Source organism: Homo sapiens, chromosome 6, assembly GCF_000001405.40.
Source record: "Homo sapiens chromosome 6, GRCh38.p14 Primary Assembly".
Classification (NCBI taxonomy): Eukaryota; Metazoa; Chordata; class Mammalia; order Primates; family Hominidae; genus Homo; species Homo sapiens.
Window position 1 is genome coordinate 67,772,772 of NC_000006.12, and position 71,749 is coordinate 67,844,520.

The 71,749-nt window shown below is 33.8% G+C and overlaps 2 annotated features.

The window, feature by feature from the left end:
* Positions 48,933-50,132: an enhancer, noted in NCBI's record as "BRD4-independent group 4 enhancer chr6:68531597-68532796 (GRCh37/hg19 assembly coordinates)". NCBI's record gives its function as "activates an origin of replication core promoter dependent on BRD2, P300/CBP, MED14 and CDK7 cofactors, and independent of BRD4, by STARR-seq in HCT116 cells {active_cell/tissue: HCT116}" and the evidence as "EXISTENCE:reporter gene assay evidence [ECO:0000049][PMID:35650434]".
* Positions 53,205-53,499: an enhancer, noted in NCBI's record as "tiled region #5869; K562 Activating DNase matched - State 24:Quies". NCBI's record gives its function as "activates a minimal TATA promoter and a strong SV40 promoter by Sharpr-MPRA in K562 cells {active_cell/tissue: K562}" and the evidence as "EXISTENCE:reporter gene assay evidence [ECO:0000049][PMID:27701403]".

A 71,749-nucleotide genomic window follows, 5' to 3' on the forward strand; every position in this document is an offset into this window, starting at 1 on the left:
AATATATAATGGGATGTTAAAAAAACTTTCTATTTTCTCAATTTAGATGAGAATGGAAACCTGGGGATAATAGGTGACAAGTTTCACTCAAATTTCAAATAGAGGTGTTTCTGAAGGAAGGAAAATTTAGCTCATTCCCACTCCTAATGGTACAAAGCGGAAAGCAGGAGACAAATTTTCAGAGAGGATTGATAGAGAATTATCTGAAGAAAGCTGTGTGTGTCCTGTGCTACTTCCACCCATCTGGACCTTTACCATTTCAAGTCAACTGACTTCATGACATCTACTCAGTCATTATATATGTCTTTTGGTCTTTAAACAGCCCAGGGACTTGTATCTAGTGCCCTTCAGTGAAAATTTACAGGTAAAAAGATAGTTGCATCTGTCTCTGATGTTAGAACTGAGATCAACATGAACTTCTAGATTTTGGCTGCGTTATATATGTACACAGTAAGGAGCTGGGTTGGAGAGTTATCTTAAAGGGAACTTGGTCAAGAGCTCTGCAATCCCAGGCAAGGGTAGCTCCAACAATAAGAGCTACCCTTATCCACTGGATATCTCATTGGATGCATGATTTGAAGAGGGAATCAAACAACACACCATCATCTGTTAGGGAAGAGTGCAATATTAGAAGTCATTCATCTGCAAAATACCAATATTTTGAGGAAACATTAAACTTTGCCAGAAAGGGATTCCAGAAGCTATACTAAGATATCACCAGCTTTACCATTTGTATTTACTATCTATGTAACTTTCTACACTGTCATCTGCCAAATGTTGGTCAGGCCTACCTGAGCTTGTGAGAGAAGGAAAAAAAAGTATTAAATTGAATAAGAAATATAATTATAAAAACTGTTTTCAAAAGAAAAAGAAACATTTTTAATATTCAAAAGTGAATTTAAAAAGTTCTAGAATTTTCATGAAATAGTGCCTTACTGTAGGAAAGGGAGATCTGACAGCATATTCTAAAGCCACTGATATAAAGAAATAAAAACACGTTCTGGATTACAGGCTGCCAAGTCCAATCCATTCAATAATTTCATCATGAATAGAATAAGCCCAGTAAAAAAGTTCTGATGAAGCCTACATTAAATAATAAGCAGCCCAACCCCAAAGGTGCTGTACGTGTTATAGGACAATGCTGTAATTCAAAGTTCTCAAGCTATATGACTTAGAGAAGAATATTAAACAAAGCAAGTTAAACGCATACCTATCCAGAGGTGAGCAAAGGCATAAACTGTACAGCTGATGAAGGCATGAAGAAAAGGTATAAAAATATAAACTTGTTAATATTGTGCAGTCAATTTTGAAAAAGGGCAGGAAAGTCTTCTAAAGAAGAAGTAAGAATATCTGTTCATCCTCATCACCTTTTACTCCTTTTTATCTCTGCAGACAGGACCCCGAGCAAGGTGGTATTAAGAGGCTTACAAATTACTTTTAAGTGTGGGACTTGAGAGCCACCTGAAAAAGAAAGTAGCAAATCTCATCAACTCAATCACAAGGGGTTTATGTTAGTGCAGAAAACTGATGCCAGTACAATTGGACCAGGATTGTAGTAGCTGTGAGTTATACAGTTGATTTTCAAAGATCTCTTTCTACATCTGATACATAAGATTTCTATCTATCTTTCACTGTACTTTTAGTGATTTCTACAACCCAGAAAGTACTTTAACAATGATTTTTTAATATTTTTTCTATATACTGCCTTTCTCTGTATGTTCCTGTTTTATCAGAAAATACAAAGTTCACAATGTACCCTTGTTCAGTTTCACACTACTGTTCTTCTCCTCATTTATTATAGTTGGTATCTTCTAACTATGGGGTTCAATTTCCTCAGTCATGGTTCTTGGCTTCTTGGCAGTATTACATGTCTTTGAATTTTTGCATGAACTTTTGAGTAGTTACTAATGCCTTCTCTGTTCCTTTTAAATTCCATGTATCATTGTGAATCAAGATAGAGATGCCATTTTTCTTTGGCATATCTGTTGGATTTTTATGTGCATATAATCCTTTATAGAAGTTCCCCTCTACACTCTTTCACAAAGTGAGCATACCTATATGGTATCTCTACTAGCCTGCACGTAAGTCATTTATTCAACATTTTGTTGGGAGATATTATAGGGAAAAAAAACACTAATATGCACACAAATTAGGTAAAAACTGCAAACACATATACACAAATGTACAAACACACACACGTGAGGAATAAACATCTGTTTTTAAATTCCTAAATATATTACTATAGGTGAATTTTATAAAATATAATATAATATATTAACGCTTTTTTCAATGTTGTTTTAATTTTACTTAAATTTATTGAAGTTATTAGTAAAGTGGCATAAGAAAGGAAGATGATAATTAAATGAGAATGTTTGAATTGTGGGTTTACCTCTTCCCTTGGATGCTGTCACTCATTGTCCTGCTTTTCTTTAGACTTTCTGGTCACTCCTTTTCCATTTCATTTTGAAGAATCATGGTTATACAAAAGTGAAGTTCTTCCAGCTCAGTCTTAGGCCCTGTCTTTTCACTGTTTATTCTTTTCCTGCATGTGTAATCTCATTTACTAGCAGGCCTTCAATAAAAACCATACTCAGATAATTAGCATTTATATCTTTAGTTCAGATGTTTCCTCTAAACTCCAGACCCATATGTCTAACTACTCATCTCAAAAAAAAAAATCAAATGCACTTTAATATATTCTGCTACAACATGTGGTTCTTTAGTGAGCACTGACTCATACAAAGTTGTCATATGGGAAGCAATGTAAGTTTTAATGTGAAATTCATGTTGGGTCATATGTGATGTTTCCCAGCATGATATGCATTGAAGTAATCAGTAACAAGCTATTTCACGATGAAAAAGAAAATCTTAGTAACATATGAATATCTTCAGAAAAAGCTGAACATTCTACAAAAATGCAAGTAATGGCTGGCTTGGTAGCTTTAAGAATCACTAAACTTCTCACAGCATTAACCTGTCAGTAGAGCAGTGAATGCAGATTAAGCTAGCTTTAAAAGTCATCCAAGGTCAACAGCTTGTAAGAAATGGCAAAGGGAGTAGAACAGATTTTGCCAGACTTCTTTCCCAAGTACTTTCAAACAAACAAGGAAACAGTTTTGGAAAAACCAAGGCAGTAGATAATTTTATTAAATCACTGAGCACAAACTTAATTGCTGAAATATTTCAAAATAGAAAGACATAAAATGTTTGGAGCTATAGCTGGGAGATGAGTTAGAATATTAAAGGTAGGTAATATTTGTAAAACAGTAGGCCCAAAGGAAAAAGCAAATGTAAGGTATGATAGTAAAGACTATGTGGTAGTTAATAAAAACAACTGTGTATGTACAAAATATGACCATAATTTGAAGCTTTCTAGAGATAATTAAAGACATTTATACTTGACATTAGAAAGACATAAACACAATGAAATTTCAGATAAATCATAGCATTTATTATATGATGCTCTTATTATCACAGGCATGCTTTAATTTTAGTTAGCCCACAACTTATTTTTTTTCTTGCCTAATTTTATTTAGGCTTCAGATAATCACCTTTACTTTTGAATTAATTATATATATATACTTCTACCTGTTCCTTTATACTCTGCTAGGAGCTTTATTAAATAAATTAATGGATATTTTCCCCCTAGTGTCCTTCAGTTCATGTCATGCAAGTGAATTTACAGTGTGATTGACATTTGGAAGATCAGCAGAAATTTTTTATTGATAAATGAATGAATGAATGTTTCAGAAAACCACAGAAATGAAGATTAAATGACCATTAATCCTCAGTTCAGAAGTATCTGTCCTTCTGTTTCCAGAAACACACACACACACACACACACACAAACACACAAACAAAACAGATAGTCTAGGTTAGAGTTGGATGTTTTACAACCTATGTGACTACAGAAACCATAATGCCAGCAAGACTTCAAAGCTTTTTACAAAAATATTTTAGGAATAGTACATATTTACTGCCACAGGAGGGTTTATAGCATGGTGATATGATTCGCAAAAAGAAAAATGGGATCACAGTCCTGCATTGGCTCTTAAATATTTTTGTTTCCACCACTTGGTGGACATATTATTTTCTTCTGTACATTTCTTCCTACAAAACCCAGGTTCTCCTAGGATAAATCTATTCTAAGTTTTGTTATACCCTTTTGGGCACTAGACCACATCATATAAAAATGTTACTCATTATAATATCAGAATACAATTATAGCACTATATCACAGGTATTTCTACGACACAATAGTATTGGGACCCCTTCTCAAATTTTAAAGGTCAGTGAATTAAAAATAGTCTTTTTAGACCCTAATGATACCACAGGCATTCAAAAGCTCTTAACCCATTTATGTCTAGTGTTCCATTATTGGAACGCTATGTATGTGGGAGTTATTTATATCCTACTGCTTAAGGCCATTGCCAAGGTCTGATTGCAAAAATTAAAAAAATTGCTACCTCAGGCATAAATGGGTTAACTTCACTGGTGAGAAAGTAAAAGTTTTAGAGGAAAGGAGTGTATGTCAGCATAGGAATTATTGGGCAATACAAACAGTTTATTTATTTTAATTTTAGTAATCTAATTCTCTTGAAATATTAACAAACCTTGTTAATCTTAGAAAATATACAAAAAGTTAACTGCTTTTATCTGAAACAGAAAGTAGAGTCTTTATACGTTTAATTTTACATCTAGACATATTTTTATTCTCTAAAAAGTGATTACAACAAATATTACCTAGGAATAATTTTGAAGAAAAAAATGTACATGAAATATATTTAGAAAAGTTTAAAGCAAAACTGAGAGTTCTCAAAGGAATTTAAACACATAAAATGATATTACATAATACTAAAAAAAAAATACTGCATCCATCCTGAGTAATATGTAGAAATATCCTCTCCTCTCCTCTCCTCCCCTCTCCTCTGCTCTCTTTTCCTTTCTGCTCTCTCTCTCCTCTCTCTCTCTCTCTCTCTCTCTCCTGGTGGTAAATCTACTTAGATAAACCAACAAACCTGGGCATCTTAGTGAAGATGGACATAAACTGCTTAGATAATTCATAAATAACTAAGTTATCCAGCAATATAAAATTTTACACACGTAATACACTACTTAATTAATAAATATTTTAGCCACTAATTTGAGGGCCTCTATGAAATGAGAAAACAGAGGAACATTCTAAGATGTTCCCTTTCTCCCCCTTCTCAAAGTATCTGTTTGCTACATTCATTTTTCTCTTACACTCAACACATAATTGTTTTATGGAATATTGTTAACGTATTTGTAGTCCTGGGTTCTTAGGGAAAATTGTCACTTATATAGTTCTCTTACTAAACAAACATTTTCATTGATTTCTATCAGTGAGCCTCAGGCATGTGCTTTCTGTGTGCTTTTCCAAGCCTTACATTAACACCTACAAGTAATTCCCATACAGGATCACCCACAGAACGGCTACATATCACTTAGGCAGTTGCATGAATTTTGAAATTCCAGTTATCTCTTTTACCCTCTATTTTTACTTCATCATATTGCATATCTATTGCTCATACATGTTCTTAATACAGCTTTATTCCTTTTATAAATAGCAATCTTTTCCTAAACCATCAAATATACCTCTAACCACATCATTTTTTTTTCCATTTCACTTTTAATTTTGCATTTGTGTCCTTGAAATCAATGAAAAAAACATTAAATAACGTTTTCATTTTTTGGTGTTTTAGCTAATAAAATTTTAGTGGGTAAGTAAACATATAAAAGGTAGTCTCACTGTTACCAACCTTTGCTAGGTTTTTCTTAAGCATAGGAACTAGGCCTGTTACCCCCCTGCAGTGACCAGTACCTTTCTTGAAACATAGAGTAGGAGCTTAGTAAATAGAGCTGGTTCTTTTGCTAACTTGCCTTTTTCAATTTTAGTTGATTATTTTTATAATTTTTGGAGGCCCATCACATGTTTTAAAAAATTTTAAAAAAAGAAAACATATTAAAAGGCCAAAAGGAGAAATCTATAGAAGAATAAGAGAAAAAATGGGAAGAAGAAAGTGTGTAATTAATCAAAATCTCTTAGAATGGGACAGATGGAAAATCTGCCATTGACCTAGTTTTCTCACTTCTATTTTTTCTTCAATTGAATCTATTATCATCCTGCCTTCCAAAGAAGAATCTTAGTGCTTTAATTAGCTTATACATAGTTATCATCTTCAAAATCTCAATAGCGTTTTCTGTCCCTTCTTCTAGTCATATGTTTATTTCTCATTGCTATTTAATTAATTTCTATACATTGAATTGACAAATATGGTAGTCGACATTGAATTGTAACTCTTGAATAATATTTAAGAAACTCATAAACAAAATTCCAAACAGGTACTGAACAAATTTAGCTCATATTCTTGCTTTCTGGTTCTATATTCTTATATAGTTCTTAACGTTCCTGCCTGAGTACTGGATTGCTTCCAAGTCATGTGAATTACACAGGAAACTGAAACTTCTAATCAACGTATAAAGTTAAATATAATGAAAATGGCATGTCTGCAATCTTCTTAATATTGATTTTGAGATCAAGTCATTTAGATTGCTGTTTTGTTGATAATTTTCATAGCAACATATTTTAAATATATTCTTGAGTTTGTAGGAAGATTCCATACAAGGTTTATATTTAAAAACAATATTTTTATGAACATTAAATTTTACAATTATATAAACACATATATTGTATTTTGATTACCCTTAATTTGGATTTTTTTTGTTTAATTGGGATCTTTCAAAGTTACTTTGATATACTGCTAAATGAAATGAAACGAAGATTAAAATCTACCCATGAAGAGTTGCAAAGAGGGTGGTTATGTGGAAATACCATGACATGATTTGGAAATCTTATTGGATCAATTGCTCAGTATATGCTATGTAATATTGCTGAATATTAAGTCAGAAAAACTGATAAAATGCTGAAGAAAATGGCTGTATCTATAGCACAATTTAATTTATTTAGTCATCAGTAACTAATCTTTTCAAGTTCTTGTTTGTATTACCTGTCTAATACTACATAATGAGCACCTCCAAATCTGAAACAATAACAATATAATTGGCTCTTGATTCTGAGTGTTGGCGATTGACTATGGTTTTGCTGGGAAGTTCAGCTACTCTCAGCTGGGCTCACTCTTAGATTTGTAGTCACAACCTCTGTCCTGCCCTTCGAAATCTCATTAATGTGAGATACTCCATATTCTGAATCTCTCCTTTACCGTAGTAGGTTAATAAACTTGGCTTTAACAAGTTATTTTGATGGGTAGAATTTTTTTCATGACTCAGCATTCAATACCTCACATATCTTTATGTATTTTTGCTTTATCACTTGTTTTTCTTTTTCTTATTTTAGTCAGGTCTCTGACAAATAACTTCTCTATCAAAAATTGATATCCTCTTTACTATTGCAGTGGCCTATTTTTTTTCTATAAAGGACCTACCACAACTCATAGTGTGTATATGTACACATATTTTGTTATTGTTGTTGATTATTTTATTGTCTAAAATATATGCTCCACTAGATCAGGGAATTTTACTTTTGGTCATTGCTCTATATCCAGCAGCTAAATTAATAGTTGACACAAAATAGATATCTCATAAAATTTGCTTAATGAGTTTAAACTCATTAATGAATTGACATGTACACCAATCAAATTACCATTTCATTTACTAGATTATTCCTTTATTTAGTAATATTCATACTACCTGACACATTTTGTTTTGAAAAATTCAGATGCCTATGATCTTTTTGCTTCAAATTATTTTTAAAAGCATAGTTTCATAAGCTATTAAATTTTAAGATGTTATAAATTTTATTATCAATTTTTTTACTCAATTGAATTTTAGGACAGAAAGTTCATTTTTTAAAATAACTTATTCAGCTACCAGAATGAGTATAGTGTAATAATTGACATTGTAGTTAAAATGAAACATAAAGAGAAAAATGACCTTAACTTTCAAATTTACCATAAAAATTACAGAGGATGGTTATAAAATTGTTCCTCTTCAGAGAAATATCTATAGGAATTCTGGCAGATTAAAATCAGTAAAACTGCATTTTTCATTGTAGCAATATATTTGATCTAAATTATCAATATTATTTTCCTTCTTTATATTTTTACTTTTTGTCTTTAGACAAAGCCCAAGTTAGTTTGATTCATTTGGAAATACAATGTAGCATATTGGATTCCTTTTATATAAAAAGATTTTGTATAAATTCTATTTGTGGACAATATCAATGAGCACTGCACTGTAGAACATAAATACAAAAAATTAAAATGTTTTTCTATATGATGTATATAGTTCAAGCTATGACTGTCAGTATACATAAATTTAACTGAGTAAATAACAAAAATTAAGTCTACACCTTAAGAAATTTTTCACATAAGATAGACTTCTAAAAGAAACTGCATCATTTTAGTGTTACTGTTCTCATATGAACTTCTTTTTAATGTTTATAAAAATTACCCAATAGCCCTTCTCTGTTTCAGAATGTGTAAAGTTGTATATGCCTACATAATTTATCAATTTTTAATATAAAATAAAACTTTGGGTGTATCTATGGTTTAAAGGCATATGTTTTATGTGTGTAATTTAATGCATTATTTTTTCCATATTAACATCCCTTTAATTGAGTTCACAGTACAAAAAGAGCTTTAAAAAAATAGGCTATGAATTTCATGAAATAAAGACAGTAGATTTAGTTTCTGTGGTTGTTGTTGTTTTCCTAACCTTAAAACAAGCAGGCACGTGCAATTTACAAGTGACTTAAGAACAGAGGTACAAAGCATATTCATGGCAGAATGATAAAAGTCCAGTAAATCTAGCTTAACCTGCAAATAGCTCTTTTGAAATATTTTACTCATAATCATAGTAGTTGTAAGAAACTGTCCTACAATATCTAAGAATTGACAACTAATCAGATTCACATTTGAAACTTTTAATAAAAACTTATGAAGTATGTGGGATTTGGATAAAAGAAAGCTGAGCTGAAAGCTAAGAGCCATGCCTATGCATAAACTGTTAGTCATCAGTAGAGTCAAGTCTGTAGAGAAAAGATGCAGCACAGTTAAAAAAAAATTTTGACTAAGAAGAAAGAAGCATACATACAGAGAAGAGAAGAAAATACTTTCTAGCACCTTCTCACATCAAACCACAATGCTCCCGTGAGACCCCAGTGGTCTTGATGCCTGTGAGCTTGCTACATCCCTAACGATTCTCATTCCATTGAGGGAGCTTGGATAGATTTTGTTCTTTGAAGCCAGAAGAAATATGAAAATAAGATGTTCACCAAAGGTCTCCACCAAACTATTTCTCTGCACACGCTTTGGAACCCTACAGCCCACTTTTGCAGCAAGAGCAGTGAAAAAACTGTCTATAGATAAAATATCGGTTCATGAGGGGATAAATAATTTATGAAAATATTTCAAAAAGATGACAAAAATGGTAAATATACCTAACTATTGGTAATACTACCTCCCTATCTCTATTGTATCCTCACTTCCCTCTTCAGTTTATGCTATCTGAAATTCAGACTCAGACATTAATTTGAATTAGGAGTCATCATTTTAATGTTTCTAGAAATATTAACTGAGTTGTAACAAAGCAAATTGTCCTTCAGCATCCATTCTCACCTTTCTTTAAAGCTGGAACATAGACAGGCTAGAAAACACAGTTTCTTTTCAGCTAGGGATGGATGTGATTCCAAGTTCCAACTAGTGACATGCAATCTAAAGGAATGTATGCAAATTCTGAGCCATATGCTTTAACAGGGAAAATGCCTGCGCTTCACCCAGAATAAGAAGGTGGTACCAGTGAGCCAGCCTCAAGTATGTGAGCAGGGAAAACATTTAGGGGTCTGTAGAGTGACGATATAGAATAAACCAGATTCTTAGGTGATCTCGTGGATCATTAACGTGGATGGAGCCTTTCACCTCTAAAGCACTAGATGGAAGAGAAATAATCATCTTTCTTGAGCCACCATATTCTGGGCTGCCTCTGTTAAAAATCAAGCAACTTGGTTCTTTGTTTTAATTATTTTCTCACTGAGTATAATTTTATATTTGCCAAATTTAAAAAATGAATTTTAACTGGAATCATTTATATCACCAAGTATTTCCAGTTTTCAGACAGATCTCATCTCCCATCTAGAAATATGTTATGGAAGCCACATGCTATACACAGTTTTTGGATACATTTTAGTTTATAATTTAATCAAACTTGATAAGTGTACAGAATTTAAATGAGTCTATGTATTGTATTGTATTGTATTGTATTGTATTGTATTGTATTGTATTGTATTGTATTGTATTGTATTTTTTGAGACAGGGTCTCACTGTCTCACCCAGGCTGCAGTGCAGTGGCACGGTCACGGCTCACTGTAGCCTCCACTTCTCAGGTTCAAAGGATCCCCCCACCTCAACCTCTCAGATAGCTGGGACTACAAGCATGTGCCATCATTCCAGGATAATTTTTAATAGTTTCTTGTAGAGACAGGATTTTGCCACATTGCCCAGGCTGCTCTCGAACTCCTGGGCTCAAGAGATCTGCCCACCTTGGCCTCCCAAACTGCTGTGATTACAGATGTGAGGCACTGCACCCAGCCACAAAAACATATTTTAAAAGTGAACAATATGATAATCATTATTTAAGATTTATGTCATGGCAATAAAATTAACAATAATTGAAAACACTGATATAACACATTAACCTCACAAGCAAAGTGGTAGATTCAAATTTAACTTCCTAACTCCAGAAGCCATCCTCTTAATTAACACCCTCTGTCTCTGTTCCCTCTCACTTTACTAGGCTGCTTTGCAGCAACTTAGGTCTCTTTATGTCTACAAATACGGTAGTCCTCCTTATCCTCAGGGAATGTGTTTCAAGACCTCTAGTGGATGCACGAAACTATGTAGTAGCTAACGCTCTATATAAAGTTGGCTTTTGTATCCATGAGTTCCATACCCATCAATTCAAGCAACCATGGACTGAAAATATTTGGAAAAAAAGGTAATAAAACAATAAAATAATACAAATTTTAAAATACAGTATAACAGTTATTTACATAACATTATATTAGGTTTATAAGTAATTTAGAGATGATTTAAAGTATATGGGAGGATGTGTGTAGGTTATATTCAAATACTATGCCATTTTGTGTAAGAGACTTGAGCATCTGCAGATTTTGGTATTGTGGAGAATCCTGGACATGGGATGGGAATGACTGTACTATGGTTTTTTTCTTTGCATACTATAATATTTAATTCATAAATTAGATACAGTAAGAGATTAATGACAACAATAAAATAGAAGTAGAGCAATATGCTGTAAAAAAGTTATGTGGATGCAGTCTCTCTCTTTTTGTCTGAGAATATCTTACTGTACTGTACACATCTTACTTGTGATAATGTGAGATGATATAATACGTACACAGTGAGTTGAAATGAGGTTCATGATGTAAGTATTGTAATGTTAGGCAATTACTGACCTTCTGAAAATATGTCAGAAGGGGGATCATTGGCTCTGGGTGATCCGGGATCATCTGGCCATAACGATGACTATGGTTGGATGTCAGAAAGAGATGATGTTGATGCCCAGTGAGTGGGTAGTATAAACAAATGTATAAAGTGGACAAAGGGATTATTCATATCCTGGGTGATATAAAGCAGCATAGAGTGAAATTTCATCACACTATTCAGCATGGCGTGTAATTTAAAATTATGAATTGTTTATTTTTGGAAATTTAATTCAATATTTTTGGACTGCATTGACCACAGGTTATTGACACTGTGGAAAGTGAAACCTTGAAAAAGGAAGAACACTGTACCCTGTGAACTAGGTTCAGGAAGTGTAGTGACATATCCAAGGTCACACAATTTATGTCACATTGTCAGAATTGCAAAACCGTTGTTACTTTTTTATATTCCAATGTTCTATGGCATTTGAATTGCCAAATAAATGATACAGACAATAAGTAGAATCATTCAGGAAAGAAGAAAATTTCCTCAAATAAATGGTCATGTAAGGACTGAAATTAAATAAAACTATTTACACAAATGTTTAGAGCAACCAAGTCAAGAGGTTTGCTTTTTTTTTTCTTTCAAACAATAAATCATTCTGTATGATTCACTTTAGTGCCTGAGTATGTGGATATTCAAAAGTGATTGAAGAGATAGAGATAGGGTGTGACATACTTTACCTTTTAATTGATTCTCTCTTATTATTTCTGCTTCATATTTTCATATTGTCTCCTGTAAAGTGGAGATAATAATATGGATTTGACATTGATTACCACTTTAGATTATGAAATGTTCCAAATATCAAATGTGGTATAAGTATTAAAATGTGCATTAAAAGAATCTGTCTCTCTCTTTTCATATATATAATATATATATTATATATATCGTAAGTCAATTTCTGCATTTAACATAATATTTACAAATTTCTTAGTAAAGCCCCTACCCTTTCCTCACAAAGGTGACTAGGAAAAAATATATATATATATAATTTATAAATATTTATTTATATAATTTATTTACAGGTGTATATACGAATTATATATGCATGTAAACTATTTATATATAATTACATGTATAAACAAATGTATATATAATTTGGTTCTATATGCATGAATCCAGATATATGTAATTATGGAAGTTTGCAGAGTTAACAAAATTGTAATGTGTGAAACTGAAATTTATAGGAAATTATGTAGGCTAATATATAACAGTATTCCACAGATATCTTGGAAAGGAACAAAAGGATACAAAGAAAACCTGTTTTCATTCTATGAATATCATCTTACTATCTCATATTCATTATAAACACAGGAACTTAAATCAGGAAAATATTTTTCCCCTATAATGTAAGCAAAATAGTAATTTATTTTATTTTTCCCAAACACCTGGACATTAATTGATAATTTAAAAATCTTTAAGTGTTTTTCTATATTTTAGCCTTAATTTTTCCTGCAATTAACAAGTGACTTTCTTCACAGAATTGGAAAAAACTACTTTAAAGTTCACATGGAACCAAAAAAGAACTCGCATCACGAAGTCAATCCTAAGCCAAAAGAACAAAGCTGGCGGCATCATGCTACCTGACTTCAAACTATACTACAAGGCTACTGTAACCAAAACAGCATGGTACTCTTACCAAAACAGAGATATAGATCAATGGAACAGAACAGAGCTCTCAGAAATAACACCGCATATCTACAACTAACTGATCTTTGACAAACCTGAGAAAAACAAGCAATGGGGAAAGGATTCCCTATTAAATAAATGGTGCTGGGAAAACTGGATAGCCATATGTAGAAAGCTGAAACTGGATCCCTTCCTTACACCTTATACAAAAATTAATTCAAGATGGATTAAACACTTAAACGTTAGACCTAAAACCATAAAAACCCTAGAAGAAAACCTAGGCATTACCATTCAGGACATAGGCATGGGCAAAGACTTCATGTCTAAAACACCAAAAGCAATGGCAACAAAAGCCAAAATTGACAAATGGGATCTAATTAAACTAAAGAGCTTCTGCACAGCAAAAGAAACTACCATCAGAGTGAACAGGCAACCTATAAAATGGGAGAAAATTTTTGCAACCTACTCATCTGACAAAGGGCTAATATCCAGAATCTGCCATGAACTCAAACAAATCTACAAGAAAAAAACAAACAACCCCATCAAAAAGTGGGGAAAGGACATGAACAGAAACTTCTCAAAAGAAGACATTTATGCAGCCAAAAGACACATGAAAAAATGCTCACCATCACTGGCCATCATCGAAATGCAAATCAAAACCACAATGAGATACCATCTCACAGCAGTTAGAATGGCACTCATTAAAAAGTCAGGAAACAACAGGTGCTGGAGAGGATGTGGAGAAATAGGAACACTTTTACACTGTTGCTGGGATTGTAAACTAGTTCAACCATTGTGGAAGTCAGTGTGGTGATTCCTCAGGGATCTAGAACTAGAAATACCATTTGACCCAGCCATCCCATTACTGGGTATATACCCAAAGGACTATAAATCATGCTGCTATAAAGACACATGCACATGTATGTTTATTGCGGCACTATTCACAATAGCAAAGACTTGGAACCAACCCAAATGTCCAACAATGATAGACTGGATTAAGAAAATGTGGCACATATACACCATGGAATACTATGCAGCCATAAAAAATGATGAGTTCATGTCCTTTGTAGGAACATGGATGAAATTGGAAATCATCATTCTCAGTAAACTATCGCAAGGACAAAAAGCCAAACACCGCATGTTCTCACTCATAGGTGGGAATTGAACAATGAGAACACATGGACACAGGAAGGGGAACATCACACTCTGAGGACTGTTGTGGGGTGGGGGGAGGGGGGAGGGATAGCATTAGGAGATATACCTAATGCTAAATGACGAGTTAATGGGTGCAGCACACCAGAGCCAGCATGGCACATGTATACATATGTAACTAACCTGCACATTGTGCACATGTACCCTAAAACTTAAAGTATAATAATAATAAAATAAAATAAAAAAAGAAATTGTAAAAAAATAAAAAATAAAAAAATAAAATAAAATAAAATAAAAAAGTTATCTGACAATAGAATATTTTACCAAAAAGTAAAATTTATAATCTTACTTGGCAGAGCATGTACATATTTGTGTTTTTATAATTAACTTGTGTATTATTATTTTCAAATAAATAATTTTAAATAAATATTAAGATATAATTCTGTTTCCAGAGTGATCTATACAATTCCAGTAATTTATCTAAACCTTAAATAAAACATCTTGTTACTGAATATAATAAATTATAACATAGCAAAATAAGAAATTCCATGGCTGAAATATGACTTTATGAGTTGTATCTGCTGAGTCTTATCTTTCAGCAGAGTCAAAACAGCCAATATAGTTACTAGCATAAAAATTAGTTATCAGTTCTACATTTGATTTATGTTCCTTCTGACGCATTGGTTTAAATGATTAATATAATTTGAACTCATGTAATAATATGGTAAAATTTTGATATTAAAGTATTTGCCTTCCAATACAGTGCATAGAAATTTAAATATTAAATTTAGCCTACTGCCTTGAATTTAGCAATAATCTAACTTGCTGAAACAGAAAAGTAGTGTAGATCAAAGCTGGCATATTGTATATAAATAATCAGAGAAAAACATTACATAAATGGAGGTAAAACAGTACAAAATGGAGGTAAAAATACAAATTTGTTTGTGACCACCCATAAGGTGCATTTACTTTATCCACTAAATAGATACGTTATTAACAGTACTACTTTAATAAACCTATACACTGTCTTCAATAATTCATGTTATAGGATGCTTACAATAATTATGAAAAGATCCAAGATGTAAAAAGTTAATACATACATATTTACTGACTCAGATGTTTTCTCTATATTGTATTCAAAATTCAAAATAAGAAATTGTGCCATTCACTCATGTTATTTAAAATTCAAGTTGAAGAAGCATTAGGAAATCATACATTTACATAAGGAAAATAAAATCATAAAATGTAGGTAGAAGAGAAAAAATTATGTTCAAATTATGACTAAGGTTTTCCTAAGGGCTTAGAAAGAATAATCACTTAACAAAACATAACCAAACTGGAATAATGAATTGTAGTCATTACAAGAGGAAAAAGTTAAATTTTTAAGTATATCAGTCTCCTTACAATGTCATTGTTCTGAAATTTTATGTCCCAATTTAATAATAAAAGCTGTTTTATTTAGCAGACATGTCTGTAGTTCTTTTTGGGGAGCCTCCAAAATGGGTCATAAAATAACATGTTATGTAAAAAATTCCACCCTGTTGCAAATAAAACTATGAAAGCTCCAGTTAAGAGGAAAAAAAATACAGAATACCTGGAATATTGTTAAGTGCTTTCTGAACAGAGATTATATGAGCTCTCCACTTACCTATATTTGCAGAAAATGTAATTAAATAGAATATTTGTAAATTTTTATTGAACTCAATCTAAAAAATGCTTCCCTCTCTCTCATACATATAAGTGTATATATACACACATGTATGTACATACACATATGTACATACATACATACATATATACAGAGAGAGAGGGTGTATACATATTCTTTCTCTCTTCATAATACGCATATTCCCTAATATGTGCTAGGGATTTTATTTGTCACTGTGTTTAATCTTTAAACAACTATTTAATGTAAATACAATTATTCTAACTTTTATGTATTTATAACCAAAGGTCTGCTTTAAGAGATTTCATATTAAAACCCTCACTTTGACTAGTGTGATTTAGTAGAAAACACATGGGTCCTGGAAACAGAGTAGAACATGGCTTTAGTTCCTGGTGACAATTGTTCAATTGTTTGCCTAAGTATCCTTTTGGACTAGTGAGTTAACATCTTGGGATGTATTTTTCTTAACTGCAAAATGGAGGTAAAAATACTCAACTTACATGCATAATTATTATTAGGATTAGATTCAACAATACCCACTTCCTTCCATATGGTATTAACCCAATAAACAGTTATGTTATTATCATTGCATTATTTTATAATTACCAATAACCAGTATGTATATGCTATCCACTTCATTAAAAGAAGTATACACATACACTTATATGCATATATGTCTCTTTTTAGAAAATAAAGTCATTTTAAATAATTCACTAATTTGATCTACCTTATTTAAATATTAATTTTTATAAAAAGTCTAGTAAATACTTTCATATTTATTTAGTACATACATTTCTAAACAGCTGTATCTTTTATAATAAATTATATAATTTGTTTAATCTTGGCCTTTATAGTAAAAGTATAACAAATCAATTGCTTGAAGAGAGAACTGACAAAAGTAAACTGATTTAAAATTTTCTCCCTTTTTAATAAATTTAACTTTCTACATTATTTTATAATAAAAAATGTGATTGTGAAGAGATTAAAATATGTTTAAATTCACTTACCTCATTTCATATTGACAGAAGTGTCAAGATTTCCATGAATATAAGTTTAAATTCAACCTACTAATATAAATATGATCAGAACATTCGTTATATATGCCTGCCTAAATAAACATATACTCTTCATAGCTGCAACATTCATTTTGATATTAATTTGTTATATTCCTTAAGGTGTTCATTTCAAATGTAGAAGATCAAAGGATTTAAAATAGTTCTCTTGTGTCATCTGGTACAATTTTAAAGATGTAGATGGCAAAGTTAATTCAGAAATCTCATTATAAAAGAACAGTTACAACTGTTCTATGTCCATTTATCACTGCAGATTGTAGTTAGAAAGAAATAGAATTGTGTAAAATGAATACAAGTGAGAAGATAAAAGACTAAAAGTCTCCATGCAGTATAAAGACATAAGGTCCAAAATTCTGTTGCAATCTTCATGTTTTTATGAAACTTCAGAATGTCTAATTGATTTCATTTTCTTCTCAACCAGAAGTACAGCATCTATTCACGTAGGGATTTGACATGCCCTTTCTAAAATCAGGCACAATATTTTTAATTTTTCAATAAGACACTATTATATTAATTTTAGGAGCAATGTTTGTATGAACCAAATATTTTGACCATAATCATTGTCAAGGAAATTTAGAGGGATGGTAAACCAGAAGATTAATGTTTGTGGTTTCACTCTGCTTAGAATTCATGCTTTCAAATTCTGGATTTGCACACCAAATGGATGTGCATATCAAATTTGCATTTAAATAGTACAGGCCATGCAATAACCAGATGTAAATATTGTAAAAAACAAAACTTAAAAAAAAACTTGTATATCTGACATATTCCTTCTTTAAGAGTCTCTTTTTATTATCTGGCAGAAGAGAAAATGAAAAAAAAAATGACTATCCTGTGGACACTTTCTAGATTCTCCTGTGAGGCATAGAATCTAATTATATTGTCATTTCCCTCCTGACAGATCTGGCCTGTGTGCCATCATTATGATACTGCTCTCTGTAAACCACCAGTTCAATAACATGATTTGCCTCACTAATGTTTGTCTATTTCTGTTAATTTGTGATAAACGTGAGGGTGATGGTGTGTTTCAGGGTGAATTCATTATGACAATGTCTGGTAGCAAGTTGTAGAAATTTAAAACATGAATTTAGATGAATCCTCATTTAATGAATTCATGATTTTTTTAAATGTCCAGTGTAACACATCTATATACACAAAGCTGTAAAATACTGACTGCTATGGAATCAATTCTTTTTTTTATTTTTTAATTTCAATTGTCTTATTACTATATTTTTTTATTTTAAAGCTTGAATAATGTTGTCTGATTTCTAGTTCCATTAACAAATCAAGAATAGATTCAAATGGAAAGAAAAGGAAGTGGGAAAATACGTATTTGAATTTTTTGTTTCTCAACAAAATTACTTAAACCTATTTGTAAAAAAAGATGTAAAAATATCTGAGAGAGGACATGTAAATTTATTTCTTCAAAAATAGTCTACATTTTCCTTTTATTCTTGGTGATTTTTTAAAGGGCTGACTTCTTTCTAAAAGAAAAATAAGGCTGGGCACGGTGGCTCATGCCTGTAATCTCAGCACTTTGGGAGGCTGTGGCAGGTGGATCCCGAGGTCAGGAGATTGAGACCATACTGGCTAACATGGTGAAACCCCGTCTCTACTAAAAATACAAAAAAATTAGCCTGGCATGGTGGCATGCACCTGTAGTCCCAGCTACTCGGGAGGCTGAGGCAGGAGAATGGCATGAACCCGGGAGGCGGAGCTTACAGTGCAGCCGAGATCGCACCACTGCACTCCAGCCTGGGCAATAGAGCGAGACTCCATCTCAAAAAAAAAAAAATTAATTAATTAAAAAATATTGAAACATCATAAATATAGTGACATTTCCATAGACTATAAAGAGCATATTTTCCATGCAGGTAATGTACCTATCAGCAAAACAAACAATCATTTCCTAAATTAATTCACTTTGGCGGTAAATTACCTGATTTTTTTTATCACAAATTGTCACTTATTTACATTAGTTGCCATTATTTTTGACAGCCTGTGTTTGAACCAATAGCTCAAATGCAAATCACAGAACACAACCAAAACAAACAAAATTTTAAAACAGGCCTGCAAAGAGTAGCAAAATATTATATTAAAGTTTAACTTTAATATAAGGATAAACTTTAAATTTAATAAAGAATCCTAACATTGCATTTAGTATATATTTTTTCTAGACACATAATTTTTCTCATTATAGCCACCAACGAGTTTTCCTTTTTAAAAAATGTTTCTATATATTTAAACTTGTCTAATTTAATGTTTTTATTTCAGTTTATTTTTGTCCCTTTAAATTTGCATTTACCCATACCAACTACTTAGAAATTTTCTAATTTTTAATCTAAACTTTCTTTTTTCCATGCCTAAAATGTATGACATGATTATCATTATGCACATCTGGCTCATTCTTTGTAATGACTACGATAATTTTCAAAGAACACATTTTGCAAGAATTTGTACTACCATTTTCTTGTTAATAGACTAGTTGCTTTCAAGCTTTGTCAATACATATTAATGCAGAAGTAAATATTTTTGTGTGTATATATCTTCAGACACTGGTGCTACAGAGATTTCCAAAAGTAGAATATCCAGGTCAAAGAGTATTAAGGATAGTTAACATTTTTTTTTTTACCTGATCACTTTCCAGAAAGTTTGTAGCAATTTACACTCAGAAATGAGGTTGCTGTTTCCCTCTACGATCATCATCGAAAGTGATTATTTTTTAAATTGTCATAATCTTATGGTAAAAATTATGTTACCTAAATGTCATCTAATTTACATTTCCCCTCATCACACTTAGGTTGAACATTATTTCATAAGAATAGAGAGGCCACAGTTATTACTCATAACGTATTTCAGAGGGAATATCAATTGCTGTAGTTAGCCTCCTGATCTCCCTCATGAGCATCCACTCAGTGGTGGAGGGTAAGAATGGGACATTTTTGTGTTTCCATTGCTGACGTTGCTGTTGTTTTGCAGTGTGTGTGTGCAAATGTATCTGTATGTCTGTGTGTGTTTTCCAAATTTGGTAAACTCAGTCCCATGCAATACATGAAAGAGTTCCTGTAGATGAACATTTCTGGTAAAAACACATAATCTTTGAAATCTTCATTCCTGTTCTTCTAAAGATGAAATCTAGAAATGTGAGGGAAGAGTGTGAACTATTGTTTCTTCATGGCAGTAGCAAAGGAAACGTGGTCTTCAGTTCTTACAGGAGCTCTAGTTCAGACAGTCTGGACAGCATCACCATTCTGCATGACTACCTTTGTCTCTCTACCAGTGCTTGCAGCTGGGGCCTCAGCAGTTGTAATCTATGCTAGTATCTCTCGCTGTACTAATAGAGCTTCACAACTGATAAGACTTTACAAGGGTTCTCCCTGGCACTATAGAACCTCTGAAGTTTCTGCCTTGTCCTTTATCCATAATTCAAACTCTGAAGTCCCTTTTGTTATCAAAGCAGGCCACATGGCAGGACTGCTCCCCTCAGCTAAGTTTGCTACAATATTTCTCCTTGAAGACTATAAGGGTTTATGGGTTCTACATATGTAGTACAGGAACTGAGAATGGCTCAGACAAAATGCACTCTGGTCTTTAACATTCCTCAAATTATTTTTTACACATCATTATCTTTTAATTTTTATTTTGACCTAATTTTAGATTTCAGATTATTAAAAAAATAGTAAAGAGTTTCTGTATGCACCTCACCCCACTCCCTTTAATGGTAGAATCTTACTTAACAATGGTACAATGATCAGAACTAGTAAATTAACATTGGTAAAATGCTATTAAGAAACTACTTCTCCATAATATTTACACTAATATCTTTTTTTTCTGTTCCAGGAACATATCCATGATTGTACATTGCACTTATCTGTTATTTTTCTTGTCTCCTGTAGTTTGTAACCATTCCCAATATTCTTCAATCTTTCCTTGTTTTTCATGACCTTGACTCTTCTGAAAAGTATTGACCAGTTATTGTATATTCCTCAATACTTGTTTGATTTTTTACATATTTGTGTTGACGTTATGCATTATTTGCAAGAAACCCCATCAATTATGTGTTCTCAGTAAATGACATCCTGGGGTTTATTTTGTCAATATTTGTTATTACCTGTAATGTTAGACTCTATTTGGTTTAGGTGATTAACCACTGTGTTTCTCCACTGCACTATATTTCTCCTTCATGTTAATAGATACCTTGGAGGAGTTAATTTAAAACAGAAATTCTGTTTCCTTTCAAGCTTTCACTTACTAATTTTAACATCCATTAATGGATCTTGTCTTCAACTGTTATTATTAATGGAGTTGCCTAATGGAGCTTCCCACTTCCTTCTTTCTTAATACATTTATTAATTGGAATTCTATTATATGGATTAGCTATTCTTGTTGCCTCATTGGTTAATTTTTATATGTGTATTTTGTTCTTTATGTATATCAATATGGACTTCTGGATGTTTATTTTAACCTGTGGGTTAAAATCCAGTACTATCAATGTTTATGTTGCTAGCTAAATTGTTCAAATTGTAGGCATTAGGAACCCCATCAGGTTTCCTCCTTTGTTCTTTAAACAAATCTCTATCTTTTATTTTGAGCATATCCTCACTTGTTGGCACCACAAGTTGTCCCAGGCTCACTTTCTATTCTCCTTGCTCTAAGACTGAGATCAAGAGATTAACCAAAGAGCTCTGGTATCTTTTATTGGGAATGATATTTACAAATCAAGATCCATAGGGTGGGTATGCTCATTACTATCTAGAGTGTTACCTCTTTAATCCCTCTCAGTGGACAGAGTTAGGAAACATGTATACACATATGCTTTGTATATAACACATAATTATATGTTGATAGAGAGATAGATACCCATATATACTAGCTCATTAAATACACACAAATATCTAGCTGTGGTATCCATGAGTTATGCTAATCTCTTTATTCCAATCCAACACTACAGGGTGCGATTTATTCATTTGGACCTCCTGTCTTTATTTGTAATTTTATTCTAATAGTAAAAATTTCAATTTTTATCACACATTACAAATGTACTTTTTCAATTTCAGCATGCACACAAAATGATTTTGTAGTTGCTAATTTATGGCCCTGTGGAAAACATATTTACTGATTAGAGTGCAACATGTATGTATATTTTTATTTGTAGGCTGTCAGTATTAAGTCAAAACATGGTTTACAAAAGTTGCTTAGGTTATTTTTTCCCTCAATGCCGTTAAGTGTGGCTATATTATTTATTCGTTATTGTTTATATTACATTTTATTTTTTATTCACTTTTTTGGTTTTAATAATTTATATTTTAGGAATTTAATGTTTATGTGAAATAATGCAATATTTTGGAAGCTCAGAGATATACAAAGACGTACTCATAGATGTGTCACTACTTCTCATCTTGGATACCACATGTCTGTTTTCATTTTCTATTCACCTTCTCAACCTACTATATATAGGAAATAACTTCCTTAATTTATGCTTTATCTTTCCTGCTATGATCTAAATGTTTATGGAAATGTGTCTGTTGAAAGCTAACCCACAAGTTTATGGCATTAATAGAGACAGCCTTTGGGGAGCTATGAGATCATGAGGACTCTGCTGTCATAAATGGGATTGATGCCCTTATCAAAGAGTCACTGGGGAGCCCTTTTGCCTTTCCACCATGTGAGGACACAGTAAAAAACTATCACCTTCGAATCTCTCTGCCTTTGTTTTCTGCTTTTAAGGGCTCAGATAGTTACCTTGGGCCCACCCAAGTACTCCAGAAAAATCTTCCTGCCTTAAGGTTTAACTGAGTCATAACCTTAATTACATATGCAAAGTCCTTTTCACCATGAAAGGTAACATATTCATAGGTTGTAACACCAGGGGGCAAATGTTATTAGGACCAAAATTCTGCCTGCTACAAGAGGAGTATCCCACAGGGATAGCCTTCCTTCTCTTTTTACTCATTTTCCAAATCTGTCAAGGTCCCAAGAGAACTCTAGCCTCTTCCAATTGCAGTCTGAAGTACCAGATGTTACCAGTTTTGCTCCTCTATCTGATTACAGATGTGTGTGGAAGAGTGGGCTACTCTCTCTCACCACTGGCTCGGTGGGTGAAGAGGGGATGGAAGCACTGGGGGATGAGAGGGGTTTCATGCAACATTGCTGGCTTGAAGATGGAAAGAACCACAAGCCAAATAATTCGGAACACCAGTCCCAGGTTCAGCGGCAAGGAACAGAATCGTACAATAAGCTGAATGAGCTTGGGTATGAATTCCTCCCCAGATCCTCCAGAAAAAGCATGCATATCTTCCAATACCTTGATTTTGGCTTATTAGACTCTGAGCAGGGAATAGAGCCATGCCATGCCAGTCTTCTCACTTACAGAACTATGAGATAATAATTGGGTGGTGGTGTATATCTGTGATAATTTGTTACATAACAATACAAAGCAAATACTAAATTTAGGTATTGAGGTTGTCACTTTATATGGTAAAAGGTAACAAAATAGACTAGAGACCTAAAATAATAGTCATATTCTACTCTTACTGCTTAAAACATTATCAGGATCCAGAAAAAGTCCACATGGTAGAGATAATGCTGTGGTTTGCCAATGCATTCTCCTGCTGGGAACACATTTCCCAGTTGTTCACGCCACTAGGGTGGAACAATGGGGCAGAGTTCTGGTCAAAGAAATGTAGGCAAAAACATTGAATGCACTTCTAGGTCTGGCCAGAAATTGTCCCACACAATCTTCCATTTTCTCTCTCTTCCTTGTTAGGGGCTGAATGTTTATTCCCCCCAAGTTCCTATTTTGAAATCCTAACCACCAATGTGATGGCATTTGGAGGTGGGACCTTTGGGAAGTGATTACATCATGGGAGTGGAGGCTTCGTGAATGGGATTAGTGTCCTTATAAAAGGACCCCAGAGATCTCTCTCATCTTCTCTTTCCACAATGTGAGAAGTCCACAACTTGGGAAAAGGGCCCTTGCCAGGACCCGACAGTTCTAACACCCTGATTTTGCAAGTCTAGCCTCCAGAACTGTGAGAAATAAATGTCTGTTCTAAAAATAATAGCATTCATAGTGACCTGAATGGAATTGGAGACCATTATTCTAAGTGAAGTAACTCAGGAATGGAAAACCAAACATTGCATGTTCTCATTCATAAGTGGGGGCTAAGTTATGGGAATGCAAAGACATAAGAAAGATACAATGGGCTTTGGGGACTCCAGGGAAAGGGTGGGAGAGGGGTGAGGGATAAAAGACTACAGATTGGGTACAGTGTATACTGCTTGGGTGATGGGTGCACCAAAATGTCAGAAATCACCATTAAAGAATTTATTTATGTAACCAAACACCACCTGTTCCACCAAAAACCTATGGAAATAAAAAGTAAAAATAAAATAAATTAAAAAAGAAAAAAATTTTCTTTTAAAGCATCACCTGTGAATCAGAGAATCCTCACCAGACACTGAAACTGCTGTCACTTAGGTCTTGGACTTCCCAGCTTCCAAAACTGTGAGAAATATGTTTTTGTTGTTTATAGACTCCAGTTTGAAGTGCTTTGTTATAGTAATCAAAATTAACTAAGACAGATGAACACTCCAGGCAGAGGGAGTAGCATTAGCCACTATCAAAAGCATGACATGGTACATATGTGTTTTCATATTGTTAGGGCAAAAGTTAAGTGTATTTATAGACTGGTTAGATATTGTCGAATTCCCCTCCAGAAAGATTGTGTCATATTACATTCTCATGAGCAATGAAAAGAGTGCCTGTTTCCCCAGTGTCAAAAGTACATGCTGTCATATTTCAGAATTTTGTCCGTTTACTAGGTGAGACATAACATATTTGTGGTATTTTAGGTTGTTATTTTTACTATCTTATTGAGGTTTAATTGACATACAATACATTGCACATTTTTAAAGTGGACAGTTTCATAAGTTTTGACATATATATATATATATATATATATATATATACATGAAACCACCATGACAATCAAGATAATGAACAGGATTGAATGCAGAGCAAGATGGCCAAATAAAAGGCTCCACCAATCATCCTCCTTGCAAGAGCAGCAAACTGAACAGCTATCCACAGAAAAAACACATTCATAAGGACTAAAAATTAGGTTAGCAACCACAGTACCTGGTTTTAATTTCATATCACTGAAAGAGACACTGCAGAGGGTAGAAAAACCCTGCCTCCTCTAAAAGTACAAAATTTAGCCAGGCACGGTGGCATGTGCCTATAGTCTCTGCTACCCAGGACGCTGAGGCAGGAGAATGGCTTGAACCCAGGATGCGGAGGTTGCAGTGAGCCTAGATGGCACCACTGCACTCCAGCCTCGTTGACTGAGCGAGACTCTATCTTGAAAAAGAAAAAAAAAAAAGCCTCTCTTTTATTACTGACACTGCCTTTCCCCCTTCCCCTGGCAATGGCCACATACACAGAGAGAAAATCTGTGCACTTTGAGGAGGGAAATTGGAGTGGTTGTGGGATTTTGCGTTGGAATTCTGTGCTGCCCTGCCACAGCAGAAAGATACACCAGGCAGAACCCAGATGGCACCCACGGAGGGAGAATTTAGACCAGCTCTAGCCAGAGGGGAATCATCCGTCGCAACACTAGGAGCTTGAGTTCCAGCAAGGCCCGCAACCACAAGCTGAATTGTTCTGGGGCCCTAAATACACTTGAAAGGCAGTCTAGATAGCAAGAACTGCAATTCCTGGACAAGTCCTGATGCTGTACTAGTCTCAGAGCCAGTGCACTTGGAATGCATGTGACCTAATGAGGTACCAGCCAGGGTAACAAAGGGACTGCTTGTGTCACTCCCTTCCCCATCCCAGGCAGCATAGCATGCAGCTCCAGGAGAGACTCCTTCCTTCCACTTGAGGAGAAGAGAAGGGAGAGTAAAGGGGACCTTTTCTTAGAACTTTGATACCAGCACAGCTGCAGTAGAATAGGGCACCAAGCAGAGCCCTGAGGCCCCCATTCCAGACCCTAGATTTCAGATGACATTTTTAGACACACCCTGGACCAAAAGAGAACAAACTGCCCTGAAGGAAGGCCTCAGTCTTGACAGAATTCAGCACCCACTGACTAAGGAGTCCTTGGGCCATACATAATCAGCAGCAGTGGCCAAGCACTATTCACTGCAGGCCTTGGATGAGCCTCAGAGCTGTGCTGGCCTCAAGTATGAGCAAGCACATTCCTACTAGTGTTCATGGGGAAAGACTCTTATGGCTTGAGAAAAGGGGAGGAATGTGTACAGGGGACTTTGTCTTAGAGCTTATGTACCAGGTTGGCAACAGTGGGATAAAGGAGCAAGCAGGCTCTTGGAGTCCCCAATTCCACACCTTGGTTGTGGATGGCATTTCTTGACTTATTCTGGGCCAAAGAGGAGCCCACTTCCTGAAGGAAGAGACTCAGGACTAGCAGCATTCATCACCAGCTGACTGAAGAGCCCTTGGGCCTAGAGTGAACATTGATCATAGCCAGACAGTATTTGTTACAGGCCTGAGCAGTGGTGGCCATGGCAAGAGATTCAACTGCTTTTGGAAAGGGTAAGAAAAACTGGGAAAAACTTTGTCTTGTGGCTTGAGTGCCAGCTCAGCCACAGTAGAACAGAGCACCGGGTGGATTCCTAAGGTTTCAGACTCCAGACCCTGGCTCCCAGACAACATCTCTGGGCCTGACTAGTACTGGGGAGAACTCATTGCCCTTAAGGGAAAGATACAAGCCTGGCTTCCTTTGCCACCTGCTGATGGTAGAGCCATAGAGTCTTGAGTAAACATAGGTAGTAGCCAGGCAGTAGTTACTGTGGGCCTTGGACATGTTTCAGTACAGTACTGGCTTCAGGTCTAACCCATGGCAGTCCCAGTGGTGGTAGCCACAGGGATGTTTGTTTTACCCCTCCCCCAGCTCCGGGGAACTCAGGAGAGAGAGAGAGAGACTCTGGGAGAAAGTAAAGGAAGAAAACAAGTGTCTCTGCTTGGTAACTCAGAGAAATCTTCTAGATCTTATTCAAGATCACCAAGTCAATACCTCTAAGAGTCTGCAAGATCTATAGTGTTACTGTGTTTGGGGTGCCCATTGATGCAAATATGGCTGCAGGGGCCAAAACATGGATCATAACACCCAAGTCACTTCAAATACCTGGAAAGCATTCCCATGAATGATGGGTATAAACAAGCAAAGACTACAAGGGCTACAATAAGTACTTAACACTTCAATGCTCAGACACCAGTGTACATTCACAAGCATCAAAACCATCCAGGAAAACATGACTTCACCAAAGGATCTAAAAAAGGCACCAGCACCAATTCTGGAGAGACAGTGAAGTGTGACCTTTTAGACAGAGAATTCAAGTTAGCTGTTTTGAGAGAGCTCAGTGAAATTTAAGATAACACAGAGAAGGTATACAGAATCCTGTAAGATACATTTAACAAAGAGCTTGAAATTAAAAAGAATCAAACAGAAATTCTGCACTTCAAAAAATGCTATTACATACCAAAAAATGCATTAGAGTCTCTTAACAGCAGAACTGATCAGCAGAACAAAAAAATTAGTGAGCTTTTGGGAGGCTGAGGCAGGCGGATCACAAGGTCAGAAGATCAAGACCATCCTGGCTAACAGAGTGAAACCCTGTCTCTACTAAAATTACAAAAAATTAGCCAGGCATGGTGGCAGGTGCCTGTAGTCCCAACTACTCAGGAGGCTGAGTCAGGAGAATGGTGTGAACTAGGGAGGTGGAGCTTGCAGTGAGCTGCGATTGCACCACTGCACTCCAGCCTGGGGACAGAGCAAGACTCCGTCTCAAAAAAAAAAAAAAAATTAGTGAGATTAAAGACAGGATATTTGAAAATACACAGTCACAGGAGACAAATAAAAGGAATAAAAAAGAATGAAGTGCACCTATAATATCTAGGGCAAATCTAAGAGTTATTGACCTTAAAGAAGGGGGAAAGAGAAAGATATAGATGTAAAAAGTTTACTCAAAGGGTTAATTACAGAACATCCCAAACCTAGAGAAAGATATCAGTATTCAAGTACAAGAAGGTTATGAACTCCAAGAAAATTTAACCCAAATAAACTACCTCCAGACATTTAATAATCAAACTTCTAAAGATCAAGGTGAAAGAAAGGATCTTAAAAGCAGCAATAGAAAAGAAACAAATAACATACAATGGAGCTCCAATATGTATGGTAGCAGACTTTTCAGTGGAAATGTTATAGGCCAAGAGATAGTGGCATGATATATTTAAAGCTGAAAGAAAAAAAAAATTCTACCTTAGAATAGTATATCCAGCAAAAATACCTTTAAAACATGAAGGAGAAATAGAGACCTTCTCAGATGAATGAATGCTGAGGGATTTCATCAACACCACACCTGTCCTACAAGAAATGTCAAAAGAAGTTCTTCCATATGAAAGAAAAGGATGTTAATGAGCATTAAGAAATCATCTGAAGGTAGAAAACTCACTGGTAATAGTAAATACACAGAAAAACAAATAATATTATAACACTGTAATTGTGTTGTACAAATTGTTCATATCTTACGTAAAAAGACAAAACAATGAACTGATAAAAAATAATAACCACAACAACTTTTCAATATATCAGTACAATAAAATATAAATAGAAATAACAAACAGGGAAAAATGGAGGGGGGAAGTTAGTGTAGAGATTTATTAGCTTTCTCTTTGATATTTTTACTAGTTCATTTGTTAGTTTATGCAATTGATGTTAATTTGTCATAAATTTAAAATAATGGGTTATAAGATATTATTTGCAAGTCTCATCGTAACCTCAAATCAAAAGCATACAATTGACACAAAAAAATAAAAAGAAATTAAAACGTACCACCAGAGAAAATCACCTTCACTAACAGGAAGATAGGAAGGATGGAAAGAGGGAAGAGAAAAACACAAAACAACAAGAAAACAAATAAAATGAGTATGTCCTTACTTGTTAGTAATAATATTGAATGTAAATGGACTAGTCTGTCCAATCAAAAGACATAGAGGGGCCAAATGGATAAAGAAACAAGAACCATTGATCTGCTGCCTACGAGAAACAAATCTCAACTATAAAGACACACATAGACTGAAAATAAAGGAATGGAAAAAGATATTTTATGAGAATCAAAATCAGAAACAAAGGATCGTGATAAGCTATATTTATATCAAAACAAAGTATAGATTTCAAGACAAAAACTATAAGAAGAGACAAAGAAACTTAATATATAAAGATAAAGGGGTGAATTCAGCAAATATATACATATTTGTTATATATCTATTTATAAATAAATAAACATAAATATATAAATAAATATAAATATATAAATAAATATATATTTATTATATATAAATATATAAATAAATAAATATATTTATAAATAAATATATTTATAAATAAATATATTTATAAATAAATATAAATAAATATATTTATAAATAAATATATTTATAAATAAATATAAATAAATATATTTATAAATAAATATATTTATAAATAAATATAAATAAATATATATAAATATATATTTATAAATATAAGTATATAAATATATATTTATAAATATAAATATATAAATATATATTTATAAATATAAATATATAAATATATATATTTATAAGTATAAGTATATAAATATATATTTATAAGTATAAGTATATAAATATTTATTTATAAATATAAATATATAAATATTTATTTATAATATATATATTTATAAATATATTTATTTATAAATATATATTTACACTCAACAATGGAGCATCCAGATATATTAAGCAAATATTACCAGTGCTAAAGAGCTATTTGATATATGTATACACATTATATGTGTGTATATATTTTTATTATATACACACATTATTTATGTGTGTATATATTTTTATTATATACACACATTATTTATGTGTGTATATATACACATTATATATATATGTGTGTGTTTACATATATACAATATATATACTCAACAATGGAGCATCCAGATATATTAAGCAAATATTACCAGTGTTAAAGAGATGGAGTTCAATAAAATAAAATAAACTAACACCTAGAGACTTCAACACCCAACTTTCAGCATTAGGAACTCCATCCAGACAGAAAATCAATGAAGAAATATTGGACTTAATCTGCACTGAAGGTCAAATGGACCTGAGATATTTGTAAATCATTCTACCCAACATACAGAGAATACACATTCTGTTCCTTAGCACACAGATCATTCTTAAGGGTAGATAATATATTAGGACTCAAAAGAAGTCTTAAAAATTTCAAAAAAAATGAATTATGTTGTGGCTTTTCTGACACCATGGAATAAATCTAGAAATTAATAACATGAGGAATTTTTGAAACTACACAAATACATGGAAATTAAACAATATCTTCCTGAATCACCAGTGGTCAATGAAGACATTTAGAAGAAAATTAAAAATTTTTTTTGAAACAAGTGAAAATGGAAGTACAAAATATGAAAACCTATGTGATACACCAAATGCATTACCAAGAGAAAAGTTTATATCAAGAAGTACCTATATCAAAAATATATAAAATATTTAAATATACACCCTAGTGATTCTTTTAAAGGAACTAGAAAAGCAAAAGCATGTGAAACACAAAATTAGTAGAAGAAAAGTAATAATACTGATTAGAGCAGAAATAAATGAAATTGAAAAGAAGGATATGTACAAAAAAGCAACAAAATGAAAAGTTGGCTTTTTGAAAAGATAAATAAAATCAACAAGCCTTTAACAAAACTAAGAAAAAAAAGGCAAGATCCAAATAAATAAAATCAGATAAAAATGGGGACATTACAGCAGATACAGCAGAAATTGAAAGGATCATTAGAGGTAATTATGAGAAACAATATGCCCATAAATTTGAAAACCTAGAAGAAATGGATAAATTATAACAAACGTACAACTGACCAAGATTGAGCTACAAAGAAATCCATAACATGAAGAGACCAATAACAAGTGAAGAGATTGGAGCCATAATAAAATGTTTCTGAGCAAAGAAAAGCCCAACACCCAATGGCTCTACCATTGAATTTTACCAAAAATATAAAGAACTCAAATCAAATCTACTCAAACTATGCCAAAATATAGAAAAGCAGACGCTTCCAAATTCTCTCAATGAGGCCAGTATTACTCTAATACCAAAACCAGGCAAAGACACATCATAAAAAGAAAAATACAACCAAATATCACTGATAAACGTTAACACAAAATCCTAGCAAAAATAGTAGCAAACCAAATTCAACAAAACATTAAGAAAGATCATTCTTCTTGACCAAGTGAAATTTATCCCAGAGATGCAAGGATGGTTTCTACACATACATATCAGTCAATGTAATACATCATGTCAACAGAATGAAGGACAAATACATATGATCATTCTTGTTGATGCTGAAATAACATTTGACAAAATTCAACATCCCTTTATAATTAAAAACTCTCAAAACATTGGGTATACCTCAACAAAGCAAAACATATATGAAAGACCCACAGCTAGTATCATACTGAATGGTGAAAAACTAAAAGCCCTTCCTTAAGATCTGGAAAGTGATAAGGATGCCTGCTTTCACCACTGTTATTCAACATAATAATGAAAGTCGCAGCTATAATAATCAGATAAGAGAAGGAACTAAAGGGCATCGAATTCGAAAGAAAGAAAAGTAGCCTTGTTTGCAGATGATATAATCTTATATTTGGAAAAACATAAAGACACCACCAAAAAATCTATTAGGACTCATAAATTCACCAAAGTTGCAAGATACAAAATCAACATACAAATGGTAGCATTTTCACATTTCCATTCATCTTCTTTTATTATTATACTTTAAATTCTGAGATACATGTGCAGAACGTGCAGGTTTGTTACATAGGTATACACATGCCATGGTGGTTTGCTGCACCCATCAACCCGTGATCTACATTAGGTATTTCTCCTACTGCTATTGCTCCCCTAGCCCACCACTCCCTGACAGGCCCTGATGTGTGATGTTTCCCTTGCTGTGTCCATGTGTTCTCATTTTTCAACACCGACTTATGAGTGAGAACATGTGGCGTTTGGTTTTCTGTTCCTGTGTTAGTTTGCTGAGAATGATGGTTTCCAGTTTCATCCACGTCCCTGCAAATGACATGAACTCATCCTTTTTTATGGCTGCATAGTATTCCGTGTTGTATATGTGCCACATTTTATTTATCCAGTCTAACATTTATGGGCATTTGTGTTGGTCCCCAGTCTTTGCTATTGTGAATAGTGCTGCAATAAACATACGTGTGCATGTGTCTTTATAGTAGAATGATTTATCATCCTTTGGGTATATACCCAGTAATGGGGTTGCTGTGTCAAATGGTATTTCTGCTTCTAGATCCTTGAGGAATCATCACACTCTCTTCCACAATGGTTAAACTAATTTATGCTCCCACCAACAGCATAAAAGCATTCCTATTTCTCCACATCCTTTCCAGCATCTGTTGTTTCCTGACTTTTTAATGATCGCCATTCTAACTGGCATGAGATAGTATCTCATTGTGATTTTCATTTGCATTTCTCTAATGACCAGTGACAATGAGCTTTTTTACACATATTTGTTGGCCACATGAACAGACACTTCACATTTCCATTTTTCAACAGTTAACTACCTAAAAAAGATATCAAAAAATCCCATTTTAATACCTAAAAATAAAATAATATACCTAGAAATTAACTTAACCAAAGAAGTGAAAGATCTCTATAATGAAAAAATAAAACACTGATAAAATAAATCGAAGAGAAAACCAAAAAAGGAAAAATATTCCATGTTCATGGATTGAAATAATTAATATTGTTATAATGCCTATACTACCCAAAGCAACCTACAGATTCAATGAAATCCTTGTCAAAACACCAATGATATTCTTCATAGAAATAGATAAAATAATCCAGAAATATACATGGAAACACAAATGACCCAGGATAGCCAAAACTATCCTGAGCAAAAAGAGTAAAACTGGAAAAATCACATTACCTGTCTATATTTTACTACAGAATATATTCACCAAATCAGCTTAGTATTGGCATAAAAACACATAGACCAATGACGCACATTAGAGAGCCCATAAACAAATCCACACACCTACACTGAACTCGTTTTTGACAAAGGTGCCAAAAACTTACACTGTGGAAAAGACAGTCTCTTCAATAAATTGGCAAGACTGGATATCAGTATACAGAAGAATGAAACTAGACAACTTGTCTCACCATATACAAAAGTCAAATCAAAAATGAATCAAATATTTCAATCTAAGACCACAAGCTGTGAAACTACTACAAGAAAACATTGGGAAATCACTCCAGGGCATTGATCTGGGCAAAGATTCCTTGGGTAATATCCCACAAGCACAGGCAAACAATGCAAACATGGACAATTGGGATTATATCAAGTGAAAAAGCTTCTGCACAGAAAAGGAAATAATCAACAAAGTGAAGAGACAACATCAGAATGGGAAAAATATATTTTCAAACTATCTGACAAGGGATTAATAATCAGAATACATAAGGAATTCAAACAATTCTATAGGAAAAAATCTAATAATTCCATCAAAATGGACAGAAGATCAAAACAAACATTTCTCAAAAGAAGACATACAAATATCACATATATACATAAAAGTGCTCAACATCTTTGATCATCAGATAAATGCAAGTCAAAACTACAGTGAGATATTGTCTCACCCTAGTTAAAATGTATTTTTTTTCAAAAGAGACAATAACAAATGTTGATGAAGGTGTGAAGAAAAGGGAACCCTCATACGCTGTTGGGAATATAAATTATTACAACCGCTATGGAGAACAGATTGGAGGTTCCTCCAAAAAACTAAAAATGGAACTACCGTATGATACTTCAATTCCACTGCTAACTATATGCCCCGAAGAAAGGAAATCAATATATTAAAGAGGTCTCTGCACTCCCATATTTATTGCAGCACTATTCACAATAACTGACTTGCAAGCAACTTAAGTGTCCATCAGTGTAAGAATAGATAAAGAAAATATTGTGCATGCACGTGATGGAGTACTATTCAGCCATAAAAAAGAATGAGATCTTGTCATTTGCAACAATATGGATGGAACTGGAGGCCATTATGTTAAGTGAAATAAGCCAGGCACAGAAAGACAAACTCCACATGTCATCTCTTACTTATTTGTGGAAGCTAAAAATTAGAACAATTGAACTCATGGAAATAGCGAGTAGAATGATGGTTACTAGTGGCTGGGAAGGGTAGAGGGAGGTGAGGGTAGTAAGGATGGCTAATGGGTAGAAAAATAGAGTTAGATAGAATGAATAAGATCTAGTACTTGAACACATAACAGGGTGACTACAGTCAAAAATAATTTATGATACATGTTTAAATAACTAAAAGAGTATAATTGGATTGTTGGTAATATAAAGAAAAGATACATGTTTTAAGTGATGGATATCTCATTTACTCTGATGTAATTATTATGCATTGTATGCTTGTATCAAAATGTCTTATGTACCCCATAAATATTTATACCTACTACATACCCACAAAAATTAAAAATTAAAGTCCAAAGTAAGCAGAAGAAAATAAATACTAAAATTTAAAGCAGAAATCAATGAAAGTGAAAACAGGAAACCAATAGAGAAAATCAACAAAACCTAAAGCTGCTTCTTCGAAATGATCAATAAACCCCTACCCAGGCTAATCAAGAAAAATAAAAAGGGAGAAGACACAAATTACTAATATACGAACTGAGAGGCCATCATTACAGATCCCATGAACAATGAAAATACAATAAAAAACATTTATGCACACAAATGTGATAGCTTAGATGAAATGAAGGAGTTCCCTGAAAAGCAAAATGTATCTAATCTCATACAAGGGGAATAGATCATCTCAATAGTCCTATACTTATTAAGAAAATGAAAACAAATTTTTAAAAAAGCAAACATGTGCATTACCCCAAAAGTCTCTTTGTATTTGATTTTTATTTTTTTAGTTCTTTAGAAATGAAGTCTCGCTATGTTCCCCAGGCTTGTCTCAAACTCCTGACTTGAAGTGATCCCCCCACCTCTGCCTCCCACAGTGCTGAGATTTTATGTGTGATCCACTGTGTGCAGCCCCAAAAGGTTCTTTATGCACCTTTATAAGCCTTCCCTACTATCCCTTAACCTGCTGGCAATCACTCATCTGATTTTTTACATTATAGGTTACATGAAACATGTATTTCCCTAATGCCAATGGTGCTGAGCACATGTCCACATGCTTATGCAATCACATAGGCTTAATTTTCTAGAGGTTTATATAATAAATGGTGTCATATGATATCTAGCCTTCTGTAACTAGCTTCTTTCACTCAGCAAAAATCATTTTGAGATTCATCCCCATTGTTATGTGTATGGTTTAATAGTATATTATCTTGTTGCCAAGTAATTCATTATATAGCTATGCCATAATTTATTTTTTTCAACTGTCAATGGATATTTACACTGTTACCGAGGGTGGCTATTACAAATAAAGCTTCTGTGAACACTCATGCACAAGTCTTTTTATAGGTATATTAAATGGTAGAGATTAATGGATACATATTTAACTCTTTAAGGAATTACTAACCAGTACCAATTTGTATTCCTCCCACAGTGTTTAATAACTGGATTTGAGGCACATCACAAATATTTGGTATTATGAGTCTTTTAAATTTTTACCAATGTAACAGATGTATCATGATATTTCAATTGTTGCTTTAATTTAAGATTTCCTAATTCCTAAAAATATTGAGCACCTCTTCATATGCTTGCTTGAAATCTATAAAACTTATTTGTTAAAACATCTATTCAAATGTTTTGGCCATTATTTAATTGGGGCATTTATTTTCTATTTGAATCTTGAAATATACTTCATTTGTCAATGCTTAGCAAATATTTTCCTTCAGTGTGGGGCTTCTCTTAACATTGTCTTTGAAAAGCAGAGATTTTCATTTCAATGAAGTCAGATTATCAAATTATTATTTTATGAATCATGCTTTTGATGTTACAGCTGAGAAATCTTTTCTATCCCAAGTATACAACATCTTATCATTTGCTTTTTTCTAGTTGATTGCTTTAGATGTTATGTTTAAGTCTATGATTAATTTTTAGTTAATTATTATAAGTGATGTGAGTTCTGTAGGAAACTTCAATTTTCCTCACTTATAGCTAATTATTGCCACAACATTTGTGTAAGAACTGTACTTTATCCACTAATTGCCTTCTCGGTTTTGTAAAAAATCAATTATAAGTTTATGTGTTGGCCTATTTCTAGTATCGCAATTCTGCTTCATTGTTTTATCTTTCTGCTTTTGTGCCAGTGCCACACTTTTCTGAATGCTGTAGATTCCTAATAAACTTGAAATCACCTAGTATTAACTTTTCAACTTTGCCTTTGTTGTTCAAGCTGTTTTTGCTCTTCTAGTTTTTTTATGCATTCCAATATAAATTATAAAATCAACTTGTCAATTTTACCAAAATGCTAGATAAGGTTTTGATCAGGATTGCTTTGAATTCATATGCCAATATGACAAGAAATAACAACTTAACAATATTGTGTTTTCTGGTCCAGGAACAAGTTGTAGGTCATCTTTTTTTTTAGATTTTCCAAAAATTTATCTCAGATTTTTGTTTTGGTGTGCATGTAAATCTTTGGTCAGATTTATTTCTAAGTACTTCATATTTTCATACAGTTGTGATCAGAATTTCTCTTTGAATTTCAATTTTTGAAGTTTATAGTATACAGAATTATGATTGATTTGCATATTAATATTTTTATTCACTCTTGTTAATCATACTTATTAATTCTATTTTTAATAGAATCTATTATGTTTTCTACACAGATGATTATGTTTTACATTAAAAATACATTTTTAATTTTTTCTTTCAATTTGGATTATTTTCTTTTTGTTATTTTTTATTTGTTTGTTATTTTGCTTCAATGTTTGGCTACAGATCTTAGAGAAGAGCATTCATTCTTTCATCATCAAATATCAGCTAAAGTTTTTGTTGTTATTGTTGATGTCCCTGATGTAGTAAAGGAAGTTCTATTCTTAATTTGCTAAGAGTTTTGGTCAGAAATCGGTGTTGAATTTTGTCAAATGCTTTTTCTGTATTTACAGAGATAATTATATGGCTTTTCTTTTTTTTTTTAGTTTATCAATATAATGGATTATAATGATGCTTCCAAATATGAAAGCCCAACTTTCCTAATGTTAACACCATTTGATCATTATGAATTAGCTTATTTTATGAAGTTGGATTGGATTTGCCAGTCTTGTGTTTAGAACATTTGCATTTATAACATGAGGAATGTTCATCTGCAGTTTTCTTTTTTTGAAATGTCTTTTTCTAGTATTGATATCAGGGCAATTGTGGCCTTCATAGAATGAGTGAGGATATATTTCTTCCTCTTCAATTTTCTGGAAAATGTATTATTTCTTTCTTTACTGTGTGGTAGCATTTATCAATAAAGCCATTTTACAGATGTGATTTCTTCATTTATTTAAAAATGCAATTCAACTAATTTGTATATTAATATTTTATTATGCAATCTTGTTAATCATACTTATTAGTTCTATTTTATAGAAACTATTATGGTTTTTATACATAAATGAAAACATAGATGTCAAATGTAGAGCTATTCCAATTATCTAGTTCATTTTGAGGAACAGTCAGTATTGTGTTTCTATTGAATTTTTTTTTCCATTTCATATAATTCTGAATATATTCTCAAATTTCTTCCTAATATTTCCTATTACTCTTTTAGTAAAACTGTAGAATATTCAATGAGGCACCTTTCTTATTCCTGATATTTGTAACTTGTGCCTCTTTTTATCTGAACATCTGTTTTAGCATTTTTACTAATAAAACTTCTCATCAAATAAACAACTTTTGATATCTTTTTAACTTTTTTTGTTTTGTTTTGTACCATACTGATTTCTGCTTTGAATATTATTAGTTATAGTATGTTGCTTACTTGCTTTTTCTAGTATTTCTTGGGTGTAAAGTGAGGTCACTGATTTGTGACTTTTAAAAATGTTCTAATATTGGCAGTTTTTAGGGCTATAATTTTCTTCTAAGCCTTCTATTGGTAGCATCCCACAAATTTTGATATTTTGTACATTTCTTTTCGCTCAGTTTGAAATATTTGATAATTTCTTTTTGATTTCTTCTTTGAACCATGGCTTATTCAGAAATAGACAATTTTGTTTCCATCTATTTGGGGATTTTTTTCAGATATCTTTCTACTATTAACTATTTAAGTTAAATTTTATTGTGATCACAGATTACACTTTGCGTAACTTCATAATTTTTAAATTTTGTGAAGGTGAGATGCGGTGGCTCACACCAGTAATTTCAGCACTTTGGGAGGGCAAGACAGGTAGATCACCTGAGGTCAGGAGTTTGAGACCAGCCTGGCCAACATGGTGAAACCCTGTCTCTTCTAAAAATACAGAAAATTAGCCAGGCATGGTGGCCTGTGCCTGTAATCCCAGTTACTCGGGAGCCTGAGGCAGGAGAATAGCTGGAATCTATGAAGCAGAGGTGGCAGTGAGCCGAGATTGCGTCATTACACTCCAGCCTGGATGACAGAGTGAGAAAAAAAAAAAGTTATTTTGAGCCCCAGCAGATCAAAGGGAAGAAGGGAAGAGGTGAGTTGAGAATAAGAAGTTTCCAGGCTCTGCCTCTAGTGTAGTTATGCCAGGCTGATTGCATATAGTTACAGCTCTCTATATACAGCAGTTTGTCTGCAGGTTCTTTGAGGCCTATGAATAGCAAAGGCATCCCAGTTGTTTACCAGCTGTATCCCTACTGGTTTCCCTATACCATGCCTACACTCTTATACATAGTCTCTTATTAAACTCCTCTCATATTATCCAGTTCAAGTGCCATCAGCATTTGCTAGTACCCTGACTGATATACACCATCATGATAATGTAAACATTAATGCTGACTTAACCAAAAACTCTTATTATATTGGAAAATAAGGAGGAAAAATATGTGGGTGTATTTTTAAAGTTTTATTTCACTTTTAATTAACACATAATAAACATATATATATTTATGGAATACAGTTTGTTATTTCAATACATGTATACATTGTACAATGATCAAATCAGGACAATTAGCATATCTGTCACCTTAAAGATTTATTTTTTTGTGGTAAGAACATCAAAATACTCTCTTCTATTTATTTTGAAGTATAAAATACAATATTGCTTACTATAGCCACTGTGCAGTAGAACAGAGAACTATTCTTCCTAACTGGAATATTATACCCATTGATCAATCTCTACTCATAACCACTATTTCTACTCTGTACCTCTATGAGATAAGGTTTTTAGATTCCACAAATGAATAAGATCATGTGGGATTTGTCTTCCTGTGTCTGGCTTATTTCACTTAACATAATGTCCTTCAGGTTCATCCACGTTATCACAAATAACAGGATTTTATTATTTTTCTTGGCTAAATAGTATTCCATTATGTGTATATATCACATATTCTTTATGCATTTATCTATTTAGGGACATTTAATTTGATTGCATATATTAGCTACTGCAAATAGTGTTGTGATAAACATGAGAGTACAGATATCTCTCAACATACTGATTTCATTTTCTTTGGATGTATTCCCAGTAGTGAGATTATTGGATCATATGGTAGTTCTTTTTTTAATTCCTTTAGGATCTGTAAAATGTTTTTCATACTAGCTCTGCTAATTTACATTCCCAGAAACATTGTGTAAATGTTTTCATTTCTCCATATCCATGCTAGTATTTATTTTTTGTCTTTTTGATAATAGTCATTGTAATTGGAGTATCTCACTCCAATGTGGTATCTCACTGTGATTTTGATTTACATTTCCTTGATGATTAGTGATATTGAGCATTTATTCATGTACCTGTTAGCCATTTGTATATCTTTTTTTGAGGAATGCCTATTCAACTGCTGTTGGAAATAAGAGTTCGGAGTTGCAAAGAAAATGAGCACTCAAAGGATTTCTCAGCAAGGCAAATTTACTTCTGCAGAAGGGTGCTGCTTGCTCTTCTGGTTGCTGGGAGAGCACACTGAACAAAGGAGGGAAGGGGTTTTTATCCCTGAGGCAGTCAGCCCCTGCTACTGTGTCTGGTCCCCATTGGCTGGAGTTGCACCACACAATCTAAGCTGATCCCAATTGGCTACTTCAAGTAGAGCATTGGTGGGGGCTACAGCTGCAGAAAGGACAGTTTTGGAACTAAGGGCACCAAATAAGGAAAAGATGTGGGTTGTTACAGATTGGGAATGGATGTGGGTTACAGATTGGGAATGGATGTGGGTTACAGATTGGCAATGGCTGGAAGGTTGTTTACCATAACTAGGAGCAAGGAGGCAAGGAAGTTTGGCTTTGAAATTAGAGGACAAAGAACGAGGGAGTTGAACAAGTGGAAACTTTGAAGAAGAACTCACTGTATCCAACAGTGCTTTGCCCACTTTTTAGTCAGATTATTTATTTTCTTGCTATTGAGTTGTTTGAGTTCTTTACATTTTCCAAATGTTTCCCGCTACTCAGATGTATAGTTTGTAAAAACTTTCTCCCATTCTGTAGGTGGCCTCTTCATATGTTGATTGTCCCTTTTATTGTGCAGAAGCTTTTCAGTTTGATGTGATCCTATTTGTCTGTTTTTGCTTATGTCCTCCGTGCTTTTCAGTTTTTATTCAAAATAATGCTTTCCCAGACCAATCTAATGAAATATTTCTATGTTTTGTTCTAGTAGTTTTAGTTTGGGGTCTTACATTTAAGTCTTTAATTTGTTTTGAATTTATTTTTGTAAGTTATGAGAAACAGAGATCTAGTTTTATTCTCCCTGCATGTGAGGATCCAGTTTTCCCAGCAACATTTATTGAAAAAAAAAATTCTTTTCCCTAATCTGTGTTCTTGGGGTCTTTGTAAAGAATCATTTGGCTGTATAGATTTTTCTGTGTGTCTATGTCAATACTATGCTGTTTGGGTTACTGTAGCTTTATGGTATATTTTGAAGTCAGGTAGTTCAAGCTTTCATCTTTTTGCTCAAGATTACTTTTGCAGCTATTTGTGGTCTTTTGTAGTTCTGTACAAACTTCAGAGATTTTTTCTATTTTGGGGAAGAATATCATTGATGTTTTGACAAAAGTATATTGAACCTGTAGATCACTTTGAGTAATATGGGCATTTTAACAATATTAATTCTTTCAATCCCTGAACAGAGAATACCTATTTATTGTGTCCTCTTCAATTTCTTTCATTAATGCTTTATAGTTTTTACTATAGAGATCTTTTACCTCCTTGGTTAAATTTGTTCCTAGCTTTCTTTCTTTTTGTTGTTGTAAATGTTATTATTTTCTTGATTTTTCAGATAGTTCAGTAATGGCAATATAGAAACACTAGTTGTTTCGTATGTTGATTTTGTATCCTGCAACTTTATGGAATTCACTTATTAGTTCTAACAGGTTTTTTTTGATGAAGTCTTTAGGGTTTTCTATTTATAAGATCATGTCATCTGCAATCAGGTAAATTAGCTTTCTTCTTTTCAACTTGGATGTTTTTATTTCTTTCTTGCGTAATCTATCTGGCTAGAACATTCAGTATAATGTTGAAAGAAAATGGTGAAAATAGGTATTCTTGCTTGAGTCCAGATCTTAGAAGAAAAGCTTTCAATTATTTTATGGGACAGACTAAGATCAGACTATGATCTGTCTGATTAAACGGTTGCACTTGAAAATGTGTATTCTGCTGTTGTTGAATGGAGTTTTATAAATATCAATTAGTTCAAATTGATTAATAGTATTTTTCATTTCTATTATTTGCTTCTGATTTTTTATTTGTTTTGTGAATTTTTGAGAGGTTATTGATGTCTCTGACTACAGTTTTAGATCTTTTAATTTCTCTGCGAATTTCTAGCACTTTTTGTTCTATATATTTTGAAGCTTTCTGACTACACATATAAATGCTTAGGCTTTTTATATCCTGTGAAAAAAAATTACATTTTATCTTCATGATGTAAGCTTCTTTATACCTTGTAATATTTTTTTGCCTTGAAATCTACTTTGATATTAATATAGCTATCCTAACTTCCTCTCAACTGTATTAACATTGTATATATTTTTCCACCTTTCATAGAAACCTATTTTGTACACCATTCAACAAATCGTAATCACCTTGTTCTTCCTAGACCCTCAGCTCAATCCCCCCAACAGAGAGAGTACCCCAGGTTTTACCTACGTTCTCTGCACCACTGTTTCAAAATTTACTCAATACATTAAGCTAATAAATCCCAGGGCTGACATTATTTGTTTTCTATCACTCAAAGATCATTATCTTTTATGTCATAAAATCCAGTGTCTTGAAAATTTTTGTTTCATATTTTTTGGCTTTACTTTTTGCTTGTTGTAGTTGGAGTATAAATTGGTCCCTGTTACATCATTTTACCTGTAAATACAAAATCTCAGTTTGAAAAAAATTTACATTCACTTCTTTTGAATAAAATGAAACTTCTTCCCATGTGTGAGTCATTTTTACCTCTTTTGTTCGTTGTTAAGATTTTGTTCACATTTTTTTCTTCAATTTTCTATTAGATATTTTTATTTAACCTATATATTTTTTTGCATTCCTGATGAAATGTTTTTTCAACTTTTATTTTAGATTCAGGGGGTACATGTGCAGGTTTGTTACAGAGGTATATTGTGTGATGCTGAGGTTTAGTGTACAACTGAACCCATTACCCAGATAGTGATCATAGTACCCAATAGGTAGTTTTTCAGCTCTTATCCCCTTTTTCCTTGCCCAACTTGTATTCCTCATTGTCTGTTATTTCTATCTTTATGTCCATATGTACTCACTGTTTAGCTCCCACTTGTGAGAACATGTGGTATTAATGTTCTCCAGTTGCATCTATCTTGCTGCAGAGGACAGGATTTCGTTATTTTTCATGACTGCATAGTATTCCATTGTGTATCTGTACCACATTTTCATAATCCAATCCACCATTGATAGGCACCTGGGCTGATTCCATGTGTTTACTATTGCAAATAGTGCTGTAATGAACACGCAAGTGTATGTGTCTTTTGGTAGAACAATTTATTTTCATTTGGCTATATACTCCATAATAGGATTGCTGAGTCAAATGGTATTTTTAGTTCTTTATGAAAACTCCAAGGCCCCAGCAACACATCACTGTGTAAGGAAAAATAAAGTGCTTCTTAGAAAAAATAAAAGTAGGGGAGGGTACAGCACTTGTTCCAATATTGTTTTTGCATGCATTGTGAACGTCTCTCAGGTGAGATGTGTAGGAAGCTATAAAGCAAACTTTCTTAAGGGTCTCAGAGAGTAGAACAAACTCTTTTATGCTCTTTTCATTTCTCTAACCTAACATTTCTGCTCTTTGGGAATCCAAGCCCAGAGATTCAAAACACAGACATGACCATTTTCTTCTCTCTCTCTCTCTCCTCAATCTTCCCACATTAATTCATGCAAATAGACAACTTCAATTTTCTTTCCCCTCATCATATTCTTTCTCCACCATAGAGTGCCATGGCTTGCCAGTTAGCTCGACCTAGATGGAAGACATATTAATACTCTGAGAATAAATTCTAAGATTTGAACAAACAAATTTGGTTTTAAAAAGCAGGAGGGATTTAGACATCTTCTCTATTCTTAAGCCTCCACTCCAATTTTATTTCCTTCTTAAGAATGTCAAATACCATCCCTATTCTGCCCATGTAAGGAAAAGTATCCTTCTTCTACTTTGCAGCTGGGAATTCAATTTAAGAGGAAATTAAAATACATTTGGCTAATTGTTACAAAATATTATTTTGAATGAAATGTTTAATGGCCATCTGCAATTCTTCTTTGAGTTTCCTAATGGCATAGTTCCCTGGTTTTCTATTATTTTATGTTTTTACCAATGTTTTTACTCCTTTTCTGTGATATGTTTTGAAAATAATTTCCTCAGACTATCTAAATCAGTATTTACCTATTTAATTTTTACATAGCCAGTTTTCTCTATCTTTTCTTTTGTGCCTTCTTGCTTTTTAATTTTATTTAGGGTTTTCATCTCTAAGATTTAAAAGTTTCTTCCTAAAGTTCTGTTTTCTAGCATTTGGTTTATGCACTTTAATTTTTAAACAGACTTTATTTATTAGCACACTTGTAGATCACAGCAGAATTGGGCAGAAAGAACAGAGAGTTACCCTATGCTCCCCTTCCCCCACATAAGCATTCAATTTAATTTTTATATTTAGGCAAGTAATCAGTCAAGTTATCCGGGTATATTAAATTAGGTATGGGATTTTCAATAATGCAGACAGGTCACATTAATTTGATGTGACTAAACACATATATCTGCTATAAATTGTCCATTTATATAGCCAAAAGTACAGGACATAATGAAAATTGGCTCCACAGAGGAGAAGCTGATATAAGATATCTTAAAACAGCTTTGCTTCTATTCCTTGGTTTCCTAAGGAGCAATGTGTTTAGTCCTTCTTAACATTCCATATGCAGGATACTGTCAGATAAGAGAAAGAGCAAATTCTTGCAAGTTATCTATTCATTCTCAGGTTTAAGTTACCGTTTCAAAGATATTGTATTAACACTTTATGCACCTCTATAAGAAAGTGTTTAAAGAACACTGGGCTTTTCTATTTATAAGCCAAACTCAGCACTCATACTGTCTTTTGGGGGCAAAAGCAAAATCTATTCCCAAGTCTTCCTGAGCATTACTTTGCCTTCTGCTTTTTAGTGTCCAAGGTCAATCACCCCAGTTAATCCCAGCATGGTTTCAAGTAATGAGATTGGAACAACAACGAAGATTAAAAAATACTTGTTTCCCCTTACTGTTGATGCGTGGTATTGTATCAATTCACTGCAATTCCTTTTGTAGTCAGACACAAAACTACTGGTTAACATTGGTTAATATGACATTTCTTTAACAAACTTTGTATCCTTAAAACATTTAAGCATTTAACAGCTTGTAGTCTTTTAAAGAAAATTGGTTCCAATTAATTGTACTCTTTTTCTATTTGAATCTCACATTGTCAAAAGTGGTTAATGGGAGACAATTCTGACTCCTTTGTCACTAACTGACATCTTTGGACTTTCTTTTCTTTCTTGAAGCAAAAGTTCTCAGGCACATCTTGAGTCCTCATATTAACGCATGAAATCACTATGTCTCCAAGGACTCCGAGAACCTTTCCACAGAGAAAGATACCAGAGATCAAAACTTGGTAATAATTTCTGGTGTTTCTTAATGCATTCAGGAGGCGTAGCACAGTAATACTAGGGTTGCTAGAGCCTTCTGTAATAGGAACAAAATGTATCATTTCTTAAATCTGCAGTTTGAAAAGAATTTTTCTTGCTTTAATAAAGCTCCCCTTGAGAGGCAGCATAGTGTAAAGGACACAGAGACTGAAACCAGACTGCTGTGTTTACCTCTTGACTTCACAGATGATGAGCAGAGAGACACTGGACAAGTTACCTACTTTCTCTATGTATCATTTCCACTGTCTTCTTTGTGCCTTAATGCCCTCATATATAAATTAGGGATAATAATGGTACCTGTCTAATAAGGTTGTCTTAGGAATTAACTCCCTAAATATTTGGGAATCACTTTAAAAATTGTCTGGCACACAGAGAAGACCCAATTACTGCTAAAGCTAATTTTTTAAAAAGCTTTTTAATGTAATTTTCTTCCTTTTCCGCCAAATTTTGTGCATCTCTGTATACATCGTAACAGAAAACATATTTCTAAATTAGAGTGTTGCTACAAAACACACAAATCTTTATTTTTGTCTTTTTAATCTTTAGCTCAGATGCCAAGTAGTACAGTTTTAGATCACGTCTTGTGCTGACTTCACTTAAACAGCAACAATTGAAAAGAAAAGAAAAAAAAAACCATTCTCTAAAGTAGCTAGGATACAGAGTGTATGTGATATAAAACCTGCACCCAATTTGTCTATGGATGCAATGGCAGAGACAAAAGGGACAATAACATGCTTCTAAAGTTTTGTGTATAACTGCTTTAAAAGCTTCAATTTCTTAGGTCCCATTTTTTATCTTTTATCATGGGAAGCTTTAGAGTTGAATTTAAATTACTTAAATGTCTTTAGATACATAACAAATATTTTCCTTTTGTTCCTGGCCCTCTCTGATTAGTCTATCAAAACTTTTGATTCCACTGAGGGAAGTCATTGGCTTGATGCAGACAAACATAATAAATGTGGATCTTACTAATACCCTTCAGGCTTCATTCACAAAACAGTGCTAAATACAATTATACTTTGGAGAATTTTTTTGTTATTATAATATTTTGGATATTTTTCATGGATATATTTTACATTTGTAATATGGAAGCTTCATAGAAATAGTTTCAAGAGTTAAATTTCTCAAAGTATAAAGTTTCTAAACTTAAAATTTTTGCAATTTGCCATATGGTTATTAGATGATCAGATTTTTTTAGGGAAATAATTATGCATTTATTTACTGAATTATCACAGGAGGTATATTGTCTGCCAAGAACTCATGTTTAGTTGGCTCAAAGAATGACATAAACCAGCCTTTAGAATTCTGATTTTCATTCTTATTCTCTCTCTCTCTCCCCCCACCTTTCCTCCCTCTCTCTCTTTTTCCTCTATTCCGCCTGTCTTTTTTCTCTCTCCTTCTTCTTTCCCTCTTTCTTATTTTTCCTTCCCTATTAGATTAGATGCTATGATAATAGACACTATGTATACTGTAACGTTTTACAGGTAAAACAAGCAGATTTATCTTTCTTATTGCCTGGCTGTATAAACAATATCTTTAGTTCTAGTTATTCCCTAAACTAGGAAGCAGGCCTTCACCAGACACCAAATCTGCAGGCACCTTAATATTGAATTTTCTAGCCTCCAGAACTGTGAGAAATAAACGTTTCTTGTTTAAAGCATCGAAGTATTTTGTTATAGCTGCCCAAAGCAAGACAGCTACCATATGCCCTCACCAAATTTTCCCTATTTATTAACATCTAACATTAGCATGTTAAATTTGCTACAATTATTAGAGCAATGTGTAGATTTATTGTTATAACTGATGTGCAGATTTTATTTAGATATCCTTATTTTTCTTTTAAATCTACACTCCTTTTTTTATTTTAGAATCTCGTTCAGGATATTACTTTACATTTAGGGCAGGTTTCTTAGCAATGAATTCCTTCACTTTAATGTTTTTCTTAAAAATTTATTGCTCTTCATTCAAGTTTGAAGATTAATTCACTGGGTAAAGATTAATTTTGTGGTTTTCTTCTTTCCACACTTTAAATACTTAAGTTCATTTTTTTTTTTTCTGGCATGGTTTCTGATGAGAGTCCACTATAATATCATTTCTCTATAGAAAATATGGAGTTTTTTATCTATTTTATTTCTGGATTTTCTCTATGTCTTTGTAGTTTCTTTTTGAAGTTTGCGTTAGCAGCAGCGAATTTGTAGGGTTCTGCAGCAACACAATTCTTGCCTCCTCAGAGGAAAAAACTATTCCTAGGAGCATAAGGCAGAGTGAGAGACACAGGTTTTTGAGCAGGAGTGAGAGTTTATTAAAAAATTTTAGAGCAGGAACGAAAGGAAGTAAAGTGCACTTGGAAGAGGGCCAAGTGAGCAACTTGAGAAAACCAAGTGTGCTGTTCAGCCTTTGACTTGGCGGTTTTTATACATTGCAATGGTTCTAGGGTTTGTGTCTCTCTTCCCTTTATTTTCTCTTGGGATGGGCTGTTCGTATGCACAGTGGCCTGCCAGCACTTAGAAGGGGCCACCTGCACAATATGTTTACTGAAGTTTCGTGTTTGTTCATTTGAGGTGTTTTTCTCTTATCAGTTGAACGTTCTTAAAAGAAGGTTATATACCAGGTAAACTGCCATTTTGCCTCTTAGTTCACATGTTTGAGCCCTTGCCAAACTCCTGAGATCTTATCAGGAAAGTGAGCGATGACCAGCTTTAAGTGTTTTCTGTCTATTGGGAGACTGCATTTCCATGGTGCTGCCTGTGACCAATTATTATTTTAAAGAGAAAGTTTAACAATTGCCTGAACATCACCTGACGGTCACCTGACATACCTGGGGGGGACCTCTCCTGCTCTGCTCATGTCTGGCTAGGTACCTACTCTAACATTTGAATATGATATGCCATAATGTAGTTTGTTTTTTTTTTCTGGTCCTTATACTCTCTGGTGTTCTTTGATTTTCTGGGATCAGTATTTTTGCACCTGTAATTAGTTAGGGATTACTTTTGCATTGTTCTCAGCCATTATTACTTCAAGTATGTATTCTGTTCTTTCTCCTTTATTCCTATTATGCACATGTTACACTTTTTGTGATTGCCTCACTATTCTTGACTATTCTGCGTTTTTGTCTTTTTCCTTTCTTTAGCCTCTTTGCAATATTCAGTTTGGGACATTCTTATTGACCTATATTCAAGCTGATTCATCCTTTCCTAAACCATGTCCAGTCCACTGATGAATCTACCATAAGGACTCTTCATTCCTGTTATGGTGTTTTTGATTTATGGCACTGCCTTATGATTCTTAGTTTCTCTCTCTCTGCTTGCATTACCCATCTGTTCTTGCATGTTGCCTACTTTTTCCTTTAGAACCCTTCACATATAAATCATTATTTTAAACTCCCCACCTAATATTTTCAATGTCTTTGTCATATCTGAGTATAATTCTGATACTTGTTTTTCTTCTTTAGACTGTGTTTTCTCTTGCCTTTTAGAATGCCTTCTAACTTTTTGTTGCAAGCCAAGCATGTGTTGGGTAATAGGGCCTGAAGTAAGTAAACCTTTTGTGTGAAGATTTATGATGATGTTGAGACGTGAAGCTGGCTGGGCTTCTGGGTCGGGTGGGGACTTGGAGAACTTTTCTGTCTAGCTAAAGGATTGTAGATGCACCAATCAGCACTCTGTGTCTAGCTAAAGGTTTGTAAACGCACCAATCAGCACTCTGCGTCTAGCTAATCAGGTGGGGCTTGGAGAACTTTTGTGTCTAGCTAAAGGATTGTAAATGCACCAATCAGCACTCTGTGTCTAGCTAAGGGATTGTAAATGCACCAATAAGCATTCTGTAAAATGGACCAATCAGCACTCTGTAAAATGGACCAATCAGCACTCTGTAAAATGGACCAATCAGCAGGATGTGGGTGGGGCCAGATAAGCAAATAAAAGCAGGCCACCCAAGCCAGCAGTGGCATCCTGCTCAGGTCCCCTTGCATCCTGTGGAAGCTTTGTTCTTTCCCTGTTTGCAATAAATCTTGTTGCTGCTTACTCTGTGTATGCAGTACCTTTATGAGCTGTAACACTCACCACGAAGGTCTGCAGCTTCATTCCTGAAGCCAGCGAGACCACGAACTCACCAGCAAGAAGGAACAACTCCGGACGTGCCACCCTTAAGAGCTGTAACACTCACTGCGAAGGTCTGCGGCTTCACTCCTGAAGTCAGCAAGACCACGAACCCACCAGAAGGAAGAAACTCAGGACACATCTGAACATCAGAAGGAACAAACTCTGGACACACTATATTTAAGAACTGTAACACTCACGGGGAGGGTGTGCGGCTTCATTCTTGAAGTCAGCAAGACCAAGAACCCACCAATTCTGGACACAATGTGAGTAGGGGTTTGTCTGTGTTTATTGTTTACTATACTTGTAAGCATCAGTGAATTCAAATTCCTCTTACGTACTTATTTTGCCTCCCCACTTGACTTTAGAATCCCATAAATACTTCTCACAAAATCTGCATGTTTCCAATCTTCCAGCAGTAATGCACTGTTACTTTAGTGGAGCCCTGTTTTATTAGTGGTAAATTGGGAGGGAAGAAATATATTTTTCCACCATATTATTACTTCTCAATCTTTAGTGAGCCTATGTCTTTGGAACTTCAAAATCTGGTGTTCTCTGATGGTACAGCTTTCCCCTCCTCTCTTAGATAAAACAGAAGGCTAGGAGGGGATGAAGCTGAGAAGAGGCTCTGGTGAGGTCTCTCTCCATGAAAAATGGCCTTTCTTTTGGAAAATGTTCTGCAAGTTTTTTGGAATGATTATCCTTCCCCTTCTACTGCCAGAGACAAAGAGGGATCATTTTTGGATCTTTATAAGGTGAATCTGGTAGAGGTTTTGGATGTTAAGTCTGCAAAAGTATTGGGCTATACCAAGACTGTTGCCTTCGGTAGTTTTGCGCTCATGCTAGGCTACTTGAAACTTCCAGCAATTCATCCAATTATGACTTACGTGTTTCTTCCGCATTATGCTTCTGCTGCTTTGCTCCAAATAAACAGATCTCTACCGGAACTGTGTAAGAATTTCCGTATCTTTTCAGATTCTGGGTGCCAGTTTGCCCTGCAAGCTCGCTTCTCTAATAGATCCAAAAAAGTCAATGATTTTCAGGGTTCAAGTTTTTTTGTTGTTTATTTATTTTAAGGTCAAAAATGTTGTCTTCCATGCTCATTACATGTCACAGTTAAAATGGAAATTAATTTGTTATACAATTGATAGAAACAAAAGCAATTACTCTGCTCAAAGCTAAGAAGTATTTTACGGATTCATTCCTACTGACTAATTTACAGATTTTTTTGGTATATAGTGTGTTCAAAATGTCAGGCTGCACATTACAGATATAAAAGTGCAAAAATCTCCATCCCATATTTTACAAAAATTTTATTGTGTATTTGATAAAGTAAAATTTATTGACAAATAACTAAATGGGATATGCTATTTGTGATATGTATGTGTGTGCATACTTTATATGTATATAAAATACTTGTTTGCATATATATATGAGTGTGTGTATAAAACCCCCACTCTCCCTGGAATTTGATAAGAAATATCACAGAGCACAGAGATACTTTGAAATGTTAATTTCCTACTCTGGATGTACAATCTGACATTGAGAGAAAAACAAATGAATATCACTGGAAATATTAATAATTATCTTCCTTTGTTCTTTTGAAACTTGATTAGTTTAAGTAATGGGGAAGCTAATTAGAAAATGAATAAAAATATAAAGAATGATCAAATAAGCAGTGTGAAAGTTAAATTGATTGTTTTTACATTAATTGAAATAACCTACATTATTGAAGAATTACACATGCATCAATCCCCTGCTTCTGTGCTGTGTTTTGCAAAACCATGTAAATTATATACTTTGTCCTTTTTTTTTACACACTGTCAAATCTAGGTAAAATTTACACTCAATATTTGTAAAGTGTTAATTGATACCTTGCAACAGTGTGAATGACCTCCTATTGTTTCTTGCACTTTACCAAATCGAATAATAATCCTGAGCCTCTTAAATGAAAGAAAGTTCTTCAAAGATTTATAAGCTCATGACCTGCTATTGTTCTTTTCAAGCTACTGTGACCTTCTTGGCTCATCATTCATTTAATAAAATGAATTCTCTTTTATGTAGTGCAAAGTCTCTGTTTAGAAAATCAGTGACCTTTTCTCTCGTAATAAAAGTGTTTTTACAAGTCTAGCCCTCTTTAAAATCGTTTGAGTTTATTTTTTGCATCTTTTCTAAACTGTAGAAGAATGAGCATCATCAACGACTAGTGCTCTCCCTGGCTTGAAGTTGTGCCAAGTTGTATAAAAGCTCAAGATATAGTTGCATTTAGTTTTGTGGGTTGCATTAAATAAAATGTCATTCACCATTCATAAATGCATACTTCATATTGCAGGAGGTTTTACATTGAGTCTCTCAAAGACTATTGATAATTTCTAAATATGTTATACAAACTTGTGATATAAATAATCTATAGTATTACTTCTGAGTGTGTATGACTCCTTATTTTGTTTATAACATCTGATAACAATATTCCTAATGTTTTATAATGATTTTATCTTCTAGGCCAGAATTTTTACCAATATTATGTGTGTTTTAGATAGGAAAAGTGATGGTAATCTACAGTGTTCTTTACATCCCCACTGGCAATATTTATTTCAGGTCCTAGTTGCATAAAACGAAAGCTATCTTGAAATGTACTCCTTTCAATTGTAGACATTATGGTTTGCAATCCCCTTGCCCATTTTGACTGATATGTATTATAGGCCTGCCTTGAAAATTACATGCTGGGTAGCCATCTTCCAAAATGTTTATGAATATGTAGAAATATAATAAATTTAGTGCATTAAGCTTTCACATAATACCTAAGGATTTACTTAATAATTATTAATAAATTTAGTCACATGTAAAGAAAGAAATAACATCAAGGACATTCTAAAAGGCATTAAAATTTACTCTTGGAATGCATTATATCATTTTGTTCTTAGTAAAGTTAACTTTCCAACCTTTTTATTTCAGATTCCCCAAGTAAACCTGAGAGGTGACAGCGTGCCTGCAGCCCTCGCAGCCCTCTCTCGCTCTCGGCGCCTCCTCGGCCTCGGCACCCAATCTGGCAGTGCTTGAGGGGCCTTTCAGCCTGCGGCTGCACTGTGGGAGCCCCTCTCTGTGCTGGCCGAGGCCGGAGCTGGCTCCCTCAGCTTGTGGGGAGGTGTGGAGGGAGAGGCGCGGGCAGGAACTGGGGCTGTGTGCGGTGCTCGCGTGCCAGTGCGAGTTCCGGGTGGATGTGGGCTCGGCGGGCCGTACTCAGAGCTGCTGGCCAGTGCTGCTAGCCCCGGGCAGTGAGGGGCTTAGCACCCGGGCCAACAGCTGTGGAGGGTGCGCCAAGTCTCCCAGCAGTGCCAGCCCGCAGGTGCTGCACTGGAATTCTTGGTGGGCCTCAGCTGCCTCCCCACGGGGCAGGGCTTGGGACCTGCAGCCCACCGTGGCTCCCCCACAAGGTGGGCTCCTGCACGGTGGCCCGAGCTTCACCGACAAGCGCCGCCCCCTGCTCTGCAGCACCTGGTCCCATCGACTGCCGAAGGGCCGAGTGCGGGTGCACAGCAAGGGACTGGCGGGTAGCTTCACCTGTGGCCCTGGTGCAGGATCCACTAGGTGAAGCCAGCTGGGCTCCTGAGTCTGGTGGGGACTTGGAGAACTTTTATGTCTAGCTAGAGGATTGTAAATACACCAATCAGTGCTCTGTGTCTAGCTCAGAGTTTGTGAATGCACCAGTCAGCACTCTGTATCTAGCTAATCTGGTGGGGACTTGGAGAACATTTATGTCTAGCTAAGGGATTGTAAATGCATCAATCAGCACTCTGTGTCTAGCTCAAGGTTTGTAAATGTACCAATCAGCATTCTGTATCTAGCTAATCTGGTGGGGACTTCAAGAACCTTTATGTCTAGCTAAGGATTGTAAATGCACCAATCAGCACTCTGTGTCTAGCTCAAGGTTTGTGAACACACCAATCAGTGCCCTGTGTCTAGCTCAAGGTTTGTGAATGCACCAATCAGTGCTCTGTGTCTAGCTAATCTAGTGGGGACTTGGAGAACTTTTGTGTCTAGCTCAGGGATTGTAAAAACACCAATCAGCCCCCTGTCAAAATGGGCCAGTCAGCTCTCTGTAAAACAGACCAATCAGCTCAGCAGGATGTTGGTGGGGCCAGATAAGGGAATAAAAGCAGGCTGCCCCAGCCAGCAGTGGCAACCCACTGGGGTCGCCTTTCCACACTGTGGAAGCTTTGCTCTTTCACTCTTTGCAATAAATCTTGCTGCTGCTCACTCTTTGGGTCTGCACTGCTTTTATGAGCTGTAACACTCACCGCGAAGGTCTGCAGCTTCTCTCCTGAGGCCAGTGAGATCACGAACCCACCAGAAGGAGGAAAGTCCAAACACATCTGAGTATCAGAACGAACAACTCCAGACGTGCTGCCTTAAGAGCTGTAACACTCACCGCGAGGATCCACGGCTTCATTCTTGAAGTCAGTGAGACCAAGAACCCACCAATTCCAGACACAAACCTACACTTGTGCAGTAATGAGTATGTCCAAGTTATACTTATTTCTCAATGGAGACTTAACTGGAATTAAAACTTTGCCTAGGCAACATATTAAACAAAAAATATGCATGTGGAAAACTGTGCAGTAATCATAAATTTGTCTTCTCAAAAAATGCTTTGTTAGCAATAGCAGTAACACCATTCCTGTTCCATGCAGCAACTTCTCAAAACACATTGATACTATCATTGGCCCCATTTTATAGAGGACAAAATGAGGTTCAGGGAGCTTTCTATGACCTCAATTGTCTCAAATGGGGTATGTACAGAACAAGATTTTAAACTAACTTACTCTCACTTGAGAAGCTGAAAGTCATACTCCCTATCTAATTGGTAATAAATGCAGTATGTAAAATATTCTGCTAAAAAAACATTTTTATTATTTCTCATAACTTTTGGAACTTAAAACCAATGGGAAATTTTTTCCAGTTGTAGAACAAGAAAACCAAAGTTCAGAAAGGTTAAATAAATGTTCCAAATACTCCCCACTGGTGAACAGAATATTAAGAATTTGAATCTGGATTTTACTCCATAGTCTGTGTTCTTAACCCCTGTAGTGACTGTCTTTATAAAAGTTGTCCTGTACTCCTCAAAAACAGCTCTGTATTAAAGTCATTTTAGCCTTTCAAATAGAATAGTATCTGCTTAACAGCAGCTCAGTGGCCCAATTACATCTTTTCATTTTTCAGCTATATGTTGAAGTGAACAGTGTTTAAAAATATGTATTTAATTACATATTTTTATAAATTTTTGTTTAGTATTTTCATTTTATTCTCATTAATATAATTAAAGGCTGTGATAATACATGTATTAGTAGTACTAATAGTATATGAATTATTATTTCTGTAATTTTAGTAGAGTTATTCTATCAGGATTTTAATTTGATAATTGTCAAATAATATACAGTAGAAAAAAATACATGAATAAGTTTGAACAAATTTATACATTCAAAATGCTGTTGTAAGCATTAATATCCTTGTGAACGCTAAACTGTCATTTTTTTGTCCTCTACTACCATTTCTGGAATAAATGTTAGTAGTTGAAATAATAAGTGGAGTTTATAGATTTAAATATGATGGAGTGGCACAAGCTAAGAACAGGCTTGTCATATTAGAGTGCAATATTTTGGAATGTTATTGATTATAGTTTTCAGAGAAAGAACACTTTATGCATCATTTATTATTACTAGCAACAATTTTTATTACCTGTATATCAAATAAATGGAAAGCTTCATCTAACTGAGAAGTAGTTGACATGAGTATCTACCACAATCAGAATAGATTCTATCACAACTTACAGTAAAGAGAGCCTACGATGTGAGAATTAGGGAGAGTATTAAAGCAAAGAATGTGCTGGCAATAGTATTGCAAGATGGAATTTATATTCCATATTTACTCCATGAAGCTATTGATTATTTGATAGATATTCTTTCTAACGCAGTGCTGGAATCCAACTTGTCTTCTTTCCATTGCTTTTAAACTAGGTTTATCTCAGGAGACAAGATATTTTCTAGGAAAATCAATGAAAGTAAAACTGAATACTGAAACTTTTACCACCATATTGGCTTCCCTTGTGCTTGGCCACTGATATACTTCCTCAGATTACAGTATTAAGAATGCAAGCTTTAAAGGCTGAGTAGTTTCCTGTAATACTCCAACAAGGTAGAAAGTAGAAAACGTTCCAAATCATATTTGGAGTGTTACAGGAGGGTAGAATTGCAGTTCTTTTTACCTCAACACCCACATGCTCGAAGAAAATCTGTTAGAGTTGTGTCAGCCTTTATGAAAGTGTGATTCTCACCAGCTTTTTTATGTGGATATTAAAACTATAGAATCCTAGGCCAAACCATATATCTACAGAATCAAAAAACTTGCTTTCAGACCTCAGAATGTGTATTTTAACCAGGACTTTAGAGAATGCCCATGTTAATTTAGGTTTGACAACTAGGGCCACAATGGCTTATAAATGAGACAAATATGGATTAGAGTGAAAGTTCTGTCAAATGACCTTTCTAAAGCCTTAGTCTCCATTATAACATCAAGAAAATAATGATTTTTATTCCATATTATTCTTCTAAAGATATAATGAAATAATATGTAAGAAGCATATGTAGTCCCGAGTAGGGCATGTATATAATCAATAAAGTTAGATAGTGTTATTATTATTAGTTATGTCTGTGAGAAAACTACAAAAAATGTTATTCATTCTTGATCTAGATGAAAGGTTGGGACTGTGTTTATGACTTGGGGTTGTGTCACAGGTATCACAAGGGCCTTCATCATAGACATTTCTTAATAAATAATTGCACTGGTCGTTTTTTGACTCACTTTTCCTCTTCCTTCACATTTTGCCAATTAAACCTCCAAAAAAAATCCAATCTATTCATGTCTATCCATTACTACTGCCCTAATATCCCAGTCCAAACCAACTCACCTCTTACTTAAAATGAAGCAATAGCCTCCTAAAAAAAAAACACTTGTAATCTTTAAAACAACAAAAAAAAAAACTGATTGAGATAGTCCCCTGCCTCCATAAAACTAATTTTTAAAACTGGCATTATTTCTTTTTAAAGCCCTTTAACAATGCATTTTAAAAAATAAAAATAAACTAAAAGTTCTTGCAAGTTCTGTTCCTTGCCTACTCTTTTAGCCCCACCTTAAAAAATGTGCCTCCTTCATTTCTGTTTCCCAGACACTATATTTCTTTTTTGAAATAGTCTCAGGTATCTCTTCTCGCAGGAATGTGTACATATCACTTTTTGGTTATGGTTTTAACCTATAACTCCCTCAGGCTTCCTGACTGCTTCTGACTAAATTAGCAGTCTTTTACCCAAGTCATTCGCTTAAGGAATTCTGTCTTAATTCCAGTCCAAATTAAATTATCCCTCCATTTTTCTCTACTTGGAATCTAGATGTTGCTGTTTTTTCCTCCTAACCCATAACTCTTTTAAAATGAAAATATTTATTTTGTATATTTTTGCTAGTTTGTTTAATGCCTGTATCCACCATGACACTGTAATCTCCATGAAGACATACGGTGTCTTTGTTTTATTTTTTACTATAGTCCCCAGGGCAAGCATACCCATGAAAACATTGGCATGCATTACATGATTCTTGTCTGAATAAATGATTGGACAGTTCAGATACTTAAGTACATGTTCTATGTTCAACAACTTGGTACTTTTATTCAAGGTTGTGTATGTGTGTGTGTATATGTATACATATACACACACACATATATATAACACATAAACATTATAACACACATATATAACACACACATATATATCATATATATATAAAACATATATATATATATATATGTTATTGGGAAGAAGATGTAGCACAGTATCATTCCTATTATATTAATAAAAGCAAGAAAACCTGCAGAATGTTCAGATCCTCAGCTTTTAGGCTCTCCTTTGGGCAACACTCTTTTAGATGTTGACAGCATAAAATTGGTTCAGCACTCAAGTCTTCATTCTGCAGATTATTTCTGTGGATAAATCAGCAGGCCTGAATAATTCTTTCCTTTAGCAAGTGCTGTGGGACAAGTAATCCAATTACTCCAGAGACTTTTGTGACATTAAGTGAAGCAATTCAAGAAATCACTAACAATATCCACTTTTAAGATCTAAAAGTATCTTACATTTAAACCTTGAATGTTTTGCTTCTTACTTTCCTTCTCTCTTTTTTTTTTCTTTCATTTCTTGGAATTTAAGTACAGATGTTTTTAAAATAGGGTAAAATTATTAGTGCTTCTATGTGATTGTGTCCATGAAGCTGTGATAAAATGCAGAAGCTCTATAATTTCTATGAAGTAAAAGTTAGCTTTGGATGTCTGTCTTCTAAGATAGCTAAGCAGAGTACATGCCAGATATTTTGCACACATTATTTCATTCAACCATTAAATATTCCCAAAATAGAATATTATTATTCTCTTACTCTAATATATTATTATTCACATCTTGCAGATGACAAAACTAAGACAAGTGTTAATTGGCATGTACAACAAACTCAGCATATTTAATTCACTCCTACATTTTTCTATTTAACTCAGGAAAAATTCCTAAATTATGTAAGTAAATAAAACAAAAGTTTTGTCTCATTAAATAGAATACTAAAAACATAAATAATAAGTCATTATATGTACAATAAGAAGTATTAAAGCTTATAAAAATAAATATAAATAAGTGGATGGTTGAAGGAGGTGGAGGAAATGAGCTATTTCACATACTGCATTCAAAAACAGCATCTCTAAATATTTTGTATTCAAACAGAGATTTCAATGTAAAAAAGAGAGTGAACTATCAAATTATTCAGGTTACTAACTTCCCAGGAAGAGGAATAGCAAGGGTGAAGGCACTAGGCAAGAATAAGTGTGGCAATTTAGAACAGCAAGGTGGTCTGTAATTGAACACAGTTAATAAAGCACAGAATGGTAGCAGCTGAGGATGGAGAAATATTTCCTTAAAATTGGGGTCCAAAGAGGCCATAGAAATGACGTTAAATATTCTTCTAAGCTTTAGAAATGTCACTGGAGGGAGGACTTTGAGGCACAAAGAGGCATATTTTAAAAAATACTTACTATTTTGAGGTATAATTGACATAAAATTGACTTCACTAAAGTGTACAATTCAAGGATTTTTAGCATATGCAGAATTGTGCAACCATGACTAGTATCTAATTTTGTAATAGTCTCATCATCTATAAGATAAATCCAGTATCTATTCCTCACCATCTCCCTTCTTCCATGCCCTGGTAACAATTTAATAAATTGCATCGAACAATCTTCTGGTGCAACTGACATGTTTGTGTAATTAATTATTTAATGCCTACCTCCCCCATTGGGCTATAAGAGTACTTAGGTGAAAGAACAATGCATGGTTTTAATTGTCATTCAACAAATATTAGTGGTATAACTGAATGGATTATATAAAAAAAAACTTCTTAAAATTTTACAATTAGATTTTACTTGAAATAAACCCCTGTTTGTCTCATTTACCTCCCAGTAATTTATGGAGTATTTGTATAATCTATTTTGTAGATTCTTTTAAAACCACATTGCTAGGTATTGTTATATATTCCTTATGCAGTATATTCATATCTCAACTAAACTGCAATTTTAATTCCCACTTAAGTTTTCTCTTTTATCTGATAATTTTGTTTTAGCTGTAACATTCATTAGGAGTATTCTAAAAATATCTTTTTACATTTTTTCATAAAATATCCATGTTGCTTTCATCATGGCATGAATCAAGCCCACTAATGAATATAACATCACTCATTAAACATATCACTTTTAGATATATTCATTATTTTTTGTTTTCTACAATGAGAATTGAATTTGGATTTCTCCTAAGGGTCATTTATCAAAGCAAAAACTAATATCATTGTAATGTTTTTTATTTTCTTGTGTATTTATTTTATTTATTTTTTCTTTTTTGAGACAGAATCTCACTCCATTATCCAGGCAGAGTGCAGTGGCATGATTACAGCTCACTGCCTGGGCCTCCCAGGCTCAAGTGATCCTCCTACCTAAGCTTCCAAAGTTGCTGAAACTACAGGCACATGCCATCATTCCTGGCTAATTTTTAAAATTTATTGTAAAGATAGAATCTCACTATGTTGCTCAAGCTGGTCTCAGACTACTGGGCTCAAGCAATCCTCGTGCCTTGGACTTTCAAAGTGCTAAGATTATAGGCATGAGCCACTGCATTTGGACTGTTTACTTTTAAATTATTTTACCTTCATTAATGAATTGAAAAATAAAATATTGGAATGAGATGAAGAAAATGGAAATGGGGTATGGCCACTCTCTAACTCAATGATATGCTACTGTACACTATTTTACAGCAGACATAGTTAATATGATCCTCAGTAAAGTGACACATTATTTTATATCCTGGAACTTGAAATCTGCTTGCAGATAATTAAAGCCATGAATATCACATGAATAAATGCCATGCAGATGTGGAAATCTCAAAAGTCTACAAAAGCAGTGGCAGATGTTTGGATTAATATGAAGGGTTGGCATATATGATAGACTGGAGACACCACAGGCCACCACAAAATAGAAGTTACTTTTTCCATGCAAAAATTCAAACCCAACATAGCAGATGGAATTTTTTAAGAAGAAATGGGAAACTCAATTTATTTAATGTGGTACCTTCCGTCTTAAATTATACCATTTAAAAAAATTATCAACACTATCTTTTCTAACTCTCCATGATCCAAACACCGTAGGTCTTGGCTAATTTTGTACTATGGATGAGGACTACTCTATTGTATTGTCTTATGGAGAATGTTTGTTTATTGGTTTGTTGTTGTTGTTGTTGTTTGTTTTTGAGACTGAGTCTCACTCTGTTGCCCAGGCTGGAGTGCAGTGTCACAATCTCGGCGCACTGCAACCTCCACCTCCCAGGTTCAAACGATTCTCCTAACTCAGCCTCCCAAGTAGCTGGGACTACAGGCACCTGCCACCATGTCCAGATAATTTTTGTATTTTTAGTAGAGATGGGGTTTCGCCATGTTGGCCAGGCTGGTCTCGAGCTCCTGACCTCAAGAGATCTGCCTGCCTCGGCCTCCCAAACTGATGGGATTACAGGTGTGTGCGACCATGCCCAGCTGTTTATTGGTTTTTAATTTTTTTATTCAGTGGTAAAGTAAATGAATCACAGTATATGAGGATAGAAAGTGTTGTCAAAGGTAAAATAGTACCTCTCTGGGAGAAAGCCCAAAGACCTTTGAATAAAAAGCAAAGGGATAATTAAAAGGAGAAAGCACTTTATATTTCATACTTAATTCCTTCTCTTATAATAGAGGCAATTCTATCTTTATCTACAGCACTGCTTCCGAAATCCCCAAGGAAGACATCTCTGAGCTTGTGTGGATATTGAACCTTATCATTGGCATGCAAAGGCACTAGCCTTTGGCAGAAAGGGAGGGATGAGAATGAAATCTTCAAAATAGCTTCAATTATAGCAGAAGGATTAGTATGTAGCATTTCTCTCTGAGTTCTCACATGCATTTAAGATCCATTGCTTTTTTAATTTTTTTTCACGAAGTTTTAAAGTCTCTCTCTCTCTCACCTGAAGAGAACAGCATTATCCTTAATTAAAACTCCTGAGAGAGCTTTAGAGGTCTGTAGTTCAGATTGTATTGTTTGAGTCTTTTCATTTAAGAATTTAAGCCCATCTTGCCAAGTTTCTGATTTTGTTTCAAGATCAGTGATTTGAGGGGCAAAGGAATCAATTTAGTTCCAAGTGATTGGATACTTTTTTACATGATTTATAATGATAACTCCTTAACCTGCTACATGGAGATTCAGATTTTGCTATGTCAATAACAAGAGTAAAACAGGCTCACTGAAAATTTACAGAACTATTAAAAAACAAATATCTAGTAATTAAAAAACACCTCATAAAATTACATTACTTGGTCTGTAGGCACTGAGCACCTTGAAAGTTACCCAAAAAGAATAATAATATATGGAAGAAATATTTTATTAGGAATGCAAGTAGCAGTAGCCTATACAGACAGATGGGCATACAAAATTCAGGGCTCATGTTTTCACACCTCATCTTCTCATCTGTAAAATTTGGAATTAGAGTACTACCTACCTCAGAGACTATTAAGAAGATTAAATTTGAAAAAAAAAAAGAAGAAGAAGATATGTAAGGAATTTGAACCTAGCTGGATGCATCAGTTATGCAGGAAAAACAAAAGGTAAATATAATGCTCATGGAGCTAGGTCTCCCAAGGCTTTTTGCCATTGAGATGTTAAATACAAGCATAGCTGGAAAGTCAAGACATAACCCTAACATAATTTGAGTTATTTATTGCTTTTCTTAAACTCTGGAAGTACCCAGAATTGTGTGTGTATGTGCGTTTGTATGTACATGCATTTTATTTTTTTATCTTATCTGCCAGACTTGTAAGTCAGAGAAAAAGTCAGCAGTGCCTTAGCTGTACAACAAATTGTTGAGTGCCAATATCCTCATTAAGAACCATTCCACATAGCATAGCTACTCTTTGGAGCTTTAAATCCAGGAACGTTCTTAGTGTAGCACTTCCTAAGCTCTCATATGTCTTGCTTAGGCATGTCTCTACCTCTCAGCTATCCTTTATCCTCTCAATCATATATATTTACCACAGCTCAACAGTCTTTTCTCACATCCATGACAAAATGTTTCCTGTAAGTTTTTTTCCTTTCATTCTAAATCCTGTCCAAGGACCATAATCACAGGTGCATGATTCACCATAGTATTTATCAGGCCTTTGTTGATAGAAAAGTGATTCAGCTTTGAAAGAAGTGCCTGTGATTGACCTTCTCTTTCTTCCCAGAATAACCTCTGTTTTCTTTCAAAACCAGATGTTTTGAAATAAAGGATAAAGAAAATAACCAATTGTTTACAAGATCATTTTTTCATATTCCTTCTATTTAGTTAATTTGTATTTTGCCATATAATTATTTTTCCCTCTGGAACATACAGTCCCAAATTGAGTATTTTCTGAAGGGGAAAAAAGTAGTTCCGAATTCAGTATGATCATTATAATATCTCCCTTTCTGGTAATATTTCAAGTAACGTATCACCTTGCACCACATCCCATTTTAGGCTTTAATAACATAACTACAAGATTCAGGAAACTATGATGAAAATGCTCCCATATCCATCTAAGTACTATAGATTAGGTGCAAATTCTGCCACCACCACCACAATTTTAATGCTGATAAAGCCATAATTTTCTGGCTTTTGTTCACTATTCTATTCCAAACTCAGGTCTATGGGAAAAGAAATACTTTAAAAAATAATATAATTTTATTACTTGTATTTTTAGAAGAAAGAAAAGGGAAACTTTTCTAAACACAATTCCTCTCTTCATGTCTCCTATCATATGTGTTGCTAATGTTCTCAAACCTTCATTTCCAATATTTTATAAGAAAGGAACAGTTTTTCTCCAAATGCTATCCATTATAAAGATTTAAATGGACTGAAAACTTTAGTTTTGACATACTGGCCACACTCAACTCTCTAGATCACTAAGGACTGCAAGCATATGCCCTGCAGTGCACAGAGCCTAGGAAAGATATTTTTCTTCATATCTCATCAATATGTTCCAAAGAATCAATATGGTGTTGAACTCTCATCCCTCTTTAACTTGAGAGTGAAAGGAAATACAGGGGATGTCTTTGACTCATATGCTAATAATTTCTTTCTTTTACATACACTTTTTAATTACTCTGATAACATAGTTATTATCACAACTCAGAAAATAAATATTGGGAGATAGCAAGCCACAAGAAGTCACTCGCTTTTGGAAATATTACAATTAAAACATATGACCAAAGAAGGTAATGGATTAAGATATGTTTGTCATTTTATTCATTACTTGTTAATTTTGTAAGGACATAAGCCCAAAAATTAATGACAAAATTATGAGTACAAAGAGATAAATTCATCCTTATATGCCTTTATTATGATCAACTATGTAATTTACCTACCTTTTTAAAATTATTTGAGGATCTATGAACTGCAAGCACTGTATAAATAGTGAAGAAAAAGGTAACTAGAATATATAAAAAAAGTACAAGGATTACCTTCAAAGATTTTATGTGAAGATACATATACAAGTGAGAAAATACATATACAAGAGACAAGACATATACAAATGAGAAAGGTAATGTGAGTCAAGGAAGAAATGATAAATGTGCCTATACACTGTGGAATTAGCCATATTTAAGAGTCTAAGTTTTGGCTTCCTAGTGAAGTAGTTGGCCTGCTGAAATACTCAGAAATGTTTATTGAATTAGAACAGGCATTGTCAAACTTCTCCTACAAAAGGCCAGATTATAAATATTTTATGCTTTGTGGTCCATATGGTCTCTGTTACAAATATTGATCTCTGCTATTGTAATGCTAAAGCAGCCATAGAAAATAGACAAATAAATTAGCATCACTGTATTCTAATAAAACTTCATCATAGACACTGAAATTTGAATTATATGTCATCTTCATATATCATAAACTGTTCTTTCGATTTTTTTGCAATCATTGAAAAATGTAAAACCAATGGTGGACTGGATTTAGCCTATGGACCACCTAGTTTGTGTATCCCTGAATTATAGCATTAGTATTGAAAAAAGAATGGTTTTTGCAATTATCTCATTTTAAATTGCCCTCTTATGTTTGGAGGAGTATAGCTGATGGAGGACCATGTTTTTTTGATAGAATGACAGATTTAAAATGTGTGTACCAGCTGTACAGGCAAAGATACATTTTTGTACAACTTGAACTTTGTTCAAAAGGATTTTCTTTACTTCTTCTTGTTTATGTGTTGTTTACTGCTTTTATTCTCATTCAATTACTAATGTTTTAAATAATCTAAACTCATTTAATTCTCTCCTTTTGTCCACCTCTGCTCCCAAAGTTACTTTGTGTCTATAAATAATATAGTCACAACTCAAACATTAGAAAAGTAACCCAACATTAGCTACGCAAATCTATCTAAATTAAATCTTATAGAAGACAAAAATATGGCATTTAACAAGGTTTTTTGGGGAAACGTCAGTCTAAAGTACTAAATAATAAAAGTCTTCATCTTTGATAACTTTGCATATGTAATTTTTTATTAAAATTTCATTATTTTTAACTCATATTTATCGATAGACTTGCTGTGCTATTACTAGTTTTACTCAGAAGGTGGACTCAATATGTTGTTTGGCTCTTACTAAAGCATACTTCTTCTTCACTCCTTTTTAATGGCTCCTCCCTACTTTATAGTTGATTTATTTTGCTCATGTGGTAGATTAAGAATTTCATAAAGAAGGAAGTCATTTCTAGTTAATTGAAATCATTCCAAGTACATCTGTTTTCAAAGAAATTTTACCAAACAGGCCCTTTTCCACACAGGAACAATGGAGGAAAAATAACAACTGCTGCCTCTAAAGAACAAGAAAATTGCAAGGTTGACTAGGACAATAAGGAGAAATAAATAGGTGAAGAAAATCCATACATGCAAATCAGAGATTACATATCTCATAGATTACTTATAGCATTTTGAAATGTACAGTAGGTAATTTCATCAATAGAATCTTAAACGTAAGATACTTTAATTAACAGTATTCTTATTTTGCAATAGCACATACCATAGAAGAGTTAAGGCTACAAAAAGTCTTTCCTGACATTACCAATATTTCTGGAAATAAAATATCAATGTGTCTGGATTTATGAATATAGTGATGCAATATTTCTAATGTCTTGCTTAGAATAAATAATAACTTACTATTAAGCAAATCTTATGGGGTAAATAAAATAAATGTGTCAAAAACCAATCAATAGAGTGACTTTAGCAAACAGAGAAACAGAGATGATATCAACCTAGTCAATCACTTATGTTTTGTGTATCAAGTAGAAAAGTAAACTCATGTAAAGAAATATTTGTCTATATATATCTATAAAGTTCTGAATATGTATTTGTTTTAAGCAAAGAAAGTATGTGTGAGAGGTTTCTTTTTACTTTTTAGTAATCTAGATTTTATATTACATAAAGGGAATGTCCAGTTCATATAGGATACTATAAACAAAATACCTTTGACAGGGTAGCTTATAAACAACAGAAATGTATTTCTTTGAATTCTAACACTAAGAATTTCCATGATCAAGGCACTAGCAGATTTCACGTTTAGTAAGGGTCTATTGTTTGATTCATAAAAGTCACCCTCTCTCTGTGTCCTCACATGGTAGAGGGGAAGAACTTTAGTCTCTTCAGCCCTTTATTAAGGCATTAATCCCATTCATGACGACTCTATCCTCATGACCAAATAACTTCCCAAAGACCCCACCTCTTAATACCATTCATTTGAGAAATATATTTCAGAATATGAATTTTGGAAGGAAGCAAATGTTCAGACTATAGCAGAGAATTTTATATTATATAACATAATTTAATTTTGAATTTTATATCCCAAAAAAGAAGTCACAAAGTTCCAAGAATCTTGTCAAAAGTCTTTTCCTTTGATACATAATTTTCAAGCTTTCAGATCAAAATCACCTAGGAAACTTGTAAAGCTGTATGCTATACCATATCTGCAAATTTGATTGACAAAACATCTAGAGCTAAAAAATATGCATTTTAAACAAATATCCCAGGTGATTCCTAGCACATTAAATTTGGGGAACCATGACCCTGATACCTAATTTTTTTTTATTCTTCCCTGCTGTCTTGTCTTTGCTATAATTATCGTTTCTCATAAATCCTCTCATAATAACAAGACATTGCTTTGCTTTCAGTGTCACTAACATTTCTGTAATCACCATGATTATCAGGCTTTGCCTCGATTCGTATGTATACGTAGATCTTTGAAAAATACAGTACCTGTGTTAACATTCAAAATCAGAATCAAAATTAAGACTCAGAATCAGAATCACTCCTGCCTGATTCCAGCTTCAAATTTCAAGCTGTAGCTGTTCCGCATATGACCATATTCTGGGCATTGGTGCTACTGCCACTGTGTGTGCACCCACACACTGGTGACAAGAGTGATCCTCTGGACTGCCATTTAACCTTTTTGGGAAAAAAAAGAGAATGAAAGGACATTCGTCCCCTTCAGTAGCATGGCATCAAAGGTCCCCAGTGTCTTGTAATGCCACAGCAGATACTTACAGCCTTGGTGACCAAAGACCTCCCACAATCTTCACCGATACTGACCTCAGCAGACAGAGCAGCTTAAAATCTACACTATTGGACCACCATTGCCTCATCAGGGTCGAGGCATTACTGTGCCTGTCTCTCACAGACGTAGAGCAACCACACCAAAGCAGATAGCACCCTTGCACTCACCCATATGAAAAGATTTCTTTCCACCAAAGCTAGTATTTAAAGTATGCAAAAGGTGTGTGCTTTATCTAATATGGAGACCTTTATACAAAGTTACAAGGTTATGAAAAATAAGGAAAATTCACACCAATAAATGAATACAGTAATCTTCTAATAACTGGCACTCTAAAAATTGAGATCTGTGAATTGCCTGACAAATAGTTCAAATTAATTATTTTAGAGAAGCTCAATGAGCAATAAGAAAATACAAATAGAAAACTCAATAAATCAGAAAAATAATATATGAGCAAAACAAGTTCAAGAAAGAGGTAGAAGTCATTAAAAACAAAACAAATTCTGGAGTTGAAAAACAGCTAATGAAACAAAAAAAAATACATTAGACAGCTTCAACAGTAGAAAGAATCTGTAAATTCAAAGACAGGTCATTTCAAATTATGCAGCCAGAGAAGGAAAAAGAAAAAAAGAATGAAAAAGATTTTAGAAATTGTATGGAATTCATGGGATATCATCAGGAGACCTAATGTATGCATTATGAAAATCACAGAAGGAGCTATGAATAATAAAGGGGCATACGCTTATACGAAGAACTGATGTCCTAAAATGTCCTAAAATTTTTGTTTATTTTATTTTTTTGTTTTGAGATGGAGTTTCAGTCTTGTTACCCAGGCTGGAGAGAAATAGTGCAATCTCAGCTCACACCGCAACCTCCGCCTCCTGGGTTCAACCAATTCTTCTGACTCAGCCTCCCAAGTAGCTGGGATTACAGGCATGTGCCAACACACCCGGATAATTTTGTATTTTTAGTAGAGATGGGTTTCTCCATTTTGGTCAGGCTGGTCTCGAACTCCCGACCTCAGGTGATCCGACTGCCTCGGCCTCCCAAAATGTGGGATTACAGGTGTGAGCCACCATGCCTGACAAAAATTTTCAAATCTTGAGATGGAAATATATAACTAGGTTCTTAAGGCTCACAAGTTATCAAATAGTTTCAACCCAAAGAAGACTGCACCAAGACGTAATAAACAAATTGTCAAAAATCAAGAATGAGAGAATTCTGAAAACAACGATGAAAAGTGACACATCACATATAAAGGAACCTTTCCAAAAATTAATAAGCAGATTTCTTATCAAAAGTCTTGCAGATCAAGAGGGAGATACCATATGCAAAGCACTAAAGGAAAATAAAACTGCTAACCAATGGAAAATAAGTAAAATTTTATTACTGTCTCCTTTGTTTCTTCCTTCCTTTCTTTATTTTTATTTCTGATTGCTTCCAATTATGGTTACTCTCAATAACATGGTTATAAACATTTGTATACAATATTGATGTGAATATGTTTTCATTTCTCTGAGATAAATGCCAGAGTGCACTAACTAAGCTGTATGGAAGCTGTATGATAATTGCATAGTTACTTTCAAGAGAAATGGCCAAACTGTTTTCCAGGCGTCTGTATCACTTTATATTCCCATGGATGAGTAAAAATATCTGACTGGCATTCCAACAAACATTTGGTGTTGTCATTTTAAATTTTGTTTATGTCATTATTTACACATACACACACATATTCACTCATGTTCAGATGTTTATAACATGTTTATTTTAGCCACTATGGTAGATATATAGCAATATCTTGTTGTGGTTTCAGTTTTGCTAAAGACTAATACTGTTGAACAATTTTTCATGTGTTTCTCTGCCATCTGTATATCCTATGCAGTGAAATGTCTGTTTATTGATTTTGTCTTTTTTTATATTTTAAGTTTAGGGGTACAAATGAACGTTTGTTACATAGGTAAATTTGTGTCATGAAGGTTTGTTGTCCAGAATATCTCAAGACACAGGTATTAAGTCTAGTACCCATTAATTATTTTTCTTGATCTTCTCCCTCCTCCTACCCTCCACCCTCTGAAAAGGCTCAGTGTATGTTGTACCCCTCTATGTGTCTTCCTTTCTTCCCTCCTTTTTTTCTTCTTTCTTTCTCTCTTTCTTTCTCTCTTTTTCTTTTTCTTTCTTTCTTTCTTTCTTTCTTTCTTTCTTTCTTTCTTTCTTTCTTCTTTCTTCCTTTCTTTCTTTTTTACTTTCTTTCCTTCTTTTTAATTCTTTTCTTCTTTGTTTTCTTGCTTTCGTTTTCTTCTTTCTGATTAATTCGTTCATTCATTCTTTCTTTCTTTTTCTTGTTTTCTTTCTTGCTTGCTTTCTTTTTCTTTCTCTCTTTCTGTCTGTCTCTCTGTCTCACTATGTCACCAACGCTGGAGAGCAGGGTTGCAATCACAGTTTCTTGCAGCCCCAAACTCCTTGGCTCAAGCAATTCTTCCACCTCAAATTCCCGAGTAGCTGAGACTGCAAGTGCCAACCACCACACCCAGCTAACTCTATCTATCTATCTATCTATCTATCTATCTATCTATCTATCTAACTGGACAGGAGTCTCACTCAGTTGCCTAGGCTGCAATTTTCTTTTATAAGTGAAGGAGAGATAAAATCTTTCACAGACAAACACAAACCCATGGATATTTGTCACCACTAGACTTTCCTTATGGGCTAAAGCTTAAAGAAGTTTTTAAAACTAAAATAAAAACATGTTATGCAGCAACATGAAAGCATAAATCCCACTGGTAAAGGTAAATGTATAGAAAAATACACATTGATGTTAAAATTCTAATGGTGGAGCATAAATTATTTTAAATCTATTATGAAAGTTAAAAAGTAATAATTTGTTAATGAATACACAATATAATAAGGAAGAAATTCTGACTGTAAGAACACATTGGGTGTGAAGGGGAGTAAAACTATAGAGTTTCTATAAGAGATTAAAGTTAAATTGTTTTAAAATTAAAATAGAAGGCTATAGCTACAAGATGCTTTCACAGGCATAAAGCTCACCAGAAAGAAAAAGCATTAATATACAAACAACAGATAAATAGAAATGAATCAAAGCAAAATAATTACAAAATTATCAAATACAAAAACAGAGAGGAAGAAACAAATGACTGCACAACAGACAAAAATTCCCAAAATGGTAATAGTAACCCCTCACTTACCAATAATTACTTTACATATAGATAGAAAAAATTACCAATAAAAAGATACAGAGTGCATAAAACAATAATATCCAACTATGGTTATATACACGAGACTTGCTTTATATTTAAAGAAATGTATAAGCTAAAAGCAAAAGGATGGAAAATTTTATTTCGTGCAAATTGTAAGCACAAGAAAGTAGGAGTGACTGTATTTGTAGAAACCTAAAATCTAAAAATATCTTTAGAGGATAAGAAGCTTATTATATAATGATTAAGGTGTCAATTCAACCCTGGAGATTATAAAATTATGAATATATGGGTACCAAACATCACAGTACCTACATATATAAAGCAAATATTGACAGATATAAAGGGAGAAATTGACAGGATTAGGGTAGTAAGAGTGGATTTCAATACCACATTTTCAATAATACATAGAACATCTAGAAAGAAAGTCACTAAAACAATAATTGACTTGAATAACACTATAGGCCTAAAGGATCTAAAAGACACATTTCCATTCAACAGCAGAATATACATTCTTCTTAAGCACATATGGAACATTTTCCAGGAGAGATAACATGTTAGGTCAAAAAACAAGACTGCAAATTTAAAAAGATTAAAATCATTGCAAATATTTTTACTGACCACAGTGGAATAGAAGAACTTAATAACAGCAAAAAAAGAGAGAAAGAGAAAATTACAAATACATGAAAACTAAACACACTCTTGAACAATGTGTCAAACAGAAAATCATAACAGGATTTTAAAAAGTTTCTCAAGACAAATGAAAAACAAAACACAACAGACCAAAATCTGTGGGATGCAGCAAAAGCAGTTCTAAGGGAGAGGTTTATAGCAACAAATGTCCATATCAAAAATATATATATATTTCAAATAAGCTACCTACAATTACACCTCAAATTATTAGCAAAAGGAGAACAGAATAAGCACAAAATTAATAGCAGAAAGAAAATAACAAGGATCAGTGAAGAAATAAATAAAAGACTAAAAAGGTGAAAAATTAACAAAACATAGAGTTGCTTATTTGAAAAGATAGACAAAATCAATAATCTTTTAGGTAAACTAAAAAAAAAAAGAGAAGGCTTAAATAAATAAAATCCAAAATAAAAACGGAGACATTACAGCTGACACGACCAAAATACAAAGGATCATAAGAAAATGTTATGAACAATTATATGCCAACAAATTGGATAACCTAGAATAAATGGATAAATTTCTTAACATACAACCTATCAAGACTGAATCATGAAAAAATAGAAAATCTGAATAGACCAATAAAAATAAAGAAGATTAAATCAGTAATCCAAAATTTCTCAACAGTGAGTAGCCCAGGGTCAGATGCTTTTATGGGTGAATTCTACTAAGCATTCAAAGAAGCAATATTAATACCTCTTAAACGCTTTCAAAAAATAGAAGAGGAAACACATTTGTTCAGAAAACACCCTACTGGAACCAAGCCTCACTCTCCATAAGAAGAAGACAAGTTCAGACCAAATAAAGAGGCAGAACTTTCCAGGTTGTTAGGTAGTCAAAACCTTATTCAAGAAGAATTTATATACAAGGTAGCCTTGGGCAACAGGAAAATGAGGAAGATCTCTACAATGTGATTTATGTAAACTTTATACCATGAAAAAAAAAAAAGGAAAGTAGGAAAAAAAGAAGAAAAATGTCACTGATGGTCTGTTAAAGCATCTGATTACTTTCTTAATTTATTTACTCTCTACCTAAAGGGATTCTTTGGGTTCTTTACAATCTGGTCAACATTTCTAAAGGTCAGGAAAGAAGTACTTTGGGTTGCAGTGGTTATCCTGATACTGGCATGTTTCTACTGATTACTGCATTTTACAACACATTTT